The sequence below is a fragment of the Phallusia mammillata genome, chromosome 3 (genome assembly GCF_965637545.1).
Source record: "Phallusia mammillata chromosome 3, kaPhaMamm4.hap1.1, whole genome shotgun sequence".
Lineage (NCBI taxonomy): Eukaryota > Metazoa > Chordata > Ascidiacea > Phlebobranchia > Ascidiidae > Phallusia > Phallusia mammillata.
Window position 1 is genome coordinate 15437256 of NC_137254.1, and position 55178 is coordinate 15492433.

Below are 55178 nucleotides of genomic sequence, written 5' to 3' on the forward strand. Positions count from 1 at the left end.
TGGTTTACCTTACTCATGAGCTAGATTGTATACATTACGTGCGACGACTCCTAACCAGACGAAAGAATTAAAAAACATACCGTTATGTTCGGTATCAATGACTTTAAATTTTGGTATTATGTTGAACAATTTAGTGAAATGAGTTGATTTTGAAACTCATCAAGAACTCATTACCACAGCCAAACCTAAAGTAGTAATCAAAATAAACACGTGAGATGACTGATGCGTTTTTTTATGTCTTCACAGTAGGTTGACCTATGATACATGAAGTTCTAAAACTGCCGGTAGTTATTATCTCTGAAAACAGAAGTGTTACAATTTAGACATATACAGACAACATTTGCAACCAACCGCCAAATAAAATTCTGTAACATTGACAGGTTTATTTATATGCTGCATGCAGGCCTGCGTACCGCTTTTTCTGTCATACATGTAATTTTGTGTTAAACATTCGACAAATTGCCCTTTTGTTTATAACATCCAGTCTCTCGACTGTGTAAGACTGCTGTTCCTCGCATGTCGTAAAGTACCTTGTAGGTTTTGTGGTGTTTTCTTTTCACAATTTTTAGAGTGTTTTGGCCATTTTGCAATCGTTTAAGTTTTTGCGAGTTGTGTTGATAAGGTTTGTTGATCTGATTTTTTTGGTAAAAAAAATATGTAACCACATGTGTTGGTCACTTTCAACGAGTCGTCCTTAGTTTTGACGATCGTGTTGTCGTAGTTTGAAACTGTGCCATCAAAAAACACATACGTAATGTAATGGCCATGTTGGACTTCTTTTCCGAGGTGAAAAACAATTAAAGACCATTGTAGAAAACAAATCCAAATGCACGCTGTGGCAAAGCAAAAAAACACAGCAGTTTTTAGCGAAAGCACCAGTTGCTTTGGTGATTATCCCTATCACATACTCGCACTTCTTTATAATGTCGTCAGTGGTATCCCCTTTTTCTCTTTTCGGGTGCCCGTGTTAGGTGTTGCAGCCTCCTCTGACCAATGCACTTAGATAAATCTCCTCCGCATTGGTTGGTGATCGCCAAGGCTAGCTAATTTTATGATGTAGTCAAGGCGCAAGTCGCCTTATTGTCTTGGCGATCTCCATGCGTAACAGCTGGAGTGAAAGATGAACTTCACCGCGGCACTCTGGGCGGTATTGTCAAAAAGGTCCTCTCCGCATCGTCAATCTTAAAGACCTTGTGGCATGGTTGAAGCATATTCCATTGGGAAGAGGAATTGACCCAAGGGGGTTTTCTCCACAGCGCCGTGCAAGCAAAAGTGAGGCGCATATTTGATGCCGTCCTGCTCTGTGTTCCTTACCTATCACGCAGCGCGGCAAGCTTCGTCCATCTTTTAATCCTCGCATTTTGTTGCTTTTTGACGGTTCCAAAGGACACAGTGTTCTAGGCGCGTTTGGCAGGTAATTTTGGACAAGCAAAATCTCTACTTTAAGAGAGCTTCCTTAAATGTGTTTATAGATGGTTTGGAATCGAATTGTTTCGCCACGCTTACCCATCTTGTTTGATTGCCAGCAGCGTTTTTCTCTTTTTGTACTTTTTCGTTCATCTGAGGGGGAATCTCCTGGCATTTTTAAACATATAACCGACTTAGGCTGCCAGAGTACAAACTGGAAATTAGAATAAATTGAAAGTTGGTAGGCGCAGTATTTAAAAAAACGGGAAACGCGAGAGAACACTGAATCGAAAAATCAACTGAAATCAGGAGCATGTTGATACGTTTTACTTAACGTTTCAATTGAACTGGGTTCTCTTGAAGGATTTTCGAGCTCTTCACCGCATACACACCTAGCAAGTCTTTGCTGATTACTTAATGCTATCCCCGAATTTTCGAAACAAATTTTGCTCTATTTTCTGGAGATGCACTAATAAACTGAGTAATTCGTTTGGCAGCAACATTTTTCCACCATTTTATCCTTGTAATCAGTAATGCTCATTTCTGTTACTTAATTATTTCGGAAGGCCTGCTAAATCCTTATACACCAAGTCTGCTTTCTTAAAACCTTGCAATAACGGCTCACCACTGAAGCCAATTAATCCCGCACACTGGTTTAGCTAGCGGGCGCGGACTTAGATTTTAAAACAATGTGAAAACACAACGTCATGCCGGGCACGTGGCAACCGCTGTAGTCGATCACCCCTAGGGGAAGGGCAAAATTCTTACCCTCCAATAACATAATTTTTATTTGCAATCTTTTCCCATCTGTCCATCCGTGCCTAATAATTTTCAACAGTTGACAAGCAGACATCACACCCTCCTGGTGCCAAAACAAAAAACAAACAAAGTGACGGTGACAAAAACCACCAAGCAAACAAAGTTTCGCTACATTCCCCCCGACCTGAATTCGTCCTACTTCCGTAGGACTAAGCAAACTTCAGCTAGCTGCTTAAAAAAACAAAAAAGGACACCTAGGCGCCATCAACATTCAAAAAAGGTCATATCGGCCTTTTTTGTCCATAACAGGGTTGTTGCATAACAACATTCGCTCGCGAACGCAGAGTTTGTACTCTTGCGTCGCTTATAATTAGGCGCTAGAGGTGCCCCCCAAAACACACAGTTACACAAATATGACCCGGTTCCGACTCTTTGAATGGATTCTTTGACTTGATGGGCCTTATTCTCTGATCGCCTGCGTATATCAAAAGCGATTTGCTTGCCTTTTACCATTGACAAACACCGGCTTTAAGTTTGGTGAAGCGACGTGGACCCAAAGCCTTTCACCAACCGCCTGCAACCACATAGCGGTCAGCCGCTTGTAATACATCATAGCTGATTTCAGCACATGGCGTCGCCTGTCGAAAATAAGCCAGCTGTTTGTCCGAAACCAGGCCCAACAATTTTTTCTGTTCTCCTTAAACACACCAGGGTAACCTCTGCCATAGCGCGGAGATTTCATTATGACATTAAAAAACATCCTCAAACAAACTAAAACCGACTTTTCTCTCAAACTAAACCATAGGGGTTATGGTGACAGGGTTATTTCGGCAGGCCTCCTAAAACGGTCATACACCAAGCCTGTTTACTTCATAACCGGTTCAGAACCCTGCAATAACGGCTCACCACTAAAGCCAATTACTCCCGCACACTGGTTTTTAGCTTATAGGCGCGGACTTATATTTTGAAACAATGCAAAAACACAAACTTACGACGGGCACGTGGCAACCCACTACTAACACCACCCGGCGTGCAGAGAAACAGCCCCATCGTCAACAAGCGACGCCCGATTTAGACATGCTGAACAGAAAGGCACATTCCGACACAATTAACGCTTTACAACCAATCACCCCTAAGGGACTGCCGTAGGATTTGACTTTTTCAGATCTGCCAACCGGGACGAGAACAGCCATCACCTTCTACTTCCGCATCGATCAACATATGAGATCCCCGCCATCGATCTTACGAAAGCTAGGAAAGCAGAGGAGATGAGCGACGGCCACTTTTCAACCAACTTCCATCGAAACGAACTGTCCTCGGGGCCGGGTCTGCCTACGGGATCACAGGAAACGTTCCGAGGAACCGCGCTGGTGTTTCCGTTTAGGAGGGTTTCATTTGGCCAGCAGAACCCGCGGGTTCAACCACCGTCTTATGCAACCGGACGTACCCCGCCAGGTTCGTGCGGTCGGTTGCGATCCTACGGCAGAACACACCCACAATACTTCAAGCATCATTCAAATAACGGGACACTTGACTCGATAACCAATGGGTTTTTTTCGGTGTCCTTGCTGTTTTTATTAAACTGTTCATCAATGACATTTGGATGTAGTGGCAATGCAAATAAAATTTGACTTGACTTGGAAAGCAGCGAGGGTGCCATAACACAAAAACGTAATTAAGGGGTGGCACCAACGAAAAAAAAAAAACAATGAAGTAGCGGTGACAAACACTAACAAGCAAACAAAACTTAGCTGCATTTCCACAGAGTTTCATTCAATGCCCTCAACCATTCAGGATTGAGGAATTTTTATGAAAATAAAGATGCGCTGTGATGAGTTAAAAACAGTTCAAGACCTTTAAGATCAAGCATAAATGCCCGTTCACACCGGACGTAGCGTAGCGTAGCGAAGCGAAGTTGAGCGAAGGGGGTGTTCACACCGGACGTAGCGAAGCGAAGTTGGGCGAACGGTTAACTTTTTGTTGAAGGTTGTACAAATACCACACCTGTTTGACGGAAGATATAAATGTTATTAATTATTTATCTGACACAAATGCCTTTATGTATGAATTGTATCAAAGTAATTTAAATTAATTGCTATTGTGACGTCATATTAACACATGTTTTGATCGGAAAATAACTATACGTTTAAAATTTAAGTGCTAGAAGGTATGGATATTGCTGGAAATAAAGATGAACAACCGCTCCGCATTAAAAAGGGCTCGAGTAGTCCGATTACTCGCCATTCATCGCCTTTCTAGTCAGAGCAGAACAGGTAGAAGCATCTGGGTGAAGCCAACCAGACAGCGACGACCTATTTTAAGTAAGTAAATATTGCTGTTGCCTACAACGATTTTAAAAAATAGCATGAGGTTCAATTCTTTCAGGTGAATATTATCGCCTGGTTCAGGAACTGCGACTTGAGCAGGTTGCAGAATTTCAGGATGTCGCCAGCAACTTTCGACCAGTTGCGTTCGTTAGTTGGATCTTTAGTGTCCAGACAAACGACTAATTATCGGAGTCCTATTTCACCCGGTGAACGAGTTGCAGTAACTTTAAGGTTAGTTATAAGTTGTGTTTTCCTGCACTTCGTTTCAACAGTAATATTTATGTTTTTCCAGGTATTTAATCGGTGGAATGACGTACGAGAGTTTGTCACATTCTTATCGTATGTCAACGGCATCTCTTTCTACAATAATACCTGAAACTTGCCAGGCCATTTGGCAAGTTTTGCAGCCAAACCACATGGCAAAACCAAATGCGGATGATTTTAAACGAATTGCCTCTGATTTTCGCAGGTTATGGCACTTTCCTAACTGCCTTGGTAGCATGGATGAAGTACAGGCCCCTTCCAACTCGGGTTCCCTGTACTATAACTACAAGGGCTCCTTTAGCATTGTTTTGTTCGCAGTTGTAGATGCAAACTATCGTTTTACGATGGTTGACATCGGGGGATACGGCAAACAAAACGATGGCAGCATCTACAGCAATTCTGTATTTGGAAGGCAGTTATCAAGCCACCAATTGCCGATTCCTACACCACAACCCTTGCCTGGATCATCGGAGGCCCTGCCATGCGTTTTTGTTGGAGACGAAGCATTTCCGTTACAGGAAAATTTGCTTCGTCCTTACCCAGGGAGGCAATTATCGCACCGTCAACGGGTTTTTAATTACCGGCTTTCTAGAGCCAGGCGCATCGTAGAAAACGTATTTGGTATAATGGTTTCCCGCTTTCGAGTGTTTCGCGGGCCGATTTGTTTGGCACCAGAAAGGGTGGATAATGTGGTGAAGGCGTGTGTTGTTCTTCACAACTTCCTTCGCCATGAAAGTATGTATGTTGGACCGGGTGATCTCGACCACGAAGATAGGAGTGGCGAATTACATCCTGGCAGTTGGCGGGAGGAGCAAGAAAATAGTCTAGGGTGCATTCAAAGGGTTGGGCGACGTCATAGCACGCAAGCATTCGAAGTAAGGGAAAAGTTTGCCGAATACTTTTGCAGCGAAACCGGATTTGTGTCTTGGCAAAATGCCATTATTTCAAGGTGTTAGTTAGTTTGCATGTAAACGGCTCTTTTTAGAGCCATGTTTGTCCTGTAACTGTTTGTCTATGTGTCTGTTTGTGGGAAGGACTGTATTAGCATGTACACATTAAACTTATATTTTAATTATATATATTTTGAGTTCTAAACAAAATACACACAACAAGGAAACTGCAGGTAAAATCATTGACTACTATTACCTGTTGTTTTTTCTAGGGCATGTAACAATGCCAGATCCATGTCCGGTTTCCTTTTTTTTGACCTTGGTTGATTCTGGTGTTCACTGGTAGGGTGTGTTGGTTCTGGTGTTGAATGTGTTTCTGGTGTAGAAACCGATTTCACACCAGAAACATCACTCTCACAGAGCGAGTTCTCCTCCAACACAATGTTGTAGTTTGATGTTGTACTAAACAAATAAAAGCACCAGCAAGGAGGGTTAAGAAATATATCCACAATTAATCATGGAATTATAAATCTTATAATATAATTTGTAACAGTGTGCACTGTCTTTGGGTGCATTAGAAGTTCAGTTATAGCTAAGTGAGATCTAGACATATACTCTCACCCCCTGGGCTCCATTTGTTTTTCTAAAAACTGCATCACAGGGTACAATGACCACTGCGATGCAGTTGAGGCTTCTGAGCCGGACTTTTTCAAAGATTTTTTTTTCTCCCTGGTAAACTTGTCCCGTAGGGACTTCCACCTTTTTTCATTTCATCACCTGGTTGAAATTCATGTTAGTGCCAATATATTAATACTGAAATGCTATGGATATGTTACCATACAATACAACCAAAAATGGGAATCCAAACAACCAAGGCATGGAAAATCCCCACAGGCCATACAGGAATCAAGGATATGCACTCCATAAAATTAAAACAAGTTTTCCTGAATGACAGTAAAATTTGGGAATCCAAACAACCAAGACATGGAAAATCCCCACAGGCCATACAGGAATCAAGAATGTGCACTGCTTAAAATTAAAACCTTGTGGCAATTGACACTTATATAATTATTAATTAGTTTATATTGCACATGACATATAGTCTAACATGCACATGTTTTTAGTTTTTAATATTCTAAGCAACTGTCTGTCTGTTTTTACATCACGCTAAACTGTACCTTCCATGTTTAATGTTTGCCCGATTTCTTTCCAGGCATTTTCTTTGGCATATCTGTCTCTATAACCATGAAATGATAGGTCATATAGGGACCTATATTTCCTGATTTCTTCGACAAGAATTTCGTCAATTAGTTCAAAATTCATACTTTTTTATTTGTACCTATAGCTGCTAAACAAAAAACCTTAAATGAACAATCTCTAAACAACATGATTAAAAGTAACTTCCAGTTCCAACCAACCAAATTTTCGTCTAACGTGACCCCTTGACCTTGTCAATCAAAATCTCAGTCACATAGAAACATTTATCCAACATTAATATCGTCCATTTTAAAATATTACTAGTTAATAATTCTGTCTACAGTAAGATAAAGCCAACTGCTTTTTATTTGTAACTAAAAAACTGTCACTTTAACCTCACACAGCCTACTGAACAGCTTTCGGCAAAGTTTCTGGCAAAAATTTACGACTGTACAGGGGCCCTGCAACGTTTTGAACAAACATAAACGACGCAAGTTTAAAGAGCTCTTCTGACAAATGTGATTTTTATTCCGACGTTTCGACGTCCTATGCAGTTCGTCTTCATCAGGGTAAATAACACTGAATGCGACTAAGTGCACGATAAACAAAGGAAAAAAGAATGAAACGCAAGCACGTCACAACGCAACGAAAACACCGCGCGATAACAAATGATTGGGCCTCTAATCTTAAAGCAGGCGCCTGTAGCACGCTGGAAGCATCACGTCTGTTTTGATGTTCATTGTGTTGTTGCCCCGTTGGTGAATATTCCATGACTCAAGAAATAGTCTTTTCCTGTAGTCAGGCTCCCGGACCACAACAGACGCCGCATTGAAATCAATACGGTGGCCTTGTGATGATCCTTGGCTTGCCACAAATCCCGAACCTAATAAAATAGTCTGTTAAATTTTATCTATAACATGCAGTTTTAACATTACCAAAACCTGCCTCCTGGAATCCTGTAACTTTCACTTCACTAGTTTTTTGTCAACATTAAATAACGTGTTAATAAAAAAGGAGAAATAAAAATTAAAGGTAAAACAAGCACATGACTTACTTTTGATTCAAACTAAACAAGTTTTTGGGAGGTTGAAACTTACTCCCTGGTTTGTTGCACCCGTCTTTGATCTTTTAGCACAAGTTTCCTCTGCGAGTTTATGATTCATTCAGCTCAAAAGAAAAAAAAAGTTAAGGAGTATATTTTGAGGTTACGTTTACAGTTAAGCATTTGGCAGTGGTTATTTTAAGACCCCTAAATTGACATAATTTAACAATACCATTTTCTTTTTTACTGGTTTGGTCCTGAATATGTCATAAAACTCCCGAGGAACCGGCAGGTTAGTTTCGTCGTATACTTGTATGAACTGCGCTAAATTTTTAACTTTGCGCCCGCGAAGCCGGGTTCTCTTCAACTCTCTGAAACACATATGAAATGATGGCGTTTAAAAGCGTCATTTCATACGACTTGAAACACATATGAAATGATGGCGTTTAAAAGCGCCAACTTCCATCGCACATCATTAGTCGAAGAAACTGAAGAACTCCCCCGAAACTGAAGAACTCCCTGGGCCTCTGTTAGGTTTTACTTTAAAGTTGCTTTCATATTCTTCTTTCGTTAGACTTCGGAGGTTGTTGAAGAACGCGTCTCTGGGAAGAGTGTGCCGCATCGTTTCCGCCAGTTTAATTCTATTGTTGCCAGTAACGCGACGGGCACTCGACATACTGGAAAACACCTTGAGGAATTAAACCTGCACTGCCACAAATTTTTACTGGACTTTTGTAATATTTTAACTTTTTTTGATGTCAGTTTCTTTAATTTCGCTACTTCGCATTTTATTTTCCTTTTTTGTTTGTAGTACATTGGTGTTTTTTTATGTGACACTGACAAACGGTTTTATTTTTTCCAAGATTTCAAATTCACAGCCAAAATTTATATAAGACTTGGATTCGATATTCTAGATTCGCATCAACTATTCTAGAATACCCAGTTACTATACTCACTATATGGTTTGACTCTTCTATTGCCATTCGCACCACTAGAACATGGAAACATAAGCCGGTTACTTTTGTTACGGAATTAATCTGGGCCCGAACCCTGCAATAACGGCCCACCACCAAAGCCAAAGGTACCACGTTACACGCGCCACCCAGAGAAAAAGCCTGTTTTACCAAATCAGGAAAACAAAGTGTACAAAACAACATAATCGTGCATGACCAAAATATATGGTCACACTTGTACAAGAACACTCTGAGGGTTTCGGCTTAACAACGCTTTGGACGTTGTTTATGAAAGGATTCGTTACTGAAAATGATGATGTGACAGCGGAAAAGCCAATAAGACCCCGATTGATGCAGGGTCGTGCCATCGCTTTTTGGGTCGTCCTATAATCATCTCGAGACTTCTTCCACAAGATTTTCCATTATGAAAATAACTGGCAAGTGTTCTTCAGTGTGTGGTTTCCCTCAAAAAAGAAAACTCTGGTTTTCACTGGTATCTTCCGCAGCCAGTAACTGCGCGCAAAAAGTCGTAGCGGTAAACGTCGTCCTGAACTTGCTTCAATATATCATTATCATCAGGTCAATTGGCAAATAGTTGGCGTTCGGTTTTCTGCCTTTAACACGTGGTTCATGCTTTCCGCGATATTGTTGGTTATAGCACCTTGTTAAAACGCAGCAAACGCTTCTGTTACAAACTTGCAGGAGTGTTGAATGAGATCGTTTTTCAAATTTCCACACGAAGTAGCCTTTAAATGATTACGACCAGCTGCTTGAAAGCACCACGTACAGCTATTGTAACGTCGTCTTTACGCGGTAGAGCGCGGGTCCCTGAAAGACCCTTGTCCTGGGTTCCATTCTCACCGCAGGCTAAATTTTTCTAGTCTGTGCCTTGCCACCTATGCTTGACCGACCAAATCTAGGAAAAGCGCCTGGTCATTCCGTTTTCCCTGTCAGTAACTACTATTGGGATATTTTTTGCTTTTGGGATAGCAATGGCGGGGAAAATATCACAAAAATTCCCTGTGGTACTTTAAAAATTTTCTTTTGTGTAACGTGAGCGCCACTGGAAAAAAGGATAACATCCTGCATTTTGACGAAAAGTTCCCCAGGCAAAACGTGGTGTAACAGGAAACCACTTGCATGAGATCGGGATTTGTATTTTCGCGTTGAACTACCAAGTCTGGATAAACTGTCAATTGACGTACAAAGGTCCTCTCGTTTGAATTGCTACTACCACAGTGCTGAAATATTCGTCGCTTGAAAACTTTTTCTTGAGCAGTGCATTGTACTGATATTTTCGCATTGCTTTATTTCTCGTGGTCTATCGGCCGGCATTCGAAGCTGATCATCTTCATGACTTGCTTTTTTTTAAGCGGGAAGATAAACTCCTGTTATTTTTTGCGTTTCCGTTTGGAGTATCAATATGAGTTTCTTCATTTCCAAAGTAGTGGACTAATCATAATGGTGTATCTTTGGAACTTTCAGGTAGTATAAACACTTGTCTCCAAAAAGCCGCCGAACTTTCGTTTTTTTCTGCCACCAGGAACTTTTATTTTGTAATACCGGCGGACGATTTCCAACTTGTCATTCTTATGACGACCTTTGCCGATAAACCTGTACTGGTCGCAGTTAAAATCATTTCGAGACTCCCAATTTTTCCCTTTGAAAAAATAAGCACTTCCGCCATATGGCTTAACAGTTGGAACATGTGAGATGTCCATGGGATGTTCCAGTGATTGTTTTGCATCCAACAAACTCAAGGGTTTGTTGTCTAATTTTAACAGTTTTATTTCCATTTTTCAATGCTTGCTAATGAAGATTTACACATTTCATTCACATTTGCTACAAGTTGAAACACATTTAGTATAATTCAACTATAATATAGAAGTTAACGCAGGCCTTGAACACAAAGGCTAGTCGCGGCAGCAACGCGAGGTCACACTGACAGCAGTGCGCCGCAAAACAGCATGGCTGTTTAGAGCAGTGGTTCTTAACCTTTTTGGTGTAGTTTCCCACTAAAGTCAACCACCAACTTCGAATTTCCCACTTGTAACTTAATGATGTTTTGTGCCCTACGTTAAAAATTTTTTTTACATGAAATAATCTCGTGAAGCGATTTGGCCTTGATCTTAAAGGTATACTGCAATCTTATTTAGTTTGAATAGTGCTTCTGTGAGAGATTAAAATTTTTGGAATATTGAAGAGTCTCCTCTGCTTGCAATAGTCATTTATTGCATCACAATCAACCAATGAAAGGCTTTTATTCGCGCACAATAACAAAGTCATTGATACTTTTAGTCTTGTCTGTGATGTAATAAACGGCCTTTGGATTTGTATGTGTCTTGTAAACCTCGGTGAAATTAATCTTACAAATTGTTGCGGAAAAATTTTAGTAAAGTAACTTTCAATGGTTAATTCAAAGAGCCGGATTCGACCCTCGGGCCCGAGTTTGGTTACCCGACTTACATAATTTCCCTCCTACCACAATATTACAGATAACTTTCATTATACTTATTTTTTTTATTCTTTAGCAAAATATAATATGTATAATTTCCGCCTTGATCAGCATTTTTTTCATTGAAAAAAAAAAAATTATTAAGTTATCTATGTTGGAACTGCAGCTCCAGTTTCGTGACGTTTTGCAGTTGTGCGCATGCGCACCATGCCGGGCGAAATAGGCGACAGGGTGCTGCAGCTCCACCAATCACGTAGCGTGTGAACCGGATGTAGTTGTGTTGTCTGTTCCGCGTTTATTGTGCTCCAAAACCAAACCCGTGTATACTGTACAGTGAGTACAGTTAAATAACTATTTTGCCACCTTTCAATTTATTTTTGGCAGGTTAGTCCTGACTTTTTAAGAGTGGGCTTCAGTTTTTGCAGTTATCATCTAATTAAAAAGTGTATCTATAACACCTTGAAAAGTCACGATTAACCTTTATAATAAACTTAATTACAAAGTTTTAGGAACAAATTGAATAAAACATCAAAATTTATATTCAAAATATGTCATGCAGAAATAATTCAGCTACAACAAGAAATACTCTGTTTCAGTTCTGAATGCTACCAATCAATAAATAGCTTTGTGACTGTGAAGTTGTTAAATGCCTCACTGAAATTCAGGCAATATCAAATGCAGAACAAACAATTGCAGAAACAACAGGAATTTTGAAATACCTGAGTGATGACAATTTCAAGTTTTGGTTGCCTAACACACCAATATTTGCAACCAAGTGCAATCATGTGAATTTATATAATGGACACATACTGTTTCTCTAAACCAGGGGTGGGCAAACTACGGCCCGCCAAATGTTAGTAAATTTAAGAGAGAAGGTTACCGAGAAACGTTGAATAGTATTATAAGCACAGGCGTAGAGTAAAAAATAATAAAAAATACCGAAGGTGCAACTTGCCGATACCTATACCATGTGCAGTATCTGTACCCGTACCATACTTAGGAACTAAACACAGATACTTGTAGGTGCTTTAGCCTATTGTTTCTGCCACGTTATTATGCAAATCGTCACTTGACACATTTTCTTCGTTCGATAAAAGTAAAAGCAATTCAAGTTTTCAAATACAGCCCACTTTGCACTGTTGGCGCCAAAACTTGGTTGACATTGGATCAAGTTTAGGTCGTTGCAATACTTTGCAAACGAACATTAAACACGCCTTTAGAATCGTTAACACAGACCCGTACAACACCTAAAAATGGATACTAAAAGCGGCCCGCTTTGTTTAATGTTGGCGCAAGAATTTATTAACAAAAAGATGTGGTGTAGCCTATGTTCGGCCACATGCGGCCGCGGAGACGAGTTTGTGCGGCTGTGACCATGTATGTTAAAATACACGTGCTGGCGGCGGTGACGTGACTAAAATTATTTTGCCAAATATTTTGATTTTGAAACTGCTAAAAACAGATTTCGTGAGATTGGAAAAAATGTTACCAGCCTAGTAACCTTATGCGCCAGACTTTTTACCCGCTTTTTGAGTGCAAACGATGCGAAAGAACAGGCACCACAATCGTCACAATACAGATTATGACGTCATAAACAGTTAGCTCCGTTCAACTTATGCGTCAAGTAAGAAATTTTTAATCTGAGCATTTTAGGCGGCTTTAAATGGTATATACAGGATATAAACCTAATTCTTTACACCAGGGGTGTCAAACTCGCGGCCCGCGGGCCGCATGCGGCCCACAACCACTTCACAACAATTGTATATTTTGTAAGATTAATCGGCTAAATTTTTTTCGGCTGAAACCGAGTCGGCCTATTCAGCAGTTTTGCCGATTAAATCGGCCGAATCAACCGAATGATTTACGACTTTTGAGCAGCCCTTAAGTATTTGAATTACTTTCTGACGTAAAATTAGTGTATTGTTTAGTGATAGTCTCATTTGTGACAAAACTTTGAATAACAAGACAGCTAGTAAATCTGAACAGTGTTTAATTTAGCTTCAGTAGAAGAAGCTTAGAGTTGGGTATTAGCATGCCTTTAATGTCTAGTCTTCAGTATGTTTGAGAGGAGCAGATACTTTTAAGTTAAAACTTTGGTCATTACAGGTGTTAAAAATTATATCAATTTTGTTGTCAATCTCAAAAAATAGTTTTGAATAATACAAATTTTATATTCTCATTTTGGCCACAAATATGGATGGAGCTCAAGGTAACACAAAACACCCGAAAAGAAATGCTTCAGTGGCTAACAAAAAACGTAAGGTTGATGAAGAAGGTCGCATTTTTCAGAAAAGATGGAAGTTGCAGTATTTTTGCATTGTTCAAAATTCTAAACCATGCTGTTTAATTTGTCACGCTTCCATCAGTGTAATGAAAGAATACAATACACGTAGACATTACCAGATCATGCACAGCAGTCAATATGACAAATTTAAAGGTCAAGCTCGAGCTATTAAACTAAACGAGTTAAAAGAACAGCTTAATCAGAAGCAAACCTGCTTCAAAAAGATCTGCACAAGTAATGTTGCCAGTGTTAAAGCCAGCTATGAACTTAGCCACATGATTGCTGTCTCTGGAAAGTCTTATAGTGATGGAGATTTCATAAAAAAATGCCTTCTGAAAACAGTTGACACTTTATGCCCAGATAAAATGCACCTTTTCAAAGATTTAGCATTGACACGAAATACAGTTGCTAACAGAATTGATGAGATGTCTGCAAATATAAAGGACCAAATGAAGAGTGCTTCTGCTACTTTTGAATATTTTTCTCTTGCAATTGATGAAACGTGTGATATATCAGGCACTGTACAACTTGCGGTCTTTATTCGTACCTGTGATGCTAACTTACAAATAAGGGAGGAATTGCTAGAAATGATTTCTCTGCATGATACAACTACAAGCTGTGACATATTTGAAAGCATAGTACAAAGTTTGGAGGACTATGAACTAGATTTGGCCAAGTGTATATGCCTGTGCACAGACGGTGCAGCTAACATGACAGGTAAACATAATGGGGTCGGGGCGAAACTGAGAAATAAGATTAAAACTGTTTGTGTTGACACAACTTTCACTGCATTATTCACCAACAAAACTTGTGCTCAAAAGTTTTAGAACTAGACCATGTGATTAAATTTGTCATAAAAACAGTGAACTACATCAGAAGTCGAGCACTAAATCACCGTCAGTTTAGTCAGCTGCTGCGGGATATGGATAATGAATTCACAGATATCCCTTTTTACACAGAAGTGAAGTGGTTGTCCTGTCACAAAGTTTTGAAAAGATTTTACTTACTGCAGAAAGAAATTACCGTTTTTCTAGAAATGAAAAATCAAACAACAACTCAGTTACAAGACGAAGGATGGATTCAAGATTTAGCATTTGCTGTTGATGTCACTGAACATCTAACCCAGTTGAATTTGAAGTTACAGGGCAAAGAAAAAACAATCAATTATTTGTATGATAATATTAAATGTTTCATCTCAAAATTAAATTTGTGGAAAACTCAGATACAGAGCGAAAATTTAGCACATTTTTCATTTTTAAAAGATGCAAAAAGCAAACTTCAAAATAGTGACAAACAATTAGACATTAAAAAAATTGTAAGCAATATTGATTTACTTTTAAGTGAGTTCAAGCGTAGATTCTCCGATTTTTCTTTATTTGAAGAGAAATTTGCATTATTCTCAGCACCGTTTACATTTGATGCTAGCTTAGCAGACGAAACACTTCAAATGGCCTGATATTGGTAAACTGGTGGATCAGAAGAGATGCCAAAAGTCGGGACAAATGCAATAAAAAACTTTTTTGTGTGTTTTCCAAAATATTAGGTCTATTAAAAATATTTTTTACTGTATATATTATTTATTTTTCGTTTCTTATTAAAGTTTGGTCATACATTTCTTGCTTAGTTGTATGTAATAGTGAAATGCAAAAAAATCAATCTGTAGACGTCATTTAATATCTAAAAGAATAACAAAAGCATATTTATCTGTTTAATTACATCACAAACTACATCTAACTAAAAATAAGCGTTAAGTTTGAGGGATAAAATAGACTAAAAATCGCATGCGGCCCGTGGCATAATTTCCAAACTGCAATGCGGCCCACGACCACAACGAGTTTGACACCCCTGGTTTAGAGAACATTTGTCGTTGTGTAACGAAATGTTGCAGTGATTGGCAGAGAAATTTCTTTAAAGTCATTATACGCAGAAAATCAAATAGGCTCAATCCAAATATCTAAATAACAATGTACCTTTGAAACAATATGTTTGTACTTGGTGGAAGTGGAATAAAGAAGTACGTGGCATATTTAATTGATAAACGTAACTAAACACCAAACATTTGTCCAAAGTGCCAAAAACACCTCATACCATCTGATTGACGGTTGTATGACGTATATTCCATCATGGTAACCAGCATCTCTTTAATTGAACACACGAACGGGCAGGGTTTGAAAAAGTACCAAGCGTTGATTTTGTTGTCATTGGTTGTGTTGTATTCAAAGTTTGCTTGTTTTACTTCTGGCAGTGCACATTTAAAACAAGATTGTCAACGTCCAAAAGCGCCAGATCATATTGACACACGATTAAAACGACTTTTCTACCCTCTTGAAAATAAAGCACAGCAAAAACGCTCAGCCATTTTCGTTTTCTTCAAAACAAATACTAGTTAAAGTAAAAATATGATGTAAGTGAAAAAGAAAATAGTTGTGGAAAACCTACTTTTAATATTTTACATACCTTCATTAGTTTCTTGACAGGCGATCTGAAACGACATAAAGAAAGATGTTGTTACTTTTACTTGTTTAATTGTTGTTTAGTAACAACAAATCTGACTGGTATAGGTAAGTACCCCGAAAATGAGTCCCAATAACGTCAGGATTACAATCGCACACATAAAGATCATCTTCATACGTAAGATGTTCTGTGGTTTTGAAGGCATTTTGGGTGCTTTTTCATTTGATTCAGTTGCAATGATATCTTTGTGAGAAAAAAGCGTTGTTGAAATGCACTGCTAAAATTAGTCAAAATGTACAACTGATATAAAATTTGCCGTTCAAACACAAACAAAAGGTTTGAGCAAAAAAGGATGAGAAAGAAAAAAGAGAAAGACAACAAACACAATGAGCAATAGTGGACAATAGGGTAAACAATACGTTTTAGAGTAGGGTGGGCATTATAGGTAAACGCCAGAGACTTGTTACTCAGCTGAGTGATATTATTGTAAAAAAAATGGCGGACACGGAACGTAAAGTCAGGCCCGTTTTCTCACAAATACCTACGCCCGAACCCGAGCCCGGCCTGACTTGCAACTCTGAGGGAAACAAGGTCATAAAATACTAATTGAAAGAAAATTGATCATTACATTATTATTATTTTAAAAGCTAAAAATATTCTATAAGTTGATAAAGTTGAAAAGCTTTTTTAGATAACAGCTCTATTCCACACTTCATGTGACAAAAATGTATAATTTCCAGGATGCTAAATATTTTAACAGCACAAGTTTCAGTTTAAAAGCGCTGCTCTGCAGTCAAAGTACTTCGTATGCTTCACTCGGGTTTTCGCATATATAAGTCGCATGTTGTTGATGAAAAATATTGGAAATCTCTTGAAAGAATGAATTTGATTTAACGCGGAAATGCGTTGCTGGAACACGTATAACAATACAATACCACTGCGTTAATGAGTAAATGCGTTTGTCTGTTATAATTCGTGCCACCATTACGTCCAGCAAGTTCTATTGTTTCAGCTAATGGTGTGTTTTTGATTCGACAATAACATGTTGCCAAACACGACTTTTGCAAAAACAATATCGTGATTGTTTTAAAATTATTGTAAACACCACTGATCTCTATAAACACTGGATTGCGCTACTCCGTTGAACGGTTGGGTGATTTTTGAAGCAAATTGAAGCGTAATGGCGGCTGCAAAAGGAAGCCCCAAAAATGCATTGCGGGCAATGGGGAGAGAGTGGAAAAATGACGATAATTTTTATTTTAGGCATTTGTGTAGCGATTTTTGCAGATATGATTTGTAGATTAATAGGACGCATGTATTCCAGTGTGTAATAACCAATAAATATGCGTAGATTGATTGTGATGTGTATTAGTGTATGTGTACTGGGAATACATTATTCAGTTAATGTTGAAATAAATCATTATTAAGTGGTAATAAATGTTTTATTGTGCAATATAAGTAGTTTACATGCATTTATTAATATTTAAGACACAAATCCAACAAGAATGGCTATTTTCTTCACACAAGACGATGTGATACTTTATTTAGCATCACCTTGTGCTGATCCAAACTGCTGTTTTTGATTGTCAGCAAAGTCTTGGACCTAAAATATGGCTGTTTAAAAGTTTTTTTGTAGTAGGTTCAACATTATTCTGCTTCTATGTTACAAACCATAAATCTAGTAAGCTCACAAGTAGCTCATTTAATCTACCCTTTTCAGTTTGCAACCAACATGTGTTGAATAAATTTTGTCTAATGTTGTGAATTCTCAAACTACAAACTCTTAACAAAATTCTAATATCTCAAAGAGATACATGTGCATATAAATGCATTTAAGACATCATAGCAGTTAGGGTGGACAAGTTTAACTACCCAAATGAGTTGCCTATTTATGTACTATTTCAGTCATAATCATGAAATATTGTTTTTATTCTACTTGATAAGCAATTTTCTGCAAAAACACACCTGCACACCAGTTATCACTTAAATTCTTGCTAAACAGGACGGAAGGCAACAAATACACCAGCCAAGTTCATACAGATATCCTGTATTTTTTGTCAGATGATCACCATTATAACAGATGGTGCATTCACAAAATAAAAACAATCTCAAAGTTGTTTAAGTTTAAAATGTGCAGCATATCATGTTACAGGCAGTGTCAGAAATGATTACAAAACATACACAGTGGAAGTAGAACAGTATACATACAAAAAATGTTTAATCTGATTCCAATCCCTCTGTAGTGTATTTGTTGTCGAAAAAGGCTGGATTGTAATCTTGCAGTGTCATAAAGCTTGAGGGTTTGGGAGGAGACTGAAACATTCCAGTGGAATTTTACCAGAGACAATAAAGGTTGGTTATTGGAGAAATGTAAACCCTATTATGTCTGAAATGTTTGGAAACAAATTTATCATAAATGTAAAATGGAATTGCAAAATTTCATCATATCACCATGGCAAGATAATAAAGACCCAAACCAAATGCACTCAAACGAGAAAAAAAGTCAAATAGTGTTAAAATAGTTGAAATATTATTTTATTCCACATGTTGGTCAGAATTTCCTGAAGTTTGATAACAGTCAAAAACAGCACTGCCGTCGTTTGGTAAAACCTAGTAACTGCAATTTTCAAGTTTTCGAGAAAAAGCACAAAACGCGTTTGATGTTGGTTAGCATCCAAAAATAATTTTTTTGTCTACCTGTTTGGTGTTTTTCACAAACATGTTACAGTAAAAAATGTTTGGCATACCTACGGCTCACGACATATTGTTAGTTTGTTTATTATCCATGAAAAAACGATATACTAGGTTTTACCGGATAAGAAATGCAAAACTAACTAAAATAAAATTTGGAAAAGTCTAGGCTCAGAACAATACATGGATTTTTTTGCTTTATCGCCCTCACAAATCAAACAGAAGCTTTTTATTTTTTTCATAAACTTTGTTATTACATTTAAGTCACCATTTTTCAAGCTGTTTGAAGAATACTGGAGTACAAATGTTCAGTCAAAAACCTTTTTTAGCAATAGCAACATGCTAGTGCTGAAGACCAATGAAAAGTATATTTGTTCAACAACAACACAAGCACATGGCTAAGATACTTTTACAAAACATGTCAAACTTTTGTGAGTTCTTGATGTGGTTAACTTAGCATGCTACAAAAGTCTAACATGAAAACATCAAGCAGTTTAACCATCAATTGAATGACACCCAAAAAAATGTTTTTACATGACAACTAAAAACATATAACATCTAGAAAGGTAGCTTTTTTATGTATATTTTATTTACAGATTTACTATATACTTGTCATTTTTTCTTATAACAGCATGTTGTCACAAAACTGGTAAATATAGTTTGTTAAACTACAAAATCTAGTTTCATTGTTTGTTTAGTATGGCTACCACACAAGGAAAGCTAATCTTGGACCTTTTAAAGAAAGAAAAAAAGAATAAAGCTCCATGCAGCTTTCAGTAATTTTGGAAAAAAGGCTTGTTTGCCTCAAAAAAGTTTTGTCAATATTATTTTTTTATTATTAAATTGTCATATATATACAAAACTAGTCAAAAAGAATGGTAAAAAACACTATCAATCCAGATTTGCACCATTTAGTATATTCAGTAATAAACAATCAGTTTTTATTCCCAAATTTGTTCATATAAAACACTTTGTAAACTGTGAGCTTGGCACCACAGCAACCAGGCAGTTCATGCAGCAAATGGCAGGATATCTTTGCTCCAACATTGCAGTTTTATGAATAGTGCCCTTCATGAATTTCCTTCTTCCAGCAAAGTCCTGCGACCAGCAGTTTTTATAATATTTTTAGACATGAAAACTTATCAATATTAATAAAACATTGGAATGGTTAACTTTGAGATAAGCAAACCTAAATGATTATGTTTATCTGTTTGTGAACATTTATATTTTATAAGCTAAAAATCATCATTAACTTTTAACAACATAAATTAACATCATGCAAGGTTTCAAGCGTGAAAGAAAAATACCTGTAATAGGTTCAGCATGTAAACTTTCAAGCTTAGATGAAACTGTAACATATGGATTTTCTTTGGTTAAACTGTCTGAATTTTGGTCCAGTGGCACAATTCTTCCTAACCAAAAACTGTCATTTTGGAGCTGAAATAGTTTTGAATCCTGATCATTTGATGAGTTGAATGATGCTCAGTTGTCATGTCAGATAAGACTACAAATGACAACAACTACTCACGTTATGATTAATATCATCCACACTTGCGGTTTTAATTTCAGCACAATAACCTGTTTCTTAATCTGTTTCTGAGCCAAATCTATGTGTTATTTTTTGCTTATGGTTATAGTCAGGGTTGCCATCGACTTGAAACCAAAAAAAAGGACAACCGAAAAATTTAATTGTCATACGAAACGAAACCAACGTTTTTGAACAAATCTCTGCATTTTTATGGGCCATGACACATCATGTGCAATGTTTGGGCCAAAAACAATATTTTGCAGCAACTCCTTGTTTGTAGAAAATACTTCGTGCGTCTCACAACAGCTCAGGTCTAGGTTTAATTTTACTTGTAACAGGGATATGGCTAGTAATTATTGAAACTAAAACAAAATAAGGACTCAAGTAAAAAATAAGGACATTTCTTAGAAATATGGACAATGAACTTTTCTAAGACACAGACCTTCAAAATAAGGACAAATCTTAGAAATAAGGACGGTATGGCAACCCTGGTTATAGTGCTGAAATCAAAATGTACTTACATGAACTATAATATTTCAAACTTTTATTCTCTTGGTCATTAACAATGTGTTTCTAATCTCAACTTAAATTTCTACCTTAATGCCTTCAGAAGTGTAACCTGGCAAGCAAGTTTATTAATCCAAACTTACTGGAAACTGGAGCTTCATTCTTTGTTTTTTTTAAGGACCAAGATTAGTTTTCCTCTTGTGGTAGCCATATTAAACAAACACTGAAACTGGATAGTATAGTTACAGCTAAACAAACTTAAAATACCGGTATTTACTTAATAGCAAACAAAACTAAATCACAATGCCAATAGATAAGTAAACAAGGCGACAACAAGCAGCTGTCAGAAAAAAGTTGTCACGTGACGAACTCGACCGTCATGATTGGTCAAACAGCAATACTAGGTTTTGCCAAATACTTTTAGCGTTGTGTTTCACTTACTAGGTTTTTTTAACTGTAAATATATCGACAACTAGATATCTTTCAAATTCCAAATTTTAACACAGAAAACTAGCCAACATTAAGTAACCATTCCTCTAAAAAAACGCACATCTTGTGTGAAGGAAGTAACCATCTTGTTGGATTCATGTCTAAAATACTTAAAAAAGCACGCAAACCACTTATATTGCATAATAAAACATTTATTTCCACTTAGTAATGATTTATTTCAACATTAACTTAATAATGTATATCCAGTACACATACACTAATACACATCACAGTCAATCTACGCATATTTATAGGTTATTACACACTGGAATACATGCGTCCTATTAATCTACAAATCATATCTGCAAAAATCGCTATACAAATGCCTAAAACAAAAATTATCGTCATTTTTCCACTCTCTCCCCATTGCCCGCAATGCATTTTTGGGGCTTCCTTTTCAGCCGCCATTACGCTTCAATTTGCTTCAACCGTGACGGCCAGTAGCGCAATCCAGGGTTTATAGAGATCAGTGGTAAACACATACGATTTCCTAATTTGAATCACGCACTTTAAAGTGCGTCAAAACATTTTTTGTGGGTGCATAATAATTTTAAGGCACTTGGCTATCGACATTATTAACCCGTTGTCATTGTCATGCTTTCGTAAATATGTCACGTTTTTTGTTTTGGCAGGCAACAAAAGACCCATGAATAGTTGAATGAGCCAGTTGAAACAATATTTCCTGGAATAGAAACGTGTGTCGATACGTAGCAGTAGCAGGTGGGTGCATTGTTTAACAGGAGACCATATTACACTGACGCTTTTCTATTAATCGAGTCACCTGTTCATGAATTATATTGCTTTCTACATTGAGTAAACCATTCAACAGCGGTTCTCTACCAAGTACCAACATTTCCACCATTATCAAACCAAATGGGATTTTTTAAAAGAAACTCTTGTTATTAATGGTTGATGATACTGCTCACCTTTTAACGTTCAATTTACTGTTGCAAACCGCTTGTGTTTTTTTTTGGTAGTGACTGAAGGTTCCAGCAGTAACATAAAGCTTTTTAAAAATCATTCGTTCGATTTAAAGAGCTTCTTTTTTCCTTTTCTTTTGCCATTACTCTTTCTAATTGTACTCTTTGTTGAGTGGTTAGCTTATTACAGCTTAAATTCTGGATTCTACGTATCTCTTGGCAGTACGCGTGACTCCTTCAAGAAGCATTTAGGAAACTGCGTTGCCATTTTTACGCATTCTCCAGCGGTTTTTGCCGTGTCGTTTCATATCGATTTTTAATCACCTGACAATGCAGTATGGGACACGCCCTGGCCTCTCTCTGCCCTCCTGTCCTATACCGCCGTTTCGCGCAAGCGTTTTGCAGTTTTATGCATTTATTTCTTGTTTTTTTATGCAATTGGTAAAAGTGACACAATTTCAGATATGAACAAACTCCTTGAAATTTTTAGTTCACTTTTTTGTAGAATTGTACTAATGATTAGTTTGCAATAAAGCATAATGATAATGCACAAACTGTTTCTGTAGATAAGCAGGTTTTAATGCAGTAATATGCTACCATTGGATACATGCAAAATCTAATTTGATTCTGGTTCAATTATAAAATATAAAACTATTCATAACGTAATGCAAATCAACAAACGCGCGAAAATTAATTTAACGTATTGACTGTAAAATAAAGCAATTACCAAAATTATGACGAAAAATTACATTATAAAAACTTATACATATACATTAGAATGAGCATAATCAACTGGAGTCGTTTCGTTCAAAGAGGTGTTCGGCAAACCGTCCAATCTGGGTTTATCACAAAAACATTTTAAAACAAATTGTGCAAATAATAAACATATATAACTTACTTGTAAAATCATTGCAGTCATCAAAATTAGGATAATCTGGATTGTTCATTCCTCCAATACAAACAAACTCGCTTCGCCAATCGTTCACTCTAAATAAGAAATAGCTAAAATAAGTATAGGTAACTTACATAATAATGTTTGAAATATCACAAGCTATATATCGAATTCCGCAATAATTTTTGTAATTTGTTACGAAGCTCATTTACATCCAGCGTACAGTTTTTCATTTAAGGTCTAATATGTTTAAACAACTACAATCTGTTATTGCGTTGTTAGCAAAAGACTATCAATGCAAAAAAATATTCTAAACTTATATGCTCAGTTGCAACATTTGTATTTGACTATAATATTTCTTTACCTTAGGGGAAGTGCGTCATTTTCAGCACGACTAAACTTTTTTAACAACATTATGAAAATATGTAATAGGGAATGGTATAGAAACAACCAACTTTAAAATGTGTGAAATATAACTGTAAGTTCGTTCAAACAGATTTACAATAAACAGTTGACTTTGATAAAAAACTGTTTAGGAAGTAATCGCCGATGGCGTATTCATATGATAGTTGCACTTACTTAACAGCAGGACACATTGCGTATGCGCTCCCAGTTCTTCAATAAGCACGAAACTGAACAAAACCGGTCGGTAGAGGTTGGTACTGAACTGGTACTGAAAGTACGCCATCAACAAAAAACGCTAATCAAACAGGAATTGTATTATTTCGTTTCAAAATTGCTTCACATATATGGTGACTATATTTAAAAAAAAAAAAATATTTGATATTTAGTGAAACTAAAATATTGCACTGACAGAAGTTGTCAGTTTCTGAAATAATTTCCAGTATTTTTAGGTAACAGCGTTGATAGGCGCCGAGTTTTGAAACAATGCAACATCTACGTGTGACGTCATCATACTTGGGCTTTGTAGTGCTCAATAACAACTGAAAAACTGGACACCACATGATTTTTTAAACAACATAAACAAGTAGTTGATATGAATGGCTGTTGTGACGATTCGATTGTGTCAATAGTCACTAGTGTTTTTTTGGGTTTTTTTTAAGTGTGAAAAGTTTAACAGTGCCGGATCAGCTTCTAATAAAAGGTATAGCAGGATGGAGGAAGGTTTAAGCCAGTGGTTCTTAACCTTTTTTCCTTGCTGCACCCCTTTCAAATCACTAACCAATTTTCGCTCCCCCTTTTGTAATTGCTTAAATAGAATAGACCTAACCAACCTTAATGATTCAGCACCCCCGCACCCCCTAGGAACAGTTCTCGCACCCCTTGGGGGTGCGTGCACCCCAGGTTAAGAACCCCTGGTTTAAGCGATGTTTTGTAGCAATACCTATCGACTTTTCTCACAGACTAAACCGAACCAAATCTGAATTGTTAATGGATGTGTGGATTTTGAAAGGAATCAGGTTGGTGAGTACAAAGGTTCTCTGCAAATGTACAGTTTTTAAAGTTTAATTCCTATTTTTTATTGTACAAATAAACAATATCATATCAACTGTGAAACAAAGTAAGCAACATAGCGAACTACCTCTTACTACTACTTGCTAGCTCGACCAAAGCCATTACTTTGTGTACAAAAATGTGTTTTGTCGTACTGGTACACGAGAAATAAATTCGTTGACAATCACATTTCTGTCTAGATTGTCCATAAGATCAGTATGCACATTCAACAAGCTTGACGTGGTTTAGACGCTTTTGGCTCATTTTCGAGCGCAAGTAGGTTTTTAATCTTCGTAGAGCACTGAACGACCGCTCTGCTTCGCATGATGCACACGGAAGTGTCAAATACAGCTTCAAAATAGTTGCTATGTTCGGAAGAAGATCAGAATATCGTATCTAACATTTTCTAGTGTCGCCCGTCCGTATGACTTTCGAATATTCTAAATTTATTCCGTAATAGAAGTGTTTGGATCGCAAAAAAGGTTAACGCAACTGAAATAAAGTTGTCAGGGTTGTCAATATGGTAACCCTAATCTAGCGCCCAAACAAAACATGAAATACCTTTGGAATGCTATAATTCACTTCCAGAAACGTCTAAAAACCCCGACGAAAAACCCGACGTCTAAAAACCCAGAAAACCTTGTGTAGCCATTCGATAACGCATTAGTAAACACGAGTGCACTGACCTGTAACCGAAAGAAAAAAGGGCAGTCCTACAGCTCGTCGAGTGTCAGATTTCACTGTGTGAAGTAGACAAGGGAGTGTTTACCAAACTAGATCACCTAAAAAAACGTTATCACAGCAGGTTAGTTTTTTTTTATCTTATCGCCATGGATTAGTTATGTGCGAACATTTGTCATGAGCTTAGGAAAAAAGGAAAACCGGATACTTCAGTCGTAAATTTACCTTGATAACGCATTAGTAAACACGAGTGCACTGACCTGTAACCGAAAGAAAAAAGGGCAGTCCTACAGCTCGTCGAGTGTCAGATTTCACTGTGTGAAGTAGACAAGGTAGTGTTTACCAAACTAGATCAACAAAAAAACGTTATCACAGCAGGTTAGTTTTTTTTATCTTATCGCCATGGATTAGTTATGCGCGAACATTTGTCATGAGCTTAGGAAAAAGGAAAACCGGTTGCTTCGTCAGTACTCGCATGACGGAAACGACTAGGGTCATGCTTTGTGGACATAGTGCGTCTGTCAAACTTATCCAAGCGGCATGTTGAAGTTTGTTAAACACATAACAGTGTTCAACGAGTTGTAGCTGGCTATTCACCAGTAACGCGACCGTTTCAAAAGGAAAAAAGCAGTGGTAATTGTATGTTACATGCCACAACTTTCGTGGCTGAAGTAAGTTTCACAGCATATCAGACTTTTAGTCCTGAGCAATGTTTGCTGATGGCGAAAAAAAAACGAAAGGTAGATGCTGAATGCAAAATTTTCGCTGAAAGATTAAGTAATGCACAATTTTTACTGAATTTCGAGGTAAAGCGGCGGAGTATTTAGTTATCTGCACATTAAAGGAGTAGTTGACATTATAAGACGAAATATAAATTTGGTTTAATAAAGAAAAGGTGCAGATATCAGAAGTTTGCTAGCTCAGATACAAAAGTATTAGGATGCTGCAACCAACACTAGCTTTGTGATATCCCAAAAGTATCTAAAAACATAAGCTTTTATGAGAGGAAAAGTTAGCAAAGAATGTTTGATGGTCTGTGCAGAACTATCGCTCCTTTAACAAGAATCCTAACAATTCCCACTGTCCGCACGACAAAAAAATGAGAAGACTGTCCGGACAGGAATTGGAATACAGATTTCGAATTTACTGTAAAGGTTATGTTTTGCACATATGAATCAGCTACACGCTAATCGACAAGACAAAGTCATTTGCGTTTATGAATCCCTTTATGAGACCGATGAGAGCAACAAGCTTACTCAAGTGCATATTTTATAAGAATGTCGATTGAAATTGACGAGATTAGAAACGTGCTCAACGCTTTACTTGCTAGTTTAATTGATTCATAATGGAACTTAAATTGCAAATATGTATCAAGAATTTTTTTTGCGTGTAGTTGTGTTTCAAACTGGACGCTTGTTTTTTTCGTTGTCAGCTCAGATTTTTGTTGTCGCTTTTATAAAATGTTATTTAAGTTTTCCCGGAGCCAACGACATCCTGATTGAATTGACAATTTTATTTAATAGTTGATTAGTTGGATGCAATAAAAGACGATTCGGACTTAACAAGATCTAAGTATTTGTTTATCTTACGTTTAAAAGGAACAACCTTATCAATGCGGCTGATGTGGAAAATACTTCAGTCGTAAATTTACCTTTTAAACGTCACATGATGAACCACACTGGAAAGAAACCACACCGATGCGCTGTTTGTGACAAAGGGTATAGTCGAGTTGGATATTTGAAACTACACATGATGAATCACACTGGAGAAAAACCACATCACTGCGTTGTGTGTGAAAAGAGGTTTATTCAACTTGGACATTTAAAAAGACACATGCTGATTCACACTGGCGAGAAACCACATCGATGTAATGTTTGTGAAAAGAGGTTCAATAATGTTGGACATTTGAAAAGGCACATGCTGATTCACACTGGCGAGAAACCGCATCGATGTAATGTTTGTAAAAAAGGGTTTCGTCAGGCTGGATATTTAAAAACACACATGCTGGTTCACACTGGAGAGAAACCACATCGATGCGAAGTTTGTGAAAAACAGTTTGGTGAAGTTGGAAATTTGAATGCACACAGATTGCTTCACACTGGTGATAAACCACATCGATGTGATGTGTGTGAAAAAAGGTTTTCTCGGGCTGGATATTTGAAAACACACATGCTGATTCACACTGGAGAGAAACCACATCGATGTGAAGTTTGTGAAAAACGATTTCGTAACGTTGGAAATTTGAATGCACACATATTGATTCACACTGGTGATAAACTTCATCGATGCAACATTTGTAACAAAAGTTTTAGACAAAGAGTAGGCGTAAAAATGCACATGAGGATTCACACTAACGAGAAACCTCATCAATGTTATGTTTGTAACAAAAGATTTCGCCAAGGCGTACATTTGAAATCACACATGATAACTCACACTGTTGAGAAACTTTATCCATGCAATGTTTGCGAACAAAAATTTAGCCGAATGGCAGTATTAAAAAGACACATGTTGACTCACATTAAAGAGAAACCACATCAATGTAATGCTTGTGGCAAAAGATTTGGTCTTAATGGAAGTGTGAAAAGACACATGTTGACGCACACAAATGAGAAAACTCATCGATGTGACACTTGTGAAAAGACATTTTAACGTGGTGAACAATTGAAAAAACACATGTTGATTCATACTAAATAAAAAAGGAAAAGTAACGAAGTTACAAGGAAATAAAGAAAAAGTTACAAGGAAAGTTAAAAAGTGTGCAGTGTTAGGTAAATAACCAAACGCAATCGACGACTCTACATTAAAATTCAAGTGCGCTTTTGACACACCCACAAATTGAATTCTGAAAAGCGCATTGATTTTTGTAGTGAGTCCTTATTTACGATTTCGCCTTTCTTTACCAAATTATTGAGGACTGTTGACGAATCCACTGAGGAAAATACACAAGCTAACTGATCATGAAACTAATGGCATTGATTTAGTAATTGTATTTTAAACCCCAGTCGACGTTTGAGATAATAGGGGAAAGTCGCTTGAAACTTGCTTAATTTGCGAAATTGTCGCCAGGTGGCAGAATATCTTTTAGACAGCTTAAAAGAAGGCTTAATTTAGCGCAAAAGCCTACCTAGTTCCAAGCTGGACGCTGTGCTTTCCGTTCGTTACCGACGGAAAAACAAAATTTGCAATTTTATTATTTTTTTACGGGATCAAAGTTTTTTTTTGTGCAAGGTACCTTAAGGTATTAAGGCCCCACCCACCAATTATATTTTTAAATATTGGAAACATACCGCTCTCATCGGATTTTAAACTTTATACGTATTTACAACCGTGTGCGAAGTTAAAAATAGTTGTTACGACCAGTCAAAATCTTTATCCTGTGCATTCGCGACTTTTTATGGGTCCCCTTCCCTGAAGGGGACACATCTTGATTTCACTATGTTTTTATTTATTTCTTTTTTCTCCGGTGAAGTTTGTCCATGCACTTTTGGCATGAAATCTTTGATGGATTTGGATTAAACTTGTACAGGTGGTAGATATGGTCATGTAGATGTGCCCTTTGGTTAGTTCAACTCGATAGCCCTAGTGGTACCCCACTAGCCCCAAAAACCTAAAACGTTTTTGTATGTTGCTGCGCACCACAAACGAAACATTTCTGTGGTGTCACAGTATAATATAGGCAACGAGAAAACTACTGTGTGTTCTTTTATTACGTTTTCCTTCGTCACGCTTGAATGACACTTTATTAAACTTACCGGGCTTACATTAAACTGTACTATAACTTGCAGCTAATGTGACACTCTCGTTTTTTTGTAGAACTTCGAACAAATTAATGAAAATGTTTGTGGTGATGTCTAATTTGATGTTGTAATGGTACCACTAATGACACTATTGTGTTTTAATATAATGCAGAAAATAAAAATGTTAAGTTTTTGGTGATGTCTTATTTAATTTAATGTTGTAATGGTACCAGTAATGACACTATTGTGTTTTTATGGAATGCAGAAAAAGAAACTGTAAGTTTGTGTGGATGTCTAATTTAATGCTGTAATGGTACCACTAATGACATTATTGTGTTTTTATAGAATGCAGAAAATGTAACTTTGTGGTGATGTCTAATTTAATTTAATGTGGTAATGGTAACACTATTGTGTTTTTATAGAATGCAGAAAATGTAAGTTTGTGGTGATGTCTAATTTAATTTAATGTTGTAAAGGTACCATGCGAAAGAATTAACACTTATTAGCACAAAACTACATGGTAGTTGATGACAGTTTAGGGCAGGGATAGTTAACTTTTTTGCAATTGCTAATGAAATAACATGAGAATTCCAACCACACATTTTTGTTAACCCAGACGCCTCGCCAGTAGCCCTATGAAACTGGGAGTTTGTAGTGCAACCACACCTGTTGAGCGTTCAAGCCTTTAGGCCTTATTACCAGTCTAGGCTTTTAGTTAACCACACCGATAAGGCGTTCAAGCAAAAATGCTTATTGGTTAACCACACGGCGTTCAAGCAAAAATGCGTATTAAATAAAAATTTAACAACTACATTTTGTTTCTATCTGCTAATGTTAGTTAAAGCAACTTCACTTTGTTCTAATGTTTGTACATCAAGTATTTTGTTTCAGTTTCTTAAGCTCAAATAAAGAACTTATCTACAGGACAAAACTCCTTATCCTAAAATTTACAACATTTCTACTTACATGTAAAGCATACTTTTAAACTTTGCTTGCTTTCACACTTGAATAAAAGCATATAGATGTAGCAAGATCTAATTATTTAAAAATAAAATCCATTCTTCTGGTTTTAATTTGGGCAAAATGATCAATAACGTTCTCCTTGATATCTAAATGATTACTAAGAAATTGTTTTTCTATTGCAAGTACAGCAAGAGCATTGAGCTTTTCTGAATTCATTGTGCTTCTCAGAAAAGTTTTTATTCTCTTTATTGTTGAAAAGCATCGTCCAGCCTCTGAAGTAGTCATGGGAATTGTCAAAAGGATTTTTATCAGTTTTGTAATTTCACTCAATACATCATCTAGATTATTTTCCATGATAAATTTCAATAGCTCGAGTAATTTGCAATATTCATGAATATCAGATCTACAGTAGAACACATTTAGTTTAGTAAAACACATTTGCCAGCTTGTCTTTGTCAATGAAGGGATATGCTCTAGTAGTCATTACTATCTCTTCTGTAGGAAGTTCATTCTTAAAACTAGTAAAAAGTTTCCTGTCAAACAATCTAGCAGCTACTATGTGTTCAGTGGAAGAGTGTCTGTCCGTTATATCAACACATATACAGTCCATACTTCCTTAGCTTCTGCCTTGAGTGTCCTTAAATGGTTTTCACAGTACTTTGAATTTCTTATTTTAGACATAGCACACTTACAATTTGTTATATATTCACTGACCTTAAAAGCTTCAATATCTCAAGATTGCATTTGATTGCAAATAATTTCGACATGCGGCATAATCTGATAAAAAAGCCCCAACCAAAACTTGAAATTATCGTCAGTGAAGTATTTTAAAATTCCTGTTGCTTCTGCAATTGTTTGATCTGCATTTGATGTTGCCTGAATTTCAGTGAGGCCTTTTTTTTAAAGGTGACAAGTTTTCATAAACTGTGATTATGGTCCGAATGTTGAAGTTCCACCTTGTAGCAGATGGACGTGGAATTTTGGCATCCATATGTTTTTTTAAAATGGTAACACGTTGTGGTGATCTTGAGAAAAATGTTGGAATAGCCAAAACGTTAGAAAAAAATATTCTTGCATTTCGACTAATACTTGCTGCAGTTTTCATGATCAAATTGAGTTGATGTGCATAACAGTGAATAAAATGTGCATTACTATACACTGCTTTTACTTTTTTCTGAACTCCTGATTTTCTGCCTCTCATCACATTTGCACCATCATATGTCTGAGTTATTAATTTTTGTCCATTTCCTTGAAGGATTATGTCCAATTGTTCTAAAATACGATTTGATATGCCATCAGCTGCTTGATTTTCTGGAGTAAAAAAAACCCAAAAGCGCTCGTAGATTTCTCCATCCAAAAAGTACCGCAGAACAAGGACCATTTGTGTAGTTTCCGAAACATCAGTTGTATCATCAGCCATGACAGCGACAAAAGAAGATCTTCCAATTTCGGCCCTTATCTCATCACGGTAAATTTGTAAAAGGCAGTCAAGTATTTCACTTTGAATTGTTTTAGAAACGCCCTAAGTGTTTTTTTTTTTTTTTTTAAGTGTTTTTTTAAGTCTGGACTTAGATGCAAAATTAACTAATCCTTTAAATACACTTAGATTAGGAGCATCATCTTTTTCATCATGTCCACGTAAGGGAGTTTCAAAGTTTCCACAGAACAAAATGCAGTCTATTATTTTGGACAATATTTCACGATTTTTTTTCACTTTTTTGTTGTGTTCAATAATTGAAAGTCTATACGCCTCACTAAGTTTTTCCTTAATATTTACAGTTCCCAAAAGTGAAAGTGAAACATCATTGTCCACATGCTTCTTTGACTTTTCATGTTTTTCTGCTTTCTCACATATTTTGGCTACATTTGTAAAACCATCTTTTGTCCAGCATTTGTCGTCACCTCCAAACAGCAAACATGGAAAACAGAACAGTGCATTTTTAACTTCACAACCACAAAGCCATTTTTTCCTTTGATACCATTCAGAATTAAAACTGCGTATATATTTCTTGTTGTGGCTCATTCCTGGCTGACAAACTTGAATATCAGGCGTCGGACGCCCTTTGTTCTTTATACTTACCTTTTCAGAACTTGATAACTGCGAAAACAAGTTGCTGAAGCTCACTTACAGTCACCGAATGAGAATCTTGAAAAGCCATGATTAACCTTTCAATCAAAAACTGCAAAAATGTGCGCATGCGCAGAACCGCAAAACGTCAGAAAACTGGAGCTGCAGTTCAAGCATGGGTATACATTACTGTTTCAAAAAAAAATGTTTTTTCATGAAAAAAAAAAATTTAATGAGAAAAAGGTGATTAGGGCGAAACTCATGGAATAAAAAATAAAAACAATGAAAGTAAAATAAAACCATTACTGTTGTCGGAACCTTGACTTGGCTTTCAACTCCCTCTTCCCTAACACGGGTGGTTAGCTTTTAGGTCCCACCTTGACTGGTTCCACCTACGTTGCCCCCCCCAGTCTCGATGTCCAAATGCGCCAACCTCACCCTCTGACGTAAGTCCCCGTCAAATAACGCTTATAATAACGGTGTAGCTGCAGCGCGTCTTCCATCCCTCCACCAATTGTACCCTCATCTTTGTCGCGCTTTTTAACGTCTGAACGTTGCGCACCTATTTCCGGCCTGGTGAATATTTTAGCGCAATTGTGCTGCTACGATTTTGCCCGGCGAAATAAACTCAACTCAACTAAAACCAAAGTGGGTGTTAGTAAATTGCAGTTTACTGTAAATGTCGAGTCGGGTTCACTTTTTTGCGGATCATTAAAATAGACTGAAAGAAATCCGCAAATCCCTGAACATGGATCCTCTACTTCTTCGAATCGAAAAATCCCAGCCGAGAAGGTTTGGTCATGTTAGCAGAATGCATCAGAAAAGGCTTACCAAACAATCTTTGCTTGCAAACTCAGAAGGGAAGCGCCCCACTGGATGACATTAAACTCGATGGCTCGACCCTCAATTACGGGATTGTTAGGAGAAATGGAAAATGTACAAAAACTCGCCCTGGTCGATCCTCAAATTCTAAAAACATGCAATAGACAAAACAGGTACAATCAAATCCGATTAAAATGCCATCAGCGATCTGGATAAAGCTATGCACCAAATAGTCAACGGGCTTTGGGAGCTGGAGTCGAACGACCAAGCGCTTCAAAGATTCCGTTTTTGCAATGATAAGCTTACCAAAACGTCATTACAAATTTCGGTCGTCAGGGAGCGAAATTAAAAACTAAGAAAATTCCGAAATGGACAAAAATCAGGAGATTGTCATGCACGTCTTCGTTTCTGCACCAAAGACTTTCGAAATTAAAGCGGAACGAAAAAGATTGGTATAGCTGAGATGCGAAGTAACAGCATCGATGTACCTTGCACAAACCGCAAAAATGTCTTCAACTTTATTCAAAGGTATCAGATAAATTTAAGCAAATTAAACTTTACAAAAACCGACAAGATTAATGTTGCTATACGTTTGTATGTTGGAGCTGTTCTGAAAAGTTTTTTGTAGCAATTAAATGCTGCACTGACGAACTCTTTCTGGTGCAAGAAAACGCGAAAACATGCACCAATCAAATGACATGGATGCCTTGTTGCAGAGACTTTCAAGTGGAAGTTACTTTGTTTGAGTGTTTTGTGTGTCAAAGGTTTTCATTAACGTGTTTGTGTAAAACCGTTAACTTATTGCCGAAAATTACAATGTGCCAAGAATGTTCTAACAAAGATTGCAGATGCAAAATGATTAAATATAAGTGTGGTCAGAAATTATTTTGTCTTTATCGAACATATACCGAGACGTCGAAGGCAGATTTATAATGATAAAAGCGACCATCAATTCTCAGCCACTATTGTTTGTAAACATTTATCCACCACACAAGGATGATCCAGACTTTTTCGAAAAATTATTTGCCACGATTAGTACAGAGTAAAGATCGACGTTCTTTTACCCTACGCGATGGGCTGATCGGTAATAATTTAGGCTACCACTTACACAAACCTCTTCTTAATGCTCCAGTCATTTTCTTCCTTGGTCAATACAAGAGAAGCATGACAGATGAGACATGTGCAATTATTCTCTTTTACCATGACAAAAAAAATATTCGACCTCCCATTAATCATTAAAGTAATACGTTTCCTTTCTCTTTAAACCGCTCATCATTTGAACTGAACTACACTGTAAAAAAAAGTCGTAAATTTTACAGGTCTCGGCGCCGTAAATTTTTTACGTGTTGACAAGTAATATTTTTTAACGGGTAAAACGCAGTAAAAAATACGGATTTTTAATTGTAATATTTTTTTACGGACAAAATGAAGTAATATATACGGTTTTGAAACGTAAGATTTGTTTATAGATAAACTACAATAAAAATTACGGATTTTGAAGTGTTATATTTTATACGAACAACCATAAGCAATAAAGTAGTGGTTCTTTTTTATCCTCAAAAGAATGGTTAATGCACTTGATCAATTCTTTATGACAGTCAGCTGTTATTCCCGTGTGGTAAACTATTGTGGCCACTCACGAGGGCCGTTACATAAGATTATCCCATTGCTACATCATTATTTCCAAAACTTTTGTCTCGATTTCCCGCTCTAAAAAAGTTGTGTTGGAATATGTGAGTTTGGTTAACTTTGAAAAAGGTTTGTTTGTATTTTGTACTTACATACAACAACAAACGTTTAGATGAGAATGATTTATTTGCTATATTGCGTCACCTTTTTTTGCGCGAATTAAAAAAATCGCAAGTCTGTTTTAATCGTTGTGAATCATGCGGCAAAATCACATGGCGCGCACTCACTCAAAAAAAAGTGTCGGTTGTTTTATTAGTTTAGATGCGAAGTAAGTATTGAGAGAAATTGATCATATTGTGTTTAAGTTTATTTTTATTGTTAAGTTAAGTTTATTATTCTTATAATAATTGTTAACAGCTTACATTAAATATCATAGATTTGGTGTGTAGTTTAGAGCTATGTCAGCAAAAGTTAAACAGCAAGTTGTATATCAGAAAGTGTAACTTTTTCTGCTGAAATTGTTCAGAGTGTTAGGAATAGTGGTTTAAATGTTTTAAATTGTGTGTTTGTTAAGTCCGCAAAGATTAGAGGAACTGTTTTTGAAACTTCTATGTATGTTGCTTTATCTAAAGTTGAAAGTGATCTTCACCTGGGGTTTATTATGGCATTGTTTATGACTAATTGTAAAATGTATTTGTTTGTTCGCAAGGAGTTTGGTTATTTATATCCCCATTATGGTGTTTATGAGGTATATACATCAAATGTTCCTACAACAATAATTTGTGTATCAGTAAAGGACCTGATGAACAAATTCCCATTTTATATGTATTGCAAAAATGCAACCAAGATATTTGTGTTAAAACAATCTGCTTTATTTTAATTTTGCAGGAAATTATTTCTACTTTTAAACCCTAAGAATGAATGCTCTTCTGATTAAAGTTTTGCCAGAACTGGCTAAAGATGCCACTCTTTTGCAAAGTTCTGCAACGTTTTTGGAAAAGCTTGTTGTATTAAAAAAGGAAGATTTTGAGCACGTTGAAGTTGGTGATTTACTTGAGCAGTTTAATCTGGTTCAAGCAAGGAGACTTCTTAAAGCCACAAAATCACCTAAATGTAAGGATATTTAATACTTTGTAATTAAATCTGGCAATAACCCTTTACAACAATTTCAGGTTTAAATGTGTCCTGCAGCAGCACCGAATCATTGTCAGAAGATAGTGGTTTGTCTGATAATGGTACTATGCAATGGGTGTATGACTTTCACATACCGTGGAAAAAATGTTGTCCAGCGATGATTGAAACATTAACTAAACAAGAAAGACCGACTGCTGCACAAACTAAACAACTGGTACACAAAATCATTGAAGATGTTTTAAAGGTACTTATTTAAAGTTTTTGATTTACTTGATTTAGTTACCAATTAAAAAAGAAGTGTCCAGTATTGCAAAACATAGTCCTTAACTTAGTAGGTGTGATTTTACACATAGTTTTTAAGAGAGCAATACTGTAAGTTTTAAATATCTGTGTATATATAAATATATATTGCTGTGCACCATATTTATATGCTCGTCTATACTTATGCTTAGATTACTGACAGGCCTGGCAGAAAAAACCTTGAGAGAATTGCTGTGAAAATTGTTGAGAAGTACCCGCTCTCATTTAAAGATGTTATAGGGACTATTGCAATTGGAAATGGCCATAATTCTTTGACAAATCAACTATACTATCGCTGGGAAAATGAAGTACGTAAACAAAAAAGAATTAACTCTGGTTCCAGCTCTTGTAGTTCCACAACATCCCCAAAAAGAAGTATGAAAGCACCATATGGTTTGGTTAACTGGAATCCAGATCCAGATTTGGCTAAAAATGAGGAAACATCGAAGTCTTGGCTGATAACGGAATTCAAAAAGGCAACTGTTGATGATACACAAGTTTTTGATTTGATGAAAACTTTGTATCCGCAACAACGGCAGCTGATCAATATGGGGGTCCCTGTGCAAAAAGTCCTAGATGAATGGCCCTTTCTGATGAAGCCAAAATTTATGTTGCAACATTATGACAATCTAATGAACAAAATGGATACATTTCAGATGCTTCCAACTCAAATGGCTTCCTGCAGTCTTAAAATTTACAAGTAAGGTTTTTTATTCATCATAGTGACACTGACAACCTTTAGGTGATGTACATTTGCATGTTTGTTTCAGAGCATTAAAAGGAAATGAAAGTCCATCTGTTGCTGCAGTTGTTGTACGCATAAAAGCCCTCTGTGATGTGTGCGGAAACAAAACCCCAAGAGGAAAGGAGGTCTTTTCTTTGCTAAGTGCATATTTCAAGGAGGACACAAATGTTTTGTTTAAATGCTATAAGGTTTGTTACGCAAGATATACCTTTTTGTTTTGGACTGCAAAAGTATGAATATATATATATATATATACCTTTTAATTCTATTCAGTTTAAATTAATTACATTTTTTCAACTTTAATTTACAGGATGAATTTATGATGACAGAAATTCTCCAAGAGATCCCTCCCACACCCTTCCTGATTGTTTTTGGTATGAAAATTGTGTGAGAAAAATCACTTTTTTGTTGTAATTACCTTTTTGTGTGCAGGTGATACTGTTTCATGCAGTGAAAAAATAATTGTTGTGGTTGAAAACACTGTGATGTTTTCAACTGACAACTTTTTCATGGCCATGTCTTGTGTATTTTGCTTGTACTACATCTACAATATGAGTTATCCCAAAAATGGGGAAGCGACTTTGGAATTTATTCAAAGGTATTATAGTATTGCTATGTGATATGCATAATAACCATCAAAATACATTATGACTCTGCTTTGCAGGTACATTGCCATGATAAATGTGCCTGGTACAAAAAGCAACAAGAGACGAAGATTTGCTGGCATTAACCATAAAGTTTTGAAACTTGGCAAACTCATGAAATCATAGAATGTGCCAATATTGAGTTGTGTCATTCAAGATGACGGCTTGCTGCTTACTGTAGGGTACAGTTAAACAGTTTTGTGTTTGGGTTTTTCAATTTTGGTGTGCTCTTTGTCGTTGTTTTTTGGGTGTCAGCAAAATTCTGCTGTGCTCTCAAATAGCAAAATTGAACATATCCTGTATTTACTGCTGCTTTGTATGTCCAGTGACTTTTACTTCTTCATTATACGCCATTGACTGTCCTTACCAGTATGTTGTTCATTCTGTTTGCCACAGTATGTTGGTAAATAAACAACTGTTTGTTTTAGGTTGTTTTTGTGATGTATTAAAGTTAGCAAAAAATTACAGGTAAAACTACTGGAAATATTTAAACGGTCACGTCCGTAAAATTTACGGAACATATTACTTCATATTTGCACGTAAAAAATACGGTAAAATATGCAGTGTTATTTACTGTTTAAGCAGTAAAAACTACGGAAAAACAGTTAAAATTACTGCATATTTACCTGTATTTATTACGTGCAAATATGAAGTAATATGTTCCGTAAATTTTACGGACGTGACCGTTTAAATATTTCCAGTAGTTTTACACGTAAAATTTTTTAACAGTGTAGTGCTACCGCTCAACTGCAAATTATTTCACTGTAACGCAAACACTCTAATTGTTTGATGCCAGAATTATAATTGTCACGCTACAAAGCAGTAATATTCATTTCAGTGCTATGGCACACTTCTGTGGTGTGTCAAATTGTCGCAATTTCTGTTAAATATTGTTTAATTTTGGTTATTGATGAATCTTAAGCCGTTGATTAGTTACTGGAAAATTTAATGGCTAACGACCAGTCAAAAGCAGACGAACATGCGTTAAGAGGTAAACCAATCTATAGGCTGATTCCATAAGGCTTATCTCACGATGAGTGAATTGTTTCTGCATGTAAGTTTTCCTGTTTGTCACATCTCAGCTGTAGGGGTCAAGCACAAACTAAAAATGCACATTGGCGTGCATGCACGAAGCAGATGTGGGTTGTAAGCATTCACCCAACACTCTTCTGGATCTCTTTTTAAATTAACGTCTTGTAAAGGGTTAACCTAGCGTTTTGCGAAAATGCGTTTTGTAGTTTTTCTGTTGTTAAACCGTGTGCAAATGGATATATATGTTACCTGTAGCAGTACTAGAGTTCCTTCTCGAGAAATCTCGAAAAAATCGAGTCTCGATTCTCGAGAAATGAAAAACAATTTCTCGAGAAAAATTACGTCATCACACAATTGCAAAAGTATGCACCAGTCCTTCTTGCACAACGTCAGTGTTGAATTTCGATTGTGGACCGAAGTGACTCGGGCAAATTTGCCATCGTTTTTCGGTCTCATATTTGCCTTTGTCAAGAGTCCTACCTGGCTGGCCACAAGGAAGCGCTCTTTCGCATTGAAAAGCCGAAAAATACGCGTCTCGAGTTAAAGTCACTTTGTCTTTAGTCATTTGACAGTGATGTACACGAGCGTTTTTGTCTCAACATTTACGCACAGCAGGTCATTATTAGTTTCTGCGACGGTCAGTGTTGTTGACTGTCTTTTCTTTGTCTGGCGTCGAACTTTCCAATTGACACTGGCTGCTATTGAATCGCAGCGTGAATCCTTCCCTAACGACCCGTTAATCACAATGACACCCAGATTCGAACGTACGATTCTTGGACTCTCTGGCAACGAATCATTTATTGATTTTGCATTGTGGAAGTACTATATAGTTTTGAATACAAGCGTTATGTCTAAGGAAAGCAAATGGAGCGTTTGGAAATTTTTCACAAAGGTTTCAGGAGCCGAAAAAGCAAAGTGTACAATTTGTCCAAACGCAGTCATAAGCTGTAGAGGTTCTCAAACGACTGGAATGTTGCGGCATTTGGAGTCGCAGCACAATATTAAAAAAAACAGACCCAGTTCCGTCATTTAAAGAGGACCAACCACGAGCAAAAAAACAATCTTTGATTGATTCCTTTTTTAAGAAAAAAATAAGTTTAGATGAAACGGTTGCAAGACTGGCTGCAACAGATGGCTTAACATTTCGTCAAATCGAAAATAGTAGATTTATTCAAAAGGCGTTTAGTAACGACGGTTTTCGGTGTCCGAAGGGAAAAGACAAGGCCAGGCACTTTGTGCAAAAATTTTACGCTGAAGCAAAAAGCGCCGTAAAAGCTTCAGTTGAACGCTGGATGAGTATACATCTACCATAAACAGACGTTATCTGAATGTAAATGTCCATGCGCGGGACAAAAGATTTTGGAGTCTGGGTATGGTACTAGTGAAGGGGAGTTTGTCTGCAGAAATTAGCCTCCAACTTGTGACCGAACATCTAAAAGACTTCGGATTAGATTTTCAAAAGCAAATATTTGGCTGTGTAACCGACGGTGCCGCAGTAATGGTAAAGTTTGAAAGGTTGGCTCCGGCCGAACACCAGCAGTGTTTTGCCCATGCCCTTCATTTGGCTGTGTGCGATGTGATCTACAAAAATCCTCCGGTAATTGCTGACGACACATCGAACACCGACGACTTGGAAACCTTGCAAAATTATCCAAATTTACCGGAAGAGTCCGATGATGAGTATTCTGACAATGATGATATGGAAACCATAACATACTGGGAAAGCTTCGAGCCAGTTGTGAGCACACCTTTGCCCATTTTGCGCCAGGAGCTATCAGTCGTGATAGAAAAGGTGAGAAAACTGGCTCGAATTTTTCGAAAATCTCCTCTAAAAAACGACAAGCTGCAAGCTTACATAAAAGAAGCTAAGGGCAAAGAACTGCAAAACAAGGTGGAACAGTCTCTTGCAAATGCTTCGTGCCTATTTAGAGGTGAAAAGTGCAGTCGCTAAGGCGCAGATTGATTTTAATATCAGCATTTCCATTGCCGCGGATGAAATCACCCAACTGCAAGACCTTGTCAAAGTCCGCTGGAAGCGTCATTAAAGACAATATCTTCGAGAAACGCGACATTGTTGACGGCAGATGCTGCATTTCGATTTATTTTTTATCAATTAGAAAAAGAAGGCTCGCCAATTTGTTCTCAAATGCTAAAAGCAGTCAAAAACAGGATTGCTCAACGCCGTAATGTTGAAATGATAGGGCTTCTTAAATTTTTGCACAACCCGAAGCTCATGTATGATCATGAAGAAACTGGCTTTTTTGCGATTCCTGCAAAAACTGCTCTGTTTTCGGCAGCAAAAGTTTGGATGCTGAAACTGTTTCAACAAGAAAACTTAGATGAACGCGAGCAGATTGATACCGATGCATCTCAACCGTGCAGCAAGTCCTTGGAACAAAGCTTGACAAAATACGACACAGAACTTCCGATGATTTCGTCAATCGACCGATTTGTGTCGTTGCAAAGCGAATTTGAAGCCTTTCAAGGCACAGGTTCCAGGACAGCAAACTTGGAGAAACTCTACCAAGCTATGCTGTCCTTGCCCCCCACTAGCGTTGAGGCTGAACGCGCTTTTTCTGGAGCTGGATATTTTGTGTCGAAACTACGTTCTCGATTGTCGGACTCCACGATAAATATGTTAGCATTTCTTAAAGTTTACTTTAAGAACCAATAAATTTATATATAAAATATATTCTCCAGTTTTTATGTTTTTTGTACCATTTCGTTTTATGCGCCTTTTTCGTATTTTCGTGTTCAGACTTCAGAATAAAAATTAAATTATGGCTAATTCAAAAAGTGTGTATGATAAGGAGCCTAAGCTAGGCTGCATGCTAATTACGACAATAGTAAAACAATCGAACAACAAACGAAAAATTAAAGAAAATTACGTAACGTTCAAAATAGGTAAATGCGACACCACTAACTACGTTTATTTTGTTTGAACTTGCTCCTTGAGCACTGATCAGTTTTTTGCTTAGCTTTCGAAACAGCGCGATTTTTACCGTGCGGTGCCGCAAAACTTTCACCACTCTTCCAGTCAGCAGTCACGCTTGGTTGCGTTATATTTATTACCTGATCCACTCGGCTGGCGGTTAGTTTCTTTGCCAATTTGGAAGCGAATAGCGATGCGCAAAAAAACAAGTCTTCGATGCGCCCAACAAAAAAATTGTACACTCCAAATTTTCTTGTTTGTTATTAATAGGAAATCTGCTTAAAAAAAATTCGAGATTCTCGAGAAATGAATTTTTAATTTCTCGATTCTCGAGAAACGAAAAAGTCGAGAAATAGAGGAACCCTAAGCAGTACATCAGCATCTTTATCTGGTGACAAATCCCAGGCAAGCATACTACATATGGTCTGCAAGATTTGCATTGACTCAGTAAAAGTTTTCTTGGTTTTGGTTTCATCTGAAACAGGTTTAGTCACAAACGTAGCAGAGCTACTTGGACGTGGAAAATTGAATCTGCAAATGGATTACCAAGTAGTAAGACAGTATTTGGAAATATAAACCATTAAAAATGCTGAACGTATTGACCTGCAAACTTTTCCACCTTTTTTGCATGATTTGGAATGTGTGTTTTTTTGCTATGTGTTTGCAGCTTTGTTACCATTTCATGCAGCTCTGGATCTTCTTGCGCATCAGGAAAAGTGATGTATTTATCAATAAATTGGTAAACCTCTTCATTTGGACTTAGTTTAAACTGTGGTGCATCTTTTACCCAGAAAAGTGCATGGATGGGGTGCCAACGTGAGAAGTTTGAAAACTGATGTTGATTGTATGTGTTATAAGGTATCATAAAATTTCTTACCTCTCATTTGAAATTCAGTCCTGTAAAAGAAATCTACAACCTCTCCGATCGGTTGAGCGTCAGACATAATCATATCTTTAAGAAAGTGGTTAACCCGTTGGTCAAACATTCGTGCTGCTGTAACAGGGTTGGTTGCTGCTACAAGCAGTATGTTTTCCAGAACAGGTATGGTTTTGTTGTGTAAAAGGCAAATTGCCTCAATTATTACTGGCCATCACCTATCTGCTGCTGAAAAACCAAGTAGGAATGCCAAGTTGTCTAAGAATGGCAAATAAACCTTAGGTTTTTTTCCAATATGGGGGACTACCACAAAAACTTTTTAGCGACTTATATGCTTAATCTTTTCTCAAAAACTTCTTTATGGATTCCTCTTCAAGCAAAACATCCTTTGTAATTGTATTACCATCGGGCATTGTAGTTGTATTTTTTCTCTTTGTAATGGCCATGGATGAAACAATAGTTGTTACATCGTTGATGTACTGACCTAAAATATGTACTCAGGACAGGCAGCAAACCTATTGTCACGACTCACAATCCTTGTGTTTAAATACCGATTAAATGAAACTTTTTTGGTTCTTTTTTTGTTGAAAAGTATTTTTTCCAGAAGGAAACAATTCAGGGAAACACATTCCCTCCGCTTCTTGTGCTTTGGTGGGTCTGTTTCGTTTCCCAGGTGCAAGACACAATATTTTATCATCAGTATCAAAACGATACTATGCTGGGTTTGCACTTCGCAGGGAGAAGGCAGAACACAATAGGAGCAATGGTTTGACTTATATCCTCTAAAAAAACGCAAGTTATTATTTTGCTTTGCACTAAAATCTGCCAAAAAATAATCTTACCATTTGCAGAGTTTGTCTTGGTATGTGTGTTGTTGTTTGTAGAATCACAACCTGGGTGCAATGTATGATTTAAAAAAACATTACAACTTAAAGGTAAAACAACAAACCTAAAGTGGTTAGTTCTACATCTTCAAGCATTCTACCACGACATTCTTCGGCAAATGCGATGTACCGTCTTGAATATTATGGTATGAAAAGTAATGATTTTGGATATTTGCCCAAACATCAGTGAGTTACAATTATTTTAAGCTTTAAAATGTAAGAAGTAAAATTTTAAAATACCTGTTTTTTCATCACAGTATTGCAACAGATCAGCATCTGCGTAGTTCATTTTTCTAAGCCCTGTTACAGATCTGCTAAATTTGAAAATTCACATATGCAATACCATTAAAATTTGTGTTCATTGACTTTAATTTTTCCAGGGCAGTTGTAATTTTGTCTGGGTTAATTTGTTGGTAAAGGTATTGTCCCTTGTATTGCAGTTTTCTGTCATTCTGCAAATACAATTCCATCAGCTGTGTGTAGAACATCTCGAATATTCCAGTAACTGCTAGCACTAATCTCAACATTCTGTCTTGAATGTGGCCATCCATTTTGACAATAGTATTGCACTTTTTGCAAAGATGTATGCACTCTGGATTTCTTCATGCTTTGAGGAAGTTACAGGTAGACTTGCAATGAGAGTATGAATCACCTGTTCTATATCATCATTCAGGTTGTTGTCTGATTCTTTTTTTAGATAGGCTCTTGACAATGTATCTGCTAGATCAGAGCTCTACAACCGGGGTTCCGCGAGCTCTTAGGGTGGGGTTTCGGTATTTTAGTTCAAAGTCACTAATACCTTATTACAAATTGTTTTTATCCATCATTTCAATCTACGTTTTTTCCAGTTATACTGAGCAACTCGTTTGTAACATAACAGACACGACGATTCAGTCCATTGACTGAACATCTTGTTTGCCTTGTGTATTGCACACAGTTTAGGCATAATTATGTTGGCACAAGGTGAATGCTTAAGTTGTTAAGATGTGCTTTGAGGTATGCAGCAGAGGTATTTGGTAGGTAAATTCATTATGCAAACTGTCTTTAAACGGTAATATAAATTTCGCGTAGATAAACAAATTTAGCTAAAATGAAGCAAAACACAATAGCTTCCTATTGTAAATGTAAGTCCAAGTTTTCATAGAGTTGACTCAGTCGTCAATGAGCGGGACCAGGAGAGTGCAGATTTGCCACCAAAGAGGATGAACGTGATACACACGTGTACAATTCCAAAGTGAGAAAATGGGATGACTCATATTTAGGATATGTTTCTTTAAATTCAGAATCTGACTCCTCAGCCTGAGTGTCTGATTTGCCATAAAATGCTTTGTAATTCTGCCCTAGCTCCAGCAAAATTACAACACCTGAAAAGCAGTCATTCTTCGTATGCAAAGAAAACAATTGCGTACTATGCCTAAATGAAATCCAGAGTTCGCGATCAAAAAATTTTTTGTGGGAACAGTGCAAATGATGTAAGGGTCGAGCCCAACTACTGGTGTTCATAAGAATACCAGATTTGGATTTTACTGTTGTCGATGAATATTTATGCTGTGTAGACTTGGGTGTGACCACGACTGCTGTTCAGATTTTCTACAAACTTGGGAAAGTTATGGCGGAACATCGCATACCTTGGAAAAAGTGTTGTTCTCTCACTACAGACGGAGCAGCTGTGATGATCGGACGGTTTTCAGGGGTAGGAGTTAGAGTTACCGGGTGGCAGCTTTTACAATCCGCATCTCGTGTATTATTAGATGCTAATGCTTCTAAATGTAGTTGTAACAGCTGTTGGGGCTGAGCAAGTTTCCAGCATCACACACAAAGCAGAGGAAGGCCAGGCTGATGAGCATTGGCGAAATATAGTCTCAGGGGTAAATATGAGTGATGAATTAACTGGAACCCAGAGGCGCAAAGTCCTTGAAGTTTTGTTGGCGCATACGCGCGCCTTTTCTACATGCGCAACTAACCTTGGCAAAATTAGTTTTTTGCGGCATTTTATCGACACAGGAGATGCTCGACCAGTGCGCCAAGCTCCTAGAAGGATGCCGCAACGTCACAGGCACAAAGTTGAAGAGATCATCGATGAAATGCGCAAACAAGGTTTAGTCCGTCCGCCAACGTCTCCCTGGTCGAGTTCAATTGTTCTTGTGCAGAGAAAGTCAGATGACTCAAGATTTTGTATCGATTATCGTGACCTTAACGCCGTCACCAAAAAGAACAGTTATCTAATCATAAACGACAGTTTGGACGAGATGGCCAGTTGCTATTATTTCTCCACGCTTGACCTTAAATCGGGTTATTGGCACATTTCTATGGATCCATAATCTCGCGGAAAGTCAGCATTCGCTAGTCACAATGGTCTATTCGAGTTTGATGTAATGCTGATGGGTTTATGCAATGCAGCCGCCAGCTTTCAAAGGTTAATAAAGCGCATCGTCCTTAATAGGGTGGAATGGAGCGGAGTTCTTGCGTATGTGAACGACGTAATAATATATGCGCGAACGTTTGACGAACATCTAGCCCGATTGGAGTCCGCAGGGTTAACTTTAAAGCCATCAAAATGTTGCCGTTTCAAAAGGAAAGTAAGTTTTTTTCGGACATGTTGTTTCCAAGGCGGGTGTCCTGTGCAAACTGGAAAAATTTCGCGCTGTTGCAAATTTGCCTGTTCCAAGCACTGTTCAGCACGTTCGCAGATCGCATCCCCGTTACACCGGCTTACTGAAAAGGGGAAGAACTTTGATGAGGACGATAAAATGACCAACGCACCAATCCTACTATACCCCGACTTTAGGCGACCCTTTATTTTAGACACTGATGCTTCTGTGTATGCAATAGGTTGCGTTGTCAGCCAAAAGATCAAATCCAAAGAGCACGTGATTGCGTATGGTAGTAGGAGCCTGAGTAAAGATGAACGGCATTATTCGACAAACCGCAAGAAATTCTTGGCTGTGATCTTTGCTACGAAATTATATCGCTGTTATTTACTTGGTAACAGTTTTGTGCTGCGCCCAGATCACGCTTCTTTGCGATGGCTATGGAAATCAAGAGAGCTTTCTGGCCAATGCGCGCGTTGGGATACCAATATCTAGATATTAGATACCATTAAATAAGCTATTGCTGCCAGGCATAATGTATGACCAAGTATTGCTCATCCAGCAGTTTTTATTGTAAACAATCGACGTTTCGACGTCCTATACAAGACGCTTTCATCAGGGTAATGACATAACTTGCAAGACGAATGTCTTTTAAAGCGACAAAATGCAAAACACACACATGTAAAACAGCGATAACAAGATCGCGCGCTGCAAAGAGCGTCGTGCAGTCACGGATCTAAAAGCCAATGACGACATTACCATTCTACCAGCAGACAAAGGTAATAGTACCGTTATTTTGGCACGTACAAGAAACTGCCACGTGACCCGACCCGAAGAACGGAACAAGTTCTTAACAAGTTTGTTTTGCACAAGGAGAAAAAATGCATTTTAGATGCGATGTTCCATCACTTGCACAGCACAGATGGTTCTGCTCCACGGTTATATGGATTGCCGAAAGTCCACAAGAAGAATGTACCTCTTCGTTCAATCGTGTCGTTCATCGGAAGCCCCACTTACAACCTAGCCAAACATCTGGCTCGACTTTTAGCGCCGCTGATCGGAAACACGTAATTTACCGTCAGAAATTCTGCAGAGTTTGTAAAAGCTTTGAATGCGCAACAATCATTGAGTGAAGACGAAACGTTGGTTTCATTTGATGTTACCTCATTGTTTACCAACGTTCCAATCGACCTAGCATTGGAAATAGCCACGTCACGGCTACTCGATGATTACAGCCTTAAAGACAGGACCACATGGACACATGAAGACATACACAGGGGTCTTGAGATTTACTTGCAACAAACTTACTTCAGATTCAAAGGTTCCTTTTACAAACAAATGTATGGCACGGCCATGGGCTCTCCTGTGTCAGTGGCCATTGCCAACATGGTCATGGAGTCTGTGGAGGAACGCGCCTTGCAAAATTTCGCCAAAGCACCACGATTTTGGCGACGATATGTAGATGATACATTCTGTGTCATTCAGAATTACTGCAACATTTAAACAATGTGCAACGAGGAATTGCGTTCGCTATGGAATTGGAAAGCAAGAACCGGGTTCCTTTTCTAGATGTGGAAATTTTGAAAGCGGCGGATGGTGGCTTTCCACGCGGGTGTACCACAAGCCGACCAGCACCATGCGCTATTTACACTTCACATCCCATCATCCTTTGTACCAAAAAAGGGCTGTTGTCAAAGCGCTCAAAGACCAGGCCAGACGCTTGACGCCAGACCCAGCATTGCTTCAGGCGGAGTTGCACAGGGTAAACGAGGCCCTGCGGTTAAATGGCTACGCGAACTGGATTCTCCGTGATCACAAAAATGTTGCACGGAAAGAAATCCAGTACAAAGAACGTGCCTTCGTCACCTTACCTTACATACCAAGGTTAACAGATATAATCCGTCGCACGTTAACCGATTTCGGAGTATCGGTTGGGGTCAAACCAGCAAACACCCTTCGTCAGATGCTGTCGCACCCAAAAGACCCTCTAGATCAGAGATGGCGAACCACTGACCCGCGGGTCACGCAGTCACCCACCATGTGAATTCCAGTGACCCACTTGTAGTTTTTAAAAATGTATGCAGATTACTATAGGTAAGGTGACCAGATTTCCAAGATTAAAAAGCAACACAACAATTAACTTTAAGCCCTTTGCCAGATTGCCTATTGCAGTAGTTCTCAAACCGACGCCCTGGTGCGTCGTTTCAATTTCCCAACGGCGTCGCAGAATAGTTCTGTTTCATGGCTTTTTGTTGTTACAACTTTAATAATACGTTTTCTGATTAACTTTTTTTGCTGGCGCGTCGCAAGTCCAGAAAATTTTTAATTTTTTTCAAAAAAAGTTTGTGAGGCAACAGACATGTTTATTCAAACGTACAATATGAAACTATTTGTTGTAACTGTGTTGACGCTGTTCGGTTCCACATATTCATGCGAATTAATGTTTTCGCACATGAATTTCATAACATCGAGTGCCCGGAATGGTCTCAGCTCAGATATGACTGCTGCGTGTATTAAACTGAAAACTATCTGGGATTGCAAACGACAAGCTTCTCATTGACATATAATAAAATATGTGACCCATCTTGTTTTCTTTCCGAATTTTGATCTCATGTTTGACCCATTTAACTAAAAAGGTTCGCCATCTCTGCTCTAGATGCTACTGCAACTAGGGGTGTGGTGTATGCTATACCGTGCGGGGAGTGTGACGAAATATACATCGGTGAGACTGGTAGACGTCTAAATACGCGCCGGAAGGAGCACGAAAGGGATGTGTGCAAGAATGGTGCGAAGAAATCAGCGTTAGCAAACCATACAACGACTCACCACCACAGCATTACTTTTTCCGCTGCTCCGGTGTTGGTGAAGGAAACTGATTACCACAAGCGAACTTTCCTAGAGTCTTGGAACATCCATTCACGCCCCAACACAATGAACGTTAAAACAGATGTTCTAATGCTAATAAATTATCGGTCGCTTTTACACCACTGAGCTTGTTTTATCTCTACGGTGGTGCGAGTTTGCAGCGCGCGATCTTGTTATCGCTGTTTTACATGTGTGTGTTTTGCATTTTGTCGCTTTAAAAGACATTCGTCTTGCGAGTTATGTCATTACCCTGATGAAGGCGTCTTGTATAGGACGCCGAAACGTCGATTGTTTACAATAAAAACTGCTGGATGAGCAATACTTGTCATTAGATACCATTATTTAACGATACAAGTGTGTAGAGGGTCACCAGAGGTCAATAAAAATGGGAGTCTGCCGGGTTCCACCCACTGGGTATTCCCCGGGGAAGCCGAAAGATGCTAACAAATGGGTACAAAGCAAACGGGAGAAATACCACTTGATTCCACCGCCATGGGATGCCCATTGAAATACAAATTCCACAAACGACAGATATTTTCCCCGCCACACCCCCCACAAAGGGCCCAAAAAGGGGGGTAGCATAAACGAGTTAGATACCACTCGCAACTAATGCCAAATGAACAAGTTAAGTTCATACAATGCCAATTGGGATACGACAGACTACTGTTCCACCGCATCGCCAGTATAAGACCCCCCTAAAGTTCGACTAGAAATCCCCCCTTGCCCCTATCTCGCTAAACATAGATTGCAGATACCACAGGCAGCCAATTACAAATGGTCTAGAACATTGTATTCCCAAGGGACCTGTTACAGACCATCTATACACACTCGGCTGTAACAGAGCTAAAGTTCGACTAAATATACATCCTCTCTCCCTATCTAATCTACCTTAGATATTTCAAATACCAGCGGAAATATAGTTTATCAAGCACGCTGTAAGGGATATCAAATGAAAGAAAGTAAAATTTTGTAAATGTACAAGATAGGATGTCAACAGACCTACATTTCAAATCGGAGTCATCGCTCCACTCTTGACCAAAGCCTGTGTCATTTTCATTGGTGTCATTTTCATTGTTGTCGGTCACCTCTTTAAAAATATTAACTGGTAACACTGATTAAGGAAACCAGTCAGGCATATTCTTTTTTTTATACTCTTCAGTACCATATCAATTTGAAAGGTTTAGTCTGAACATCGACTAGCTTGGGGGTATACCTACATTAAACCACAACTTGATTTCATGTTCTACTTTATCAAACATTTTCATTTCTTGTACAATTTTTATCGAACATAGTCAGCCAAGCTACCGGTTCAATTGCGAGGTTTATTGCCTGACCAATTGTAAGACATAATAATGAATTCGATTCTCAGGCAATAAATGCGCTGCTCTGCCGTATTTACTATGTTCTATTGTTACTCATTAAAACGCAGAAACTTTCATGTATTGTCATTGTTATTTCGGTATACTGCTTGCTATTTTAGTGTTTTAGAAGTAACCTGACTTTCAACTGCCATTGTGATCAAAAGCAAGGAACAGTCAAATTCACCATACTGACAGACACAGAATTTCAGCGATTAACAAAACGTTACGCTCGAAATGCGGATTGTAAATTCGATAATTAGTGTGGTGTAAAAGCGAATGTTGTCTGTTCTTGAACGTATAAGTTGAAATGTTTTAATGCCTAATGCGGACAATCCCGTTATGTGCTGTAACTTGTGTATCGTTTTGTAGTTGATACAGAAACTTCCAGAAATCAACAAATTTTCAATTGCGTACTGTTTTCTGTTGTGTGTGATATGTATTTTTTTGTATGCCACTATAATGCCCAAAACCGCAATGACCATATATTGCCCATTGCTCAAAAATATGGCGTGGGGTATTTTGTAGCGATTGCGGCATAATTTGTGCAAACTTTGCAATAGTTGTTTACCAAATATAGCTCGTTTTTGACTCGCTGGCTCAAAGCTTGCGAGGAAGTTAAAATGTGTAGCACCAAATCTCACTGTATTGACAAATCATGTTCCGACTTTGTAATATTTGCTGTCGCAGTTAATTAGGATGCAGATGAGTCTTTGTGATCTGGTGTTTATTCCGGTATAAAAACACACACTTTATATAATTGTTCATTTATCCGTCTTGCTTCAATGCAATTTAAAACAACGAAGAAACTTGTCATTTTAGCCCATTGTTTGTTTTGATTTGATGGTTTTTATTTCCATTATGCCTCACTTCTTGATGAGTCTACAGCGATTAATTAATTTCTATAATACGTTTTCGTCGAAGGCGCTTCCTGGTTTCGGAGAGTCGCGCGCCTTCATTGTTTCTCATTCCTGTTTTTGTTGCGACGATCAGGTTTATTGAGAGATTTGAACAAGTTTTTTAACGTGCTTGTGGACGATGTGTAGACGAGGCAAGCGGCTAAATGCGCCCAAATTTGTGAACACAAACTGCAAATTATGTCTATGCTTTGTAAAAGTCACTAAGAAGTCAATGTACAACCTAGTGTATAAGCCAGGGGAGACCAACATGTGGCACGCGTTTCGCAGCCTAAATTTTATTTTATTGCAGTTGTAAACATCTCTGTTTTTTTAGTTTTGCTTGAACTTAAGCTGGATAATTATTGGTTACATGTTTTCATTCATTGAGGTGCATTGTATTTTTTATATTTCTAGTGTCATTTTAGCACAATCATGTTTTAATTGCAAATGGCAGCATTTATTTGCTTGGCTTAAAAGTGTTTCATCTCCTAACTATTGCTCTTTTATTCTATCATAAGTAACAAAGGAAAGACAATTGTTCGCGTACAATTACTATTCTTTTGATCTTGTCTGTGATGTGACAAACCGCTTTTGGATTATATTTACGCAATGAAATCTTGCTAGACCGGGTAAATCATCATTAGAATTTATTCTACAGGTTTGCGCAATCTTTAACGTATTATGTTACAAAATGTTCTATACGTTTCATTAAACCAAAAATACCTTCGCGTGTCGGATAAAGTAGGTACATTTTTTGCTACACTTTTGTTCATGCTGGTGAGTCATTGCGAAAGGTAGAATGCTGCTCTTTGCAATAGTGAAATTTTTATTCTAACCTAAACTTAATATAGTTTTAAAAAACACAGAAACACGTATTAGAACATTAAAGTCAAATGCACACTTTGCTGCATTACAAAGCAGTTTCAGATGAATTATAGCATACCAATATTCTTGAGACAATAGGGATGAATTAGGTTCCATAATCGCACGCCTGCTTGAGTAATTTCTGGTTTCCAAAGAGTCACAAGTCTTTCACCATTGTTCAAAATTGCTGCATATATTCAAGCAGAAACTTTTGCAAAATCGATTTACAAGATGATTAAAAAAATTGGTAAATAAAAGTTAGTGTAATTGAGTTGCTGTAGTCGAAAATATATCAAAAATATAATATCGTTGTTTTTAAATTTCACGTATGTTCGTTCCAAGTGATGTGCAATTTTCTACCATATACTATATTTTCCGATTTACTGACATTTAAACAGTTGTTCGCTGTAGAGTATATGTATATTCTAGTAGTGGTTTCTCTAATTATTAAGGTTCTATATTGGTTTTATGGACGTCACTGTCTGTTTTCATAGGGCCATGCGTCATTCATCTTTCTTTCTTATTCTTGTAGGTTTTATGAATTAGGATCAAAGGCGTAGGGCAATATAAAACTGCAGTAGGTCGACGATTTGTCAGCGTTTTGCAAATCTTATTTAAACCGACGTCAAATTTCGATGTTTATGTATTTTATTGTGTCAAAAATTTGTAAGAATTTTATTTAACATCATTTAGACCAGCTGTATAGTCAAGTGGGGTAAAAAAAACAATTTTTTGAAACTCAAACTTTTATTTTAGGCAACAAAAGGTCAGTTTTCTTCCCAACAAAGCTGATGGTCAGCTACTTGCAATGGCCACTAGTGGCTCCAGCAGATCCATGTTCTGATTTGGGCTCATGGCGGATCGAACAGCGTGTAAACCCGTGGTTGTATTATGCTTGCTGTTGTAGGTAAAAGCGACTAACAGGTATAGATGTCCTATTGGGGTTTTGGCTTGTTATGTGATTCGTCATAGTTAACCACTATTTCTTCACTTTTGTGAAATAAAGCAAAAGTCGTACGTAGTTTTTAGAATATGTTCGCAATTATTTTCTGTTATTGACGCTTTCATGCTTTTTGTTGCATTTGCTAACTACAATGAAGACGACACTACAAGTTATAAAAATGCACGTGCGCTGATAAAATTTAGGCATATATTAGGAAGGGTCAAGCGACTTAAACATTGGGCGTTTTTTGAGGTTGTTAAATCTTGTGCTTACAGGTTGTGCCATATTATTACAGACCGCACCATAGGAGCGTACAACCATTTTATTGCCAAGTTAGCTTACTTCCGACCACGGAGAAGCACTTAGCGTTTACCAGCTAAACGTCACAGGAAGTATGACGTCATCTAGAACAATGGTTACACAGTTTCGCTATGAATGCGTATGTCAAAAATATTCTTGTTAGTTTCGAAACAAAGCGTTCTAGAAAAGTATAGACGCGATTACTAGAAAGACTTGAGAATCTGAAGTCTTGTGTACAACAGTGTCTGGTTTTCTGTAGTTATTTTTCCTGTTTGGAGAAAAACGGAAGCAAGTGTATTATTTTTGGGCTTGATTTGAAATGTATGCATAATGTGTAGCACGAAATAAACAAAACTGTTACTTTATAGATTTGCTTTTTCTTACGTTGAGTTACTATGACCTCATCGCACAATTTAGGGGTTCCGCGTGTTGGTGGTGGTTTGCAAACAGGGAAAGATCCCTATTCAGAAGTGGGAGCCCCACCTGCAAAACATAATCCTGTTCAAGGTTATGTGAATTACAATTTTGAGGTAGGAAAAATATACCCTTATCTAGCTAATTTTGTTTATAACATTTATCCAACTTTCGGCAAAAGATTTTTCGTAGAAAATTACTATATGATTATTAAGTTGCATAGTTTAGCTTAAACCACACGCTTCATAGGTCGGGAGAAAAGGAAAGGCCCCAGGTCAGTTCGGGGGCTGGGTACAACATTTTACCACTAGCAAGGATGGCAAAATCCTGTATGTATGTGACCTTTGGAACAAACGTGTGCAAGTCATTGACCTGTTAAAGCGGAAACCAATGTGAGTAGATAAGTTTCAAAGAGAACGATACTGAAGGTTATGATAGTTACAAACTCAAATCTCGCAGTTGGTAATTGTTAGTGTAAAAAAAAAGAAATAATCATCCAAAAGTTCTAATCTTGGTCTCGCTTCTTTCCAGAAATTCCTTTCCGACCACTATGGAAAGATTTAACTTCCAAGCGCAAGGTGTCCAGGTTTTTAGGGACGGGAACTTATGCATTAATTGCGTTGGTTTTGATGGTACTTCGAGGATTGGGATTTTCACTCCCGAAGGCCGAAAAATAAGCAGTTTCGGACCGGGTGTCATTGGCTCAACATCTTGTATCGCTATAGACAATATGGACCGAATCGTTGCTATTGACAGGTAAACTTCAAATTAAGAGCACGTTTTATCATGTTTGTACATTTAGTCAGAATTTAATTGTGTTAACATGTCAGTGGATAGAAGAAATAAAAACTTAGTCCATAAGATTTGTAAAGCTTGTTGAACTTATGACGTATCATTATTGCACGATTTTGAAATAGAATAGGTTAATATCTTGTGAAATTCTGACGCAAGTATTTGATTTTTTCGTTATGCAGACGAAAGATGCGGATTTCTACGTGTTCAAAAGATGGCAGACTTTTGGAAAGTTTTAATCCGGGCATTAAGGGCGACCTCCTGCGGATTTGCTGCAACAGTAAAGGCCACGTGATAGTGCCAAACCACCTTGAAAACCAGTTGGTGGTTTTTGACCCTTACGGGAACCCCATACACCTGATCCGCCCCTTAAGCGGTTGTGGGTACGAGATGAAGTACCCGGCCGGCGTCACGTGCGATTGTCATGACAACGTGTTTGTCTGTGATGTGGGGAATCACCGAGTTCTGCAGTTCAACTCTGATTGCGAGTTCAGGGCTGCGACGTTAACCAAGCGTGACCACAAGCTATGGCGACCTCATGACGTCACTGCGACAAATTTGGGCGATTTAATTGTCAGCGAAGTTTCCCAAACCTTCGTAAAAATTTTCAATTTTTTACCAAAAGTGTATTAGGATTTGCTTTTTGTAAAAGCTCATTTTTGCCTTTGTTTTCTTGTTGAATGTTTGTGTTTTACCACTTTAGCATGATCTGTATATCGCTACGGAAATTATTTATCGATATAATTAAGGCGATGCATTTCTGAAGCATTTTCCATCAACTGCATAGCAAGGACGGCTCCGCCCCGCGCATCTACTGCTTACCGAAAATCCACAAGCAAGACATCCCTCTGCGACCAATCGTTTCGTTTGTTGGTACTTCAACCTACAATCTTGCAAAGTACCTAGCGAAAGTTGTTTCTCCCCTCGTGGGCAATAAGGAATGGACTGTTTCGAACTCGTCCAAGTTTGTTCAAGAGATAGCACAGTTGCCGCCCCTGTCCAACGAAGAGGTAATGGTGTCACATGAAAGACAGAACACCATTTGCTTGAAGCAATCCTTTTTAAAATTCAGGGGAAGCTTTTACCAGCAAGTTCAAGGCACAGCGATGGGTTCCCCTTTCTCTGTAGTTGTTGCAAACATGACATTGGAAGCTCTTGAGGAAAAAAAACTCATCAACATTTGCCAACCC

The 55178-nt window shown here is 37.6% G+C and overlaps 4 protein-coding genes and 2 long non-coding RNA genes across 20 annotated transcripts; 3 read left to right on the forward strand and 3 right to left on the reverse strand.

The window, feature by feature from the left end:
- Positions 1-12191: 12191 nt before the first annotated feature.
- LOC145220396 (uncharacterized) lies at positions 12192-17097 on the reverse strand. 2 transcript variants are annotated; one of them, XM_080087641.1, is made up of 3 exons: positions 16148-17097; positions 16036-16060; positions 12192-15816 (listed from the first exon to the last, which is right to left on the reverse strand). In XM_080087641.1, the coding sequence occupies exons 1-3, from the start codon at positions 16235-16237 to the stop codon at positions 15623-15625; spliced, it is 309 nt and encodes a 102-aa protein (XP_079943767.1). In that variant the 5' UTR covers positions 16238-17097; the 3' UTR covers positions 12192-15622. The 2 variants fall into 2 exon arrangements, with proteins under 2 accessions (XP_079943767.1, XP_079943768.1); XM_080087642.1 differs by having other exon boundaries at positions 12192-15960.
- On the forward strand, positions 13488-14405 carry LOC145219664 (general transcription factor II-I repeat domain-containing protein 2-like). Its single transcript, XM_080086997.1, has one exon. It carries the CDS (start codon positions 13488-13490, stop codon positions 14403-14405), a length of 918 nt encoding a protein of 305 aa, XP_079943123.1.
- A 966-nt stretch (positions 17098-18063) lies between the features above and the next one.
- Positions 18064-21287, reverse strand: LOC145220404 (uncharacterized). 10 transcript variants are annotated; one of them, XR_013858129.1, is made up of 3 exons: positions 20902-21287; positions 20031-20160; positions 18064-19821 (listed from the first exon to the last, which is right to left on the reverse strand). It is a non-coding gene; the product is annotated as an uncharacterized LOC145220404 (long non-coding RNA). The 10 variants fall into 10 exon arrangements; XR_013858135.1 differs by having other exon boundaries at positions 20031-20227; XR_013858131.1 differs by having other exon boundaries at positions 20031-20243.
- A 1040-nt stretch (positions 21288-22327) lies between these two features.
- On the reverse strand, positions 22328-25547 carry LOC145220419 (uncharacterized). 4 transcript variants are annotated; one of them, XR_013858152.1, is made up of 6 exons: positions 25456-25547; positions 25201-25296; positions 24405-24501; positions 23639-23759; positions 23066-23154; positions 22328-23003 (listed from the first exon to the last, which is right to left on the reverse strand). It is a non-coding gene; the product is annotated as an uncharacterized LOC145220419 (long non-coding RNA). The 4 variants fall into 4 exon arrangements; XR_013858153.1 differs by lacking the exons at positions 25201-25296; positions 25456-25547 and adding an exon at positions 25076-25165; XR_013858151.1 differs by lacking the exon at positions 24405-24501 and having other exon boundaries at positions 22329-23003; positions 25456-25541.
- A 1041-nt stretch (positions 25548-26588) lies between these two features.
- LOC145220356 (uncharacterized) lies at positions 26589-31903 on the forward strand. The gene is made up of 2 exons (XM_080087596.1): positions 26589-30902; positions 31151-31903. The coding sequence occupies exon 1, from the start codon at positions 26861-26863 to the stop codon at positions 27842-27844; it is 984 nt and encodes a 327-aa protein (XP_079943722.1). The 5' UTR covers positions 26589-26860; the 3' UTR covers positions 27845-30902; positions 31151-31903.
- A 2917-nt stretch (positions 31904-34820) lies between these two features.
- LOC145220345 (uncharacterized) lies at positions 34821-37726 on the forward strand. 2 transcript variants are annotated; one of them, XM_080087578.1, is made up of 7 exons: positions 34821-35527; positions 35587-35792; positions 36001-36548; positions 36619-36781; positions 36904-36967; positions 37026-37191; positions 37258-37726. In XM_080087578.1, the coding sequence occupies exons 1-7, from the start codon at positions 35332-35334 to the stop codon at positions 37361-37363; spliced, it is 1449 nt and encodes a 482-aa protein (XP_079943704.1). In that variant the 5' UTR covers positions 34821-35331; the 3' UTR covers positions 37364-37726. The 2 variants fall into 2 exon arrangements, with proteins under 2 accessions (XP_079943704.1, XP_079943705.1); XM_080087579.1 differs by having other exon boundaries at positions 36505-36548.
- The last annotated feature ends 17452 nt before the right edge of the window (positions 37727-55178 follow it).

Bases quoted from the DNA above. Each gene is read 5' to 3' on its own strand.
- LOC145219664 (XM_080086997.1), top strand. From the start codon at position 13,488: ATGGATGGAGCTCAAGGTAACACAAAACACCCGAAAAGAAATGCTTCA.
- LOC145220396 (XM_080087641.1), bottom strand. From the start codon at position 16,237: ATGCCTTCAAAACCACAGAACATCTTACGTATGAAGATGATCTTTATG. The intron at 16,061-16,147 runs GTACTTACCTAT...ATGTCGTTTCAG, and splicing joins TATTGGGACTCATTTTCGGG to ATCGCCTGTCAAGAAACTAA. The intron at 15,817-16,035 runs GTATGTAAAATA...GTGCACTGCCAG, and splicing joins CTGTCAAGAAACTAATGAAG to AAGTAAAACAAGCAAACTTT.
- LOC145220356 (XM_080087596.1), top strand. From the start codon at position 26,861: ATGATGAACCACACTGGAAAGAAACCACACCGATGCGCTGTTTGTGAC.
- LOC145220345 (XM_080087578.1), top strand. From the start codon at position 35,332: ATGAATGCTCTTCTGATTAAAGTTTTGCCAGAACTGGCTAAAGATGCC. The intron at 35,528-35,586 runs GTAAGGATATTT...CAACAATTTCAG, and splicing joins AGCCACAAAATCACCTAAAT to GTTTAAATGTGTCCTGCAGC. The intron at 36,782-36,903 runs GTTTGTTACGCA...TTTAATTTACAG, and splicing joins TTTTGTTTAAATGCTATAAG to GATGAATTTATGATGACAGA.